Below are 60,948 nucleotides of genomic sequence, written 5' to 3'. Positions count from 1 at the left end.
GCAGGAGAGAGAGAGAGAAAGAGAGAGAGAGAGAGAGAGAGAGAGAGAGAGAGAGAGAGAGAGAGAGAGAGAGAGAGAGAGAGAGAGAGAAAGCGAGGGAGAGAGAGAGAGAGTGTCATGTACTTTTTTGTACCTATTGTGCTTTAGTGGTGCCTTAGCTTAAACGCAACTCGTAAGTTTAATGCTGGGGTCGCGTTTAGGGGGAGAGTACAAAAATAATGAATATATAACTTGTCGGGTATTGAATGACAACTTTCCTGATTGCGAAAGATTTAAATAGGTGAGAGGACCACCGCAACTTGTTGGCCAGATAAGACGCTTCCTGTTTGCGCACATTCAATGGTAGAAAGGAAAGTCCACCATTAAGTTTTGACTTTTCAATCAATCTTTTGGGATCTATATTTTTCTTCTTGGAATCGTGCTGAGAATCTTGCTCAATATGATGAAATGTGTCTCCATCTCTCAGTCTGTCTCTTTCTCTGCCTGTCTGTCGCCGTCTCTCTTTCTTATTCTTATCCATCTTTCAATATTTTTTTTCTCACTTTATGTGGAGCACTTTCACAGAAACCGATGGCTTTCCTCCATGCCATCTGTACCTTTCGCTTCCGGCTCTCTATTTTTCTCTTATCTTCTAATGTGGAGCTATCTCTCAGCAACTGATATTATGGGCCCATTCATTTAAAAAAGGGTTAACAGCACTAAATATCCCAAAGTTTTTAAAAAATCTGAGATATAACCTAAACTTTCTCTAAGTCAACACCCGACATATCCCGATGATGACGTGGAATCCGTCGTGGATGCCAGGTGGATTTCCGGCCAGATTTTGACCTGCGGATCCACCTGGCAGCCACAATGGATTCCACGTCATAACGGGGATTCCACCTGGCAGGTGTTTTCCGATAAGAGAGAGAGAGGCATTCTAGCGAGAAAGAGAAGGAGGGAGAGGCATTCTAGAGAGAGAAAGAGAGGCATTCTAGAGAGAGAAAGAGAAGCGTTCTAGAGAAAGGGAGAGAGTGGCCTTGTTCCTTGACTACGACGGCATGCCCTCGCCCATCGTCGACGACCCCGACCGCGCTTTCATGTCCGATTCTGTGAGTTTTCTCTCATTTTCCTGCTCGTTCCCTTCTTCTCTTCTCTCTCTCTCTAGAACGCCTCTCTTTCCCTTTCTCTCTCTAGAATGCCTCTATTTCTCTCTCTAGAATGCCTCTCTTTCTCTCTCTAGAATGCCTCTCTCTCTCCTTCTCTCTCTCTAGAATGCCTCTCTCTCTTATCGGAAAACACCTGGCAGGTAGAATCCCCGTTATGACGTGGAATCAATCGTGGCTGCCAGGTGGATTCCGCCAGGTCAAAATCTGGCCGGAAATCCACCTGGCAGCCACGATGGATTCCATGTCATCACCGGGATATGTCGGCGTTGACTTAGAGGATTTGGGATATACTGTGCCAAAAAAAAAGTTTAGGTTATATCTCAGATTTTTGAAAAAATTTGGGATATTTCGTGCTATTAACCCTTTGAAAAAACTCGCCTAGTGTTTGCCCAACCTATATTTGGATGGAAATTGACTATTTTTTAGATAATGGATATCGGATATCAAATGGATATCATCGCGGTCAGGACATGGCGGAAGTCCCCAATGTCCTATATCATCATCCATGCCCTGAGACGAAGACGGATGTCAATATTGGAACTGGTCGGGGTCAGGATATTGGAACTGTAGGAACCAATAGCTGATATCTGATATCCAATATCTGATATCTGATGTCCAGGTATCAGTAAAGACGGATATCTGATATCCTTTTCAGCATCGCCCTGACATTGTCACTCGAGATAGGATGAACTCAAGTCTAGTCATACCTGTCTACATGCATGGTCTGTAGTAGTCACTAGTCAGGGCCACACTGTGTTAATCTCTCTCTCTCTCTCTCTCTCTCATTTCTCTCTTTTCTCTTTCTTTTAGAATAAAATATCATCTATTATGTGGTGCTCCTCCGCAGAAACCGATGTATTACCTAACATACAATCCCACACAGCTCACGTTTGGCTCGCTAACTTTTCCTAATTTCTAATGTTAAAACTCCTTGTGAGAGGTTGATGTCTCACCCTCCTACAAAAGATATTATAGAATTTTTTAATCTCTCCCTTGACCGATGCTGACAATTGTTATAATAAAATACGTATATATATGCACATAAAGAGAGAGCGAGAGAGAGAGAGAGAGAGAGAGAGAGAGAGATGGATAGAGAGAGAGACGTTTGCATCCAAGATAAAAGAGATAAGGGAAAGAAGACAGAGGACTGCTGTTGATATTCGTCAACTAGGCCAGGTCACTGCCTCAAATTTTTACCTATAAATACTCCGTTGATGTGGGAGGAGATGAGATGGGAGAAGACGGGGAGAAAGAAACGCGCTAAGAGAGAGATAGAGAGAGCGAGAGAAGGAAAGAGAGAGAGAAAAGAAGAAAGGTGAAAGGAAAGAAAAGAAGACAGAGAGAAAGAGGAATAGGGAGAAAGAAAGAGAGAAGAGGAGAGAGTCTTAAAAGAGACGGAGAGAGAACGAGAGAAGAGGAGAGAGGAAGAAAGAGGCATAGAGAGAAGAAAGAGAAAAGGAAACACGTAGAGAAAGAAAGAGAGGCATAGAGAGAGAGAGGTAAAGAGAAAGAAAGAGAGAGAGAGAGAGAGATGGAGAGTTCTTCCAGATTGGGGGGAAATCGGATATCTGCGGAGGTGGTGACGGAAAACTTGGCCTGCCAAGCACTTGCGTTAGAGAATGGGCTCGTGCGCGGCGTAGACGACGAGTTTCAGAAGAAGGTTAGTCTTTTCTCTTCTTCTCATTCTTCTCCCTCATAATCAGTAAAAAAATATATAATTGTTCATTTCATCTCAGCCACCGCCATGGAAGGACTTTCTCAGATACGTGGGCCCTGGATTTCTCGTCTCCATGGCTTATCTTGATCCGGGCAATTGTCCGTTCTCGCTCTTTCTCTCTCTAGTTTTCTTTTCTTGTTCTTGATTTTTCTATTTTTCAAAGTCCTGAAATTGCGAAAAAATTGGCGCAGTGGAGACTGATCTGCAAGCCGGAGCGAATCACCGCTACGAGGTGCGCCCCAACACATAAAACAATTCTAAAATTATTAGTATGAAAAATAAAATCTCGTTGCAGTCCATTTCTTCGCTCCGCAGTAGTCGTAACTTCAGGCGACAGTTTAGGTACGATTTAGAAAACGATTAACTCGTAGGTTTCAGAATTAAAAGAATTGCGATTGGAATTTATTAACATCAATTGTGGACCTCCAAATGAAGGGCCTGATTACGATTCGTGTAATTATGGGTTGACGCAGCTGCTGTGGATCGTCCTCCTCGGTCTGGTGTTCGCGCTCATCATCCAATCCTTGGCAGCCAATCTCGGCGTAACAACAGGTAATTCAACTGTAGATCAGTACGCTGAGAAGCTGATGAAAGAGAGAAAAAAATGATATACTGTGGATCATCTCTATGTGTGCATCCATCTCTATGCTTCAAATTCCTAATTATCCATACATATATTTATCTATCTATCTGAATCTGTCGACCTATCTATATATTTATGTATCAATCTCCCTCGCTCTCTTCTTACGCCATATTGATCCTTAGGTCTGTTAAGTGATAGATTGATATATAGGTAGGTTAGTAGATTGATAGATATATTCGTAGTTAGAGAGATAGATAAATATATAGGTTCAAAGATAGAGATATAGAGAGAGTGGGAGAAAGAGAGAGGCACATAGAGAGAGAGAGAGAGGAAGAGGGAGAGAAAGAGAGAGAAAGAGAGAGAAAGAGAGAGGCATCGAGAGAAAGAGGGAGAGAAAGAGAGAGGCATAGAGAGAGAGAGAGAGAAAGAGAGAGGCATACAAAGAAAGAGAGAGAGAGAGAGAAAGAGAGAGGCATAGAGAGAGAGAAAGAGAGAGAGAGAGGCATACAAAGAAAGAGAGAGAGACATACAGAGAAAGAGAGAGAGAGGCATAGAGAGAGAGAGAAAGAGAGAGGCATAGAGAGAAAGAGAGAGGCATACAGAGAGAGAAAGAGAGAGGCATAGAGAGAGAGAAAGAGAGAGGTATAGAGAGAGAAAGAGAGAGGCATAGAGAGAGACAGAGAGAGAGAGAGAGAGAGAAAGAGAGAGGCATAGAGAGAGAGAAAAAGAGAGAGAAAGAGAGAGGCATAGAGAGAGAGAGAGAAAGAGAGAGGGAGAGAGAGGGAGAGAGAGAGAAAGAGAGAGGCGTAGAGAGAGAGAGAGAGAGAAAGAGAGAGGGATAGAGAGGTATAGAGAGAGAAAGAGAGAGGCGTAGAGAGAGAGAAAGAGAGAGGCATAGAGAGAGAGAAAAAGAGAGAGAAAGAGAGAGGCATAGAGAGAGAGAAAAAGAGAGAGAAAGAGAGAGGCATAGAGAGAGAGAGAGAAAGAGAGAGGGATAGAGAGAGAAAGAGAGAGGCGTAGAGAGAGAGAGAAAGAGAGGCAAAGAGAGAAAGAGGGAGGAAAGGGAGAGGCATAGAGAGAGAGAGAGAAAGAGAGAGGCATAGAGAGAGAAAGAGAGAGGTATAGAGAGAGAAAGAGAGAGGCATAGAGAGAGACAGAGAGAGGCATAGAGAGGTATAGAGAGAGAAAGAGAGAGGCATAGAGAGAGACAGAGAGAGGCATAGAGAGGTATCGAGAGAGAAAGAGAGAGGCATAGAGAGAGAGAGAAAGAGAGGCAAAGAGAGAAAGAGGGAGAGAAAGAGAGAGGCATAGAGATAGATAAATAAATAGATAGAGAGTACCAGTACCATTGATAGATTGAAGTATAGAGAGACGAGGAAAAAACTGGTCTCACTCTTATCAATGGATGCGTAGGAATGCATCTAGCGGAGATATGCAAGATAGAGTATCCCAAGTACATCAAGCTCAGCCTGTGGATTCTAGCCGAGCTGGCGGTGATCGCCGCTGACATCCCCGAAGGTCTCCTGGTCTAATCATATTTGACTCCTTCCCTCGGTTCCTTCTTTTTCATGTTCGAATCTGAACCGAAGAGTTGATATCATCTCTGTGCCGACAGTCATAGGAACAGCCTTCGCTCTTAACATCCTGTTCCGCATTCCTCTCTGGGTCGGCGTTCTTGTCACGGGGACAAGCACTCTCCTTCTCCTCGGGCTGCAGCGCTATGGGGTATTCCTCTCTCCCTCGCTCTCTCTCTCTCTCTGTCTCTCTCTCTCTCTCTCTCTCTCTCTCTCTCTCTCTCTCTCTCTCTCTCTCTCTCTCTCTCTCTCTCTCTCTCTCTCTCTCTCTCTATCAATCTATCTATCTACCAATGTCTATCTCTATATCTATCTCGCGCTCTCTTTCTCTCTATATGTCTGTCTATCTCTCTCCTCTATTTCTATCTCTTTTATCTCTCGCCTCTCTCTCGATCTCTCTTTCTCTCTCTTTTGTCTCTCTCGATCTCTTTTGATCTCTCTTTCTCTCTCTTTTGTCTCTCTCGATCTCTTTTGATCTCTCTTTCTCTCTCTTTTGTCTCTCTCGATCTCTTTTGATCTCTCTTTCTCTCTCTTTTGTCTCTCTCGATCTCTTTTGATCTCTCTTTGTCTCTTTCCTCTCTCTCGATCTCTTTTAATCTCTCTTTCTCTCTCTTTTGTCTCTCACCTCTCTCTTGATCTCTGTTTCTATCTCTTTTGCCTCTCTCCTCTCTCTTGATCTCTCTTTCTATCTCTTGAGTCTTGAGTCTCCCTCCTCTCTCTCGATCTCTTTTTATCTCTCTCCTCTCTCTCGATCTCTTTTGATCGCTCGCTCTGTCTTTTGATCTCTCTTTCTCCTCTCTCTGTCTTTTGATCTCTCTTTCTCCTCTCTGTCTTTTGATATCTCTTTCTCCTCTCTCTCTCTCTCTCTCTCTCTCTCTCTCTCTCTCCTCTTTTGGTGCCGGTTAGTCTTTGTCTTTCTGCGAGTAACTCTCAATTTGTCGATCTTACTGCGCAACAAAGTGATCAATCTATTTATCAAACTGTCTATCTCTCTAGTTTTATATAACTGTCTCTCTAAATAGATACCCTTATCTCTCTCCATCTTAGATTTTCCTATGTATATCCATTTATCTATTTATCTCCCTCTATATATCTTTCTCCTACCTTAGATATCTCGCTGTATACCCATCACTCAAACCATCTGTCGATCTTTTCGTCACCTGTATATACACCCATCTATCATTCCTTGTATCTCTCTATCTATTATTCTTTCTATATGCCTTCCTATATGTCTTATCCATCTGTATCTATCAATTTATGATTTTATGATGCAGGTCCGGAAGCTGGAAGTACTGATAGCCTTGCTGGTGTTTGTCATGGCGGCGTGCTACATCGGCGAGCTTTTCTTCGTGAAGCCGCCAGCGGGGGAGGTTGTGAAGGGTCTCTTTCTACCCAGGCTCAGCGGAAATGGTGCCGTGGGCGATGCAATCGCTCTCTTGGGCGCCCTAGTCATGCCGTGAGTTCTTCTTCTTCTTTTATTATCATCATCATCTTCTTCATCTTTTTCATTTTCTACTTTATTTTCTTCTTCTTCATCATCTTCTTCTTCTTCTTCATCATCATCATCTTCTTCTTCTTCATTTTCTTCTTCTTCATCATCATCATCTTCTTCTTCATTTTCTTCTTCTTCATCATCATCATCATCATCTTCTTCTTCATTTTCTTCTTCTTCATCATCATCTTCTTCTTCTTCTTCATCATCATCTTCTTCTTCTTCTTCTTCATCATCATCTTCTTCTTCTTCTTCATCATCATCTTCTTCTTCTTCTTCATCATCATCTTCTTCTTCTTCTTCATCATCATCTTCTTCTTCTTCAGCATCATCATCTGCTTCTTCTTCTTCTTCTTCATTATCATCATCGTCGTCATCATCAGCATCATCATCGTCATCGTCATCAGCATCAGCATCATCATCTGCTTCTTCTTCTTGTTCTTCTTTTTCATCGTCATCGTCTCCTTCTTCTTCATTTTCTTGATCGCATTTCAGATTCAGTTTCCAATATTTCTTCTAACTAGATCATTGGATTTCCACAGTCACAATCTCTTCCTCCACTCCGCCCTCGTGCTCTCCAGGAAGGTCCCGTCAACCAAAGGAGGAATCAACGTGAGCTTGCTTTCTGAATATCTTGATTAATCCTATTCTGATTTATGATGATCATCTTACGTTACTTTCTTAATATTTATATATGTTATCTGGGCGATAACCTTGCTGAAATATCCTCATCGATTGAGGGCCTAATCTTCATCTGATTCATGACCATCGGTTTACTTATTTCTGTAAAAAGCTCATATTCTTAATCCTCACAAAGAGCTCTTCCTTATATTTTCTTTGAGAGCGGATTAACCTTAACTGATAATGATCATTGTTGTGGGTTATTTTCTTTGAACAATATTCTTATTTATTACCACAAAACGCATGTTCAAATTTCCTCATCAACAAAGGATTAACCTTAATCCGATTCATGACCATCGTTGCCGGTTGTTTTGAATGAAAATTGAACTCCTCAATCGCTACAGAAAGCTTGCAAATATTTCCTCATCGAGAGCGGATTCGCACTTGGGGTGGCGCTTCTGATCAACATCGCCGTCGTCTCAGTCTCCGGCACGGTCTGTGCAGCCGATGACCTCTCGCCCACGGACGCCGAACGATGCAGCGATTTGACCCTCAACTCGGCTTCCTTCCTTCTCCAAGTAAGTCATTTCTTACTTCCACAGTTAGCACAAAAAACCACTTATCCTAGAGAAAGAACGACAAAGGAAATAAAGCCTTCGGACCTTCCATTTCGCTCCGTTATATTCCGTCATGACTCTTATAACCTTCATTTCATCATCTCTGATTCATCTTCATTTACTTCGTAACTTTCATCTTCATTTACTGAGAACATTCACCTTCTTTGTCGGTGACTCCGCTCCTGAAGTCGCTCCTAAAGTTGTAACTTCATTGATTTTTATAACTTTGGATAACATGAACATGCATCTTGACTTTGTCCCCTTGGATAGTATTAATAGTCATCTTTACTTGACTCTTAAAGTCGCGCCTGCATTGACTTTGTAACCTTGGATAACATGAATCTTTATCTTTAGTCCACTCCTAAAGTTGGGCCTTCATAGAGTTTGTACCCTTAGATGACATTAATCTTCATCTTTACTTCCCTCCTAAAGTTGCGCCTACGTTGACTTGGTAACATTGGATACCATGAATCTTCATCTTTCCTCTGCTAATAAAGTTGCACCTACATTGACTTTGTAACCTTGGATAACATGAATCTTAATCTTTACTCTGCTCCTAAAGTTCTACCTTCACTGACTTCGCAACCTTGTAAAACTTCATCTTTACTCTGCTCCGAAAGTCATAGTTTCATGACCTTGAATGACATGAATCTTCATCTTTACTCTGCTCCTAAAGTCATAGCTTCATGACCTTGAATAACATGAATCTTCATCTTTACTCTGCTCCTAAAGTGGTGCCCTCATTGAGTTCGTAACCTTCTTTATCTAAATATTACGTGAGTCTTGGCCCCGACATCAAAGTCAACAAGATCATCTACCCCATACGTTGACATTTTCGACTGTTGTTGAGGTTATTCCTGAGAGTTGAGCCCATCGGTCAACGTATGCTATTAACTTAATAAAGCTGTTGAAATCGTCAATGTCAACGATCTTGACAGAATTTCTCTTCGTTGAGCATAAATTCTAAAAAAACTACATGTTATTTTATTTGAATTTGTTAAGAAAATTATAAACTGAAACTTCAGTAAAAAAACATGAACTATTTGTAGAACTCTAAAGTTTTGCACTATACAATACCCGGCACCGTGTTTCTTTCTTGCCCATAGTAATAATAAAATGTCATTAACATCATGTGATGGGTGTGTGGGTGAATTTAGAACGTGCTGGGGAAGGCGAGTTCCACGGTATACGCTATTGCTTTGCTAGCTTCTGGGCAGAGCTCAACGATCACGGGAACCTATGCGGGGCAGTATATAATGCAAGGATTTCTGGACCTCAAGATGAAGAAATGGCTAAGGAATTTCCTGACCCGTTGCGTCGCTATCGCTCCCAGCCTCGTCGTCTCCATTATCGGCGGCTCCGCCGGCGCCGGCAGACTCATCATTATCGCATCGGTGATCTCTCTCTCTTTTCTTCTCTCTCTCTCTCTCTCTCTCTCTCTCTCTCTCTCTCTCTCTCTCTCTCTCTCTATCTATCTATCTATCTCTCTCTCTATATATATACATACATCTATATCTCTCTCAATCTCTTTCTCTGTCTACCTATCTCGGTGGACCCATTATCATCCCATCTATCTCTCTCTATATATATACATACATCTATATCTCTCTCAATCTCTTTCTCTGTCTACCTATCTCGGTGGACCCATTATCATCCCATCTATCTCTCTCTATATATATACATACATCTATATCTCTCTCAATCTCTTTCTCTGTCTACCTATCTCGGTGGACCCATTATCATCCCATCTATCTCTCTCAATCTCTATCTATCTATCTCCCTCTCTCTCTCTTTTTCTCCATGCCTCTCTGTCTATATCTATAAATCCATCTATCTATCTATCTCTCCCTCTATCTTTCTCTCTCTCTCTATGCCTCCTTTCTGTCTATCTATCTATTTCTTTCTCTCTCTCTCTCTCTCACTCAATGCCTCTCATTTCTTTCTATCTATCTATTTCTCACTGTCTCCCTCTCTCTCTCTCTACGCCTCTCCATTCTATCTATCTATTTCTCTGTCTCCCCCTCTCTCTTTCTCTCTATGCTTCTCTTCCTATCCATCTATCTATTTTTCTATCTATCAATCTCTCTCTCCCTCTCCTCTCCCTCTCCCTTCCTCTCTCTTTCTCTCTATGCCTCTCCTTTATATCTATCTATTTTTCTGTCTCCCCCTCTCTCTTTCTCTCTATGCCTCTCTCTTCCTATCCATCTATCAATTTTTCTATCAATCTCGCTCTCCCTCTCCCTCTCCCTTTCGCTCTCTTTCTCTCTATGCCTCTCTCTTTCTATCTATCTTATATTTATGTATATATCTATACATATCTCTCCCCCTCCCGCTCCCTCTCTTTCCCTATCTATCTCTCTTTCTCTCCCAATATATATCTCTCATCCTCTCTTTCTCTCTATGCCACTCGCTCTCTGTTTCTCGCTCTACCTCTCATCCTCTATCGATCACTCTAAATCTCACATATCCTTTTTTGACGGGCAAGCAGATGATACTCTCCTTCGAGCTCCCCTTCGCGCTCATCCCCCTCCTCAAATTCAGCAGCAGTCGAGCCAAGATGGGCGATCACAGGAGCTCCATTCACGTAAGCCCACCCAACTTCGTCAAAAAATACTTCATAACATACAAAAGAATAAGAAAAAACCCACCATAACGAAAGAAAAAAAAATCAACGGCAGATTATCGCCCTGTCCTGGATTCTCGGCCTGATGATCATCGGCATCAACATCTACTACCTTAGCACGGGCTTCGTGAACTGGCTCATTCACAGCGATCTCCAAGTGGCCGCGAAGAGCGTCGTCGGGGTTGTCGTCTTTCCTCTGATGGGCGTTTACGTCGTCTCCGTGGTCTATTTAATGTTCAGAAAAGACGTCGCCATGTCTTTTGATACGGAGAAGATACTTGGCGAAGGCTCGGAAGCCCCGAGGGGGGACTTGGCCGATATACCGCTGCCGGAGTAGAGGCGCTCGTCTGGACTGTGAGTTTATTTTTTGGGCGTGGGGTTATTCAACCTTTCATGGGTTAGGAGGAGTTATTGCCGCCCCCTTACCGCTCTTATTCTGGGTGCTTTCGGGAAAATCTTGAGCGCCGAAGAATAGGATTGAGAGACTGAGTTTGTGAACTATATGGTAGATTGTGTGCTAAGATGTGCGTTTTGTTTGTGCCTTCTTGAGATGGATTTATAGATCTCGATCTGTGGAATCGCTTACGTGTCTCAATGACATGGCCACGTCTCTCTCTCTTTCTCTCTCGTTTGCTTTCTCTTTCCCCCTTTCTTTCTCTCTCTCATTTGCTCTCTCGTTTGCTTTCTCTTTCCCCCTTTCTTTCTCTCTCTCATTTGCTCTCTCGTTTGCTTTCTCTTTCCCCCCTCTCTCTCTCATTTGCTCTCTCGTTTGGTTTCTCTTTCCCCCTCTCTCTCTCATTTGCTCTCTCTTTCCCTCTCTCTCTCTCTCTCTCTCTCTCTCTCTCTCTCTCTCTCTCTCTCTCTCTCTCTCTCTCTCTCTCTCTCTCTCTCTCGTTTGCTCTCTCTTGCCCTATCTCTATCTCTCTCTCTCTCGTTTGCTCTCTCTTGCCCTATCTCTATCTCTCTCTCTCTCGTTTGCTCTTCCTTTCACTATCTCTCTCTCTCTCTCTCGTTTGCTCTCTCTTTCACTCTCTCTCTCTCTCTCTCTCTCTCTCTCTCGTTTCCTCTCTCTTTCCCTATCTCTCTCTCTCTCTCTCGTTTGCTCTTCCTTTCACTATCTCTCTCTCTCTCTCGTTTGCTCTTTCTTTCCCTATCTCTCTCTCTCTCTCGTTTGCTCTCTCTTTCTCTCTCTCTCTCTCTCTCTCTCTCTCTCTCGTTTGCTCTCTCTTTCCCTATCTCTATCTCCCTCTCTCTCGTTTGCTCTCTCTTTCCCTATATATTTCTCTCTCTCGTTTGCTCTCTCTTTCACTCTCTCTCGCTCTCTCTCTCTCGCTTACTCTCTCTTTCCCTATCTCTCTCTCTCCCTATCTCTCTCTCTCTCATTTGATCTCTCTTTCCCTCCCCCCCTCTCTCTCTCGTTTGCTCTCTCTTTCCCTATCTCTCTCTCTCATTTGCTCTCTCTTTCCCTATATCTCTCTCGTTTGCTCTCTCTTTCTCTCTCTCTCTCTCTCATTTGATCTCTCTTTCCCTCCCTCTCTCTCTATCTCTCTCTCTCTCTCCCTCTCTCTCTCTCTCTCTCTCTCTCTCTCTCTCTCTTGCACGAACTCACGCGTTTGCTCTCTCTTTTCCTCTCTCTCGCATTTGATATGTAAGAACTTGATCCTGCTTGAGAGTAGAGGAGAGGAAAGAAAAAGAAAAAGAGGACTATTGTATTTCTTCACCTCTATTGCTTACAGCAGTGTCGACTATTTATAATCTCAGGAAATTGTAAAACAAATATAGACGTTGTAACGGCTATATTAGACAGATAATATCAGCCATCGGGTATGTCCCGTACTGGATTAAGACATGGTTTATACGTTTACGCAATGGCGAGGGTACGTGTTCAATCCCAATTCGGCTGGGAGTTAGTTTGAACTGTGTTGGTCCATTGAGGCATCCGACTTGGCAGTCTTGCTTACACCCCCCATCAAGCGCAATGGCGGGGGCAGAGCAGAGACGTTGTGCTTGGGTCAAAGATGAGTGAAGCGAGCCTTGGGGAGCGGCTTGGTGAGCGCGTCGGCCAATGGATCTGCTCTGGGCACAAATTTGACTTGGATATTCTTTTTGGAGACCTGCTCCAAAATGAAGTGATAATCAATTTCGATGTGCTTGGTGCGAGCGTGAAACACGAGATAGACAGCGAGGTACGTAGCACCAAGATTATCGCACCAGAGGATGGGTGGCGAGGACGGGCAAAGATGTAGCTCCTTGAGGAGGGATAGCTCCTCGAGGAGCTATGACCAACTTCTTCAGCACAGTTGGCCATAGCTTTGTATTCGACTTCGGTGATGGAGCGGGTGATTATGGCTTGCTTTTTAGAACTCCACGAGATGAGATTTCTGCCAAGATAGACAATTCACCGGTCGAGCGGCGATCAAGGGAGTCACCGGCCCAATCTGCATCACTAAAAGCGTTAATAGTTAGGTCGAATTGGCGATAAAGGACTAAGCCAGAGGAAATGTTGCCTTTCAGGTAGCGAAGGAGATGTTTAAGGGCCTGCATGTCAGAAGAAGTCAGAGAATGCATTTTCTGATAGGCACGGTTGACAGCAAAAACAATATCCGTGCGCGTGAGGGTGAGATATTGAAGAGCTCCGACTAAATGACGATAGAGAGTGACATCAACCAGGGGAAGAGAGGACAAGGAGGAGGGGCATTGAGCATAAGGCATGGACAGGGGTTTACAGGTGAGCATTTTAGAAAGCTCAAGCAAGGAGAGAAGATAAGTAGATTGAGACAAAGTATACTCGTGCATGAGGGGTGAACTGAATGCCAAGAAAATGATGAGCAGGACCCAACTCCTTAAGAGAACAATTAGAATGGAGGTGATGAACGAGGTGGTTAATGGCAGAGGTTCTGGGAGAAAGGAGGAGTATATCATCGATGTAGATGAGGATGAAGAGGGGCGCACGGGTGAGTTTGAAGAATAAGGAAGAGTCAATCTTAGACCCGACAAAACTGAGGAGTTGAAGAGAGGATGTGAGTTTTTGGAACCAAGTTCGGGGTGACTGTTTAAGACCGTAGAGAGATTTCCATAGTAAGCTTACATGATTTGGCTGACTCAAGCTACGGAAACCAGGAGCTTGGACCAACATCAAGGCATGATACTCAGCCGACATGGCGCAAGCCAGTGGGAATTCTGGGAGGCAGCTTGAAAGGATGTGGGCTCAACGGGAGTGGGAAGTTGAGCCATAAGGGCATGAGGAATAGGATGTTTGACAGAGGAGAAGTGTTGTGGACTGAGTCAATGTGGATCCCACATAGTGGAAAACCCTACTTAGCTTCCTGTTGCAAAGATGAGCTCTATACGGACTCTTATCTCATGTGCGGCAAATAGAGGATGGGATCTATCTCAGCTTGATGTTAAGAATGCATTCTTACATGGTGACCTCCAAGAAGAAGTATATATGGACATCCCTCCAGGATTTGATACATCACAAATAAGAGGCAAAGTATGTCATCTAAAGAGATCTTTGTATGGCCTGAAGCAATCCCCAAGGGCATGGTTTGATCGCTTCCGCAAGGTTATTGTAGGAATGGGATATCACCAAAGCAATGCCGATCACACTCTTTTCTTCCGAAGACACATGGGTAAAATTACTATCCTCATTGTATATGTTGATGAGTTTATTATCACTGGTGATGATCGAAAATCAATCAAAGAGTTGAAAAGTAGCCTTAAACAAATCTTTGAAGTTAAAGACCTTGGTCAACTAAGGTATTTTCTTGGGATTGAAGTATCAAGATCACAAGAAGGTATCTTCCTCACTCAATGCAAATACATGCTAGATCTCCTAAGAGAGACTGGGATGCTAGGGTGCAAGCCAATTGATACACCTATAGAACATAATCATCAGCTGGAGAAGGTTGATAAATTACGGTATCAACGATTGGTGGGACGATTAATCTACTTGTCACACACACACCCTGATATCACTTATGCTGTGAATGTGATTAGCCAGTTCATGCACGATCCGAGATCACGCCACTTAGATGCTGTCGTGCGGATACTAAGGTACTTGAAGGGTAATCCAGGTCGTGGAGTACTATACTCGAGTGACAAAAATTTGAAGGCGGAAGGTTACACAGATGCCGATTGGGAAGGAAACAAAGATGATCGACGCTCGACTTCAGGGTACATTGTGTTTGTCGGAGGGAATCCAGTTTCATGGCGAAGTAAGAAACAAACTGTTGTTGCTCGATCTACAACTGAAGCTGAATATAGATCAATGGCACTAGGTATCTGTGAAATGTTGTGGCTACGGGTGCTCTTGTTAGAACTAGATCTACTCAGTCCTGATCCACTTATCTTATATTGTGACAATATAGCTGCTATCAACATTGCGAACAATCCCGTGCAACATGATCGCACCAAGCATATAGAGATTGATCGTCACTTCATAAAGGAAAAGTTAGACAATGGTATCATATACTTGACACATGTTAGCTCAACTAACCAAGTTGCAGACATCTTGACAAAGGGGGTAGACTCATCGACATTCACTTCCTTGCATACTAAAATGAAGATGCATGATATCTTCACCAACAATGAAGCTCTATGATTTCTTGATGTACCATGATATTAGTACTCTGTTTATTTTTCTGTTTGTGTTTGAGTCAGGTTGGATGTTAGTTAACATCACATCCTGAAGGGGGAGTGTTGTGGACTGAGTCAATGTGGGTCCCACATGGTGGAAAACCCTACTTATGTTCACGACAGAACGCTTGTTGAGAATATGGAAAAATATTGTTTCTTCCGCCACCTCCCTCTCCTCTCTTCCTTCTGCCTCTTCCTGCTTCTTCTTCCTTTCTCTTCTCTCCATAATCTCAAGGTGCTGTCTTCTTTCCTTGTCCTACATTCTTCTTCTTTCTTTATTTTCTCTCTCTCTCTCTCCTCTCAACAAGAAGCTTAAGGATTTGGGGGAGAAAGTGTATAGGGTGTGAAGAGGTTTAATCTTCAGAGGGGCACCAGGAGTGGGTGTGTGGTCGAGGGCAGGGAGAAGAGCAGGGAAGGGGGCTGGAGAAGGAGAGGTGCAGGAGGGGACCGGAGGAGAAGTGGCAGATTCAGTAGAAAGGGAATGGGGTGGGGAGGCTGGGAGAGAAGGCGTAGTAGGTTTGGAAGTAGAGATAGGGCAGGGATGACTGTGTTACCGGGGAGGGATAATGAAGTAGTGGAGGTGGAGAAGTAGAGGAGGGCGGAGAAGAGCCAAGGAGACCAGGAGATGACAGAACACTGAAAAATGGGAAGATAGATTCATAAAAAATAACATGGCGAGAAATGAAAATTTTACCTAAGAGAAGCAAGAGACACAGATATCCTAGGCGGAAAGAATTGTAGCCCAATAGGGTGCATTTCTTAGACCGAGAATCAAGTTTGTGGTGAGAGTATGGACAAAGATAAGTATAGCAGAGACAATCAAACGTTCTTAGAAATGAATAATCAGGCAAAGAGTTAAATAAAAGTTCAAAGGGCGATCTATTTTGGAGAGCAGGTGTGATCATGTGATTTATAAGGAAGGCAGCTGTGGCAATAACTTCATCCCAAAACATCTTGGGCATGTGTAAATTATGAAGTAAAGAGAGTGCAGTTTCGATTAAATGCTGGTGCTTGCATTTGGCTGTGCCGTTCTGTTCAGGAGTATGGGGACAGGATACTCGATGAACAATGCTGGTGGATTTAGGATAGGTGTGAAGGTCTTGGTACTCTCCATCCCAATCAGACTGGAGGTATTTGATGCTAGTGTTGAATTGTTTTTCAACTCAGCGTCGGAAAGATATAAAGACATTAAGTTTAATGGGTAAAATCTACGTAAATTTACTGAAATCATCGATGAAAAGAACGTAGTAGGAAAAACCAGAGTGAGAAGCGAGAGGGGAAGGACCCCAGAGATCATAATGAATAAGCTCTAATCTTTTGGTTGGGCGAGGAGCTATTGGAGAGAAGGGAGGCTTATGAGATTTAGAAACATTGTAAGAATCACATAATGTTTGGCGACGCACATGAGTAGCATGTAAACCAAATTTAGTTATGGTGTGCTGTAAAATGCGAAAATGAGGGTGTCCAAGTAGAGCGCGACAGACTTCAGCTGTTGTCTTCTCGCCAAGGAAGGTAGCTTTAATCGAGGTAGAAGAGCCAATAGATAGGATTTTCAAACCTATGTCGTTACCAATATGTAGTTGTTCATTGCCGTGATATTCTTGGGGGTTCGCAATGTTGTGCTGATCTGCAGTGATAGAGTGGCGCCACTGTCAGGATACCAGGCATAGGTGTCTATGGAGGATTGAACAGGCAGTGTAGGATTGAACAGGCAGTGGAGCTTGCTGATGAGGTTTCCAAGTGGAAACTTTTTGCCGGAATTCAGGGCATTCTCTAGCACGATGCCCAAACTGAGAACATAGTTAGCATCTAGGCTGGAATTGCTGATTCCGACCTCGGCCATGTCCACGAGTTTGGGGAAAACCTTGACTGCAGGTGAAGTCCTGCTGTTGGTAATAATTCGATGATGATTGACGAGGTGGCACTGTTGAGGTTGCGGTTTGGACACTATTTGCAGCATGAGGAAAGGAGATAGTTTCTTCTTATTAGGTACACATAAGGAAAGCTTCATGAGCCTTGAGGTTGTCCACAATTTCATCAAAATTAAGGCGACCAAGATTTGCGTTGACGCTGACTTTGAACTGAGTGTAGGCAGGGCCAAGGCCTTGTAGGAAAGTAAGCATTAGATGCATCATTTATTGGTTGCCCAAAAAGTGCTAAGCATCCAGTAACTGTTTTGAAATGCTTGACATAGTCATCAACACTCATGGATCCTTTCTTCATATTATGATACTGTCACTGAAGTTCCATCACGCGAATCTGAGTCCATCCGGTGAAGACTGCCTCTAGTTTTTACCACACTTCACGTGCAGATTTTTCTTGGCTCATATGGGAAACAACGGATTCGGAGATCATTCGACAAAGGAAGCCCAATATCTGATGATTAATCTTCCACCATTTCTTGTACTCCAGATTCGCAGTGATATTGCCTTGATTGTCTGAAATATAGATTGGGGGAGGAGATTCTTCTATAAACGACATTAACTCATACCCATTGAGAAGAGGCAACATCGCGCTCTTCCATGTCTGCTAGTTCTCGTTGTTGAGCTTTGTGTACACCATAGCTCCAATATGGACTACAACTGGGACTTGTCCCATGTTTGCTATGCATACTTCGTTGTTGAGGCTGGGAGTAGACATTGTCATTGCAACAGAAGAAGAGGGTGTCGCAGCAGAGAAGGATGCTCCCGTTATGGCTCTGATACCCTGTAAGAATTTGATCCTGCTTGAGAGTAGAAGAGACGGAAGAAAAAGAAAAAGAAGATCATTGCATTTCTTCACCTCTATTGCTTACAGCAGTGTCGACTATTTATAGTCGCAATAAATTACAAAACAAATAATGGCTATATTAGACAGATAATCTCAGCCGTCAGGTACGTCCTGTAGTAGCTTAAGACATGGTTTATATATTTACGCAATGGCGAGGGTATGTGTTCAATCCCGATTCGTCTGGTAGTTAGTTTGAACTGTGTTGGTCCGTTGAGACGCCCGATTGGGATGGCGAGTTGGTAGTCTCACTTACAGATATTTCTTTCCCTATCTCTCTCTATCTCATTTGCTCTCTCTTTCCCTCTCTCTCTCTCATTTGATATCTATTTCCTTATCTCTCTCTCATTTGCTCTCTCTTTCTGTATCTCTCTCTCTCTTTCATTTGCTCGCTTTTTCCCTCTCTCCCTCTCGTTTGCTCTCTCTTTCCCTATCTCTCTCTCATTTGCTCTGTCTTTCCCTCTCTCTCTCTCTCATTTGCACTCTCTTTCCCTATCTCTCTCTCTCTCTCTCTCTCATTTGCACTCTCTTTCCCTATCTCTCTCTCTCTCTCTCATTTTCACTCTCTTTCCCTCTCTCTGGTTTGCTCTCTCTTTCCCTATCTCTCTCTCTCATTTGCTCTCTCTTTCCCACTCTCTCTCTCTCTCTCTCTCTCTCTCTCTCTCTCTCTCTCTCTCTCTCTCTCTCTCTCGCTCTCTCTCTCTCTCGTTTGCTCTCTCATTCCATCTCTCTCCAAGGGTTAGGACAAAATTCGGGACTATAGTTCATCCCGGGGACCACCTGACGAGGTTTTGTCGCGTGGGACGAAAAAACCATCCGTCCGGAGGTCTCTGACGACGACAGACGTATCTAGACAATAAATGCCAGATTCACATCTGACGGTTGAGATGTAGCCATGTGGTCTCACTATGACAATTTGCATCAAAGTCCATGTACTTTTACGTGTATGCAAACTGACACTGCTCAGAAATAATTGTACATATGTCCCTTTGTATTCTCTCTCATCCGTACTTCCCTAAAAAACTTAGGAAAATCTATGTTAATATATCAAAAATATAAAACGGGTTTTTTTTCATCCGGGGCGAGGGACGGGACAGTTTTTTTCTCGGACAGGACTAAAATTCGTCCCGGGAGGACTGGACAGGACAGTTTTCATACCATCGAACGAAAAATTCGTCCTGTTCTTCGCCCATGCACTGAATCCTGAAGTCAGGTGGGACAAAATTCTTCCCGTCCCGTTCCGTCCGTCGTCCACGTCCGGGATGATCCGGAATTATAACTGTCTCTCTCGCCAGCTCTCCTCTCCCACATAGTTTCATTCTGTCTGTCTCGCCAGCTCTTCTCTCTCCCCTAGTTTCATTCTGTCTCTCCCGCTGTCTTTCTCTCTCTTTCGCTCTCCTCTTTTTCATAGTTTCATTCTCTCTCTTTATCTCTCTCGCTCTCTCTCTCATCGTGTCCCTCTTGCACTCTCTCTTTTTCGCTAGCTTTGCCTCTCTCTCTATCTCTATCTCTCTCATTCCGTCGTGCTCTCTATTTCTCACTGTTTGGAGACACGTGCAAATCGAGCGTGCGAGGTTGTTGGAACTGGTGGACCCCACAGAAGACCCTACATGGCTATATATTCTCGTTCGGTTCTCGTTCAAATGTTCTTATCATTCTCTTTCCCTCCAAAACTCTATCTCATCTATCTACGATCCTTCTCCCGTCTTCTCCGTCCTGTTCTTGGATCTGTTCATCATCGCAGAGCTTCGATCAATCGCAGGAAGGGAAGAACAAGATGAGGGAGGCTCAATTTAGAAGAAGCAATCAGGCTATGGTGTTGCTCTTTCTAGTTCTGTGTTTTTCGGCAAACGCTGCGGCTTCCTCCGCGTCGCAGAATCGGAGAGAGGCGCAACCGCCGTCAGTCGATGACGGGAGGACCTCGTCCGCTGTCTTTCCCCTCTACGGAAACATTTATCCCGATCGGTGTGAATTCTTCAGATCTTGAATCTTCTCGCATACGGTTTCGGATATCTTAGCATTTTCTTTGGAGTCCGCCGGTTCTTGATTTACTGACGCTTATCAGTTACGTCAGATCAGTCGTCTGACCTAGAAATTCCTGGAATTTTTTCCTCGTATTCTCCCGATCGGTGTGAATTCCAAAGATCTTGAATCTTCTCGCTTCTCGTTTAGGATATCTTAGCATTTTCTTGAAGTCCGCCGATTCTTGATTTCCGTCGTCCGACCTAGAAATTCCTCGATTCTTTTGTTCTTGGATTCTAATTCCGACGATGATCGCAGGCTGTACTTCCTCTCGCTGCTGATCGGAGATCCTCCTCGGCCGTATTTCCTGAGCATGGACGCCGGCAGCGACCTAACCTGGATCCAATGCGACGCTCCTTGCGTCAGCTGCTCCAAGGCCAGTTCAACAAACTCTCTCCCAGAAACTATTCCCAATCTTATTCATCCGCGATAAATCTCGCCTCCAATTCTCATTCCCGACTCTCGTCGAGATTCATTACAGGGGCCACATCCGCTGTACAAGCCGCCGAAGGACGGGATAGTCCCCTGCGCGCACCCGACCTGCGACTCTCTCCACACCATCTCTTCTCCGCACTGCGAATCTCCCAGCGACCAATGCGACTACGAGGTGAATCTCGCGGGCAAGATCTCCTCCCGCGGCGTCCTCATCAGCGACGCCATCTCCGTCAACCTTCTCAACGGCTCCCTCCTCCGCCCCCGTCTCAACTTCGGGTAAAAAAGCAATATTCCCTCTTCCAGAACCTTCTCTCCTCTTCTCCGCCATGAATCCAGAACCTTCTCTCCCCTTCTCCGCCACCTTCTCTCCCCTTCTCCGCCATGAATCCAGAACCTTCTCTCCCCTTCTCCGCCATGAACCGAGCTTCGATTCCCGACCAGATGCGGCTACGAACAGCAAATCCGCGACAACAACTCGCCGTCTAAAACAGACGGCGTGCTCGGGATCGGCGCCGGCAAGTCCAGCCTCTCGTCCCAGCTCCATGAACATGGCTTAGCCGGCAACGTCTTCGGCCACTGTCTCGACCGTAACGGCGGCGGCTATCTCTTCTTCGGCGATGATCTTATCCCCTCCTCCGCCGTCTCCTGGACTCCCATCTCCACCAACGCGTCCAGGTCCGTAGCTTCATTCCTCGAAATAATTTCTTTGAATTTTATTTAAAAATGTGAAATACTCCATTCCTAGGGAGAAGTATTCGCCGGGGCCGGCGGTCTTCTTCGTCGGGAGGAAGCCGCTGGGGAAGAACTTCGATGTCGCCTTCGATGCCGGCAGCGCCTTCACGTACTTGGCGGCTCGCCCCTACGAGCTTTTCCTCGCCTCGGTGGGATTTTTACCTCTTTGTATTTGTTTTGTTCCCTCGGTTAGTTGACGGGGATCGACGGCAGATGATGCGGGATGTCGAAGGGAGGAGGCTGAATCCGACGGCCGGGGATGGCGCTCTCTCTCTGTGCTGGAGAGCGGCGGCCAAGCCTTTCAAGACTCTGGGGGAGGCCAGGAGGTACTTCAAGCCCCTGGCTATGGCTTTCTCCCAGGGCAGGCGAGCTGTTCTCACCATTCCCCCCGAGAACTATCTCATCCTCACAGTAAATCCCCCCACTCCGTCTCCTCACACGCTTCCCCCTCAAACTCTGACACGTGCGAGTTCTTCGCCTTGCAGAAGCAAGGGAGCGTTTGCCTGGGGGTCCTCAACGGCACCGCGGCGGAGCTCAGAGATGTCAGTGTCATCGGAGGTGAGAAAAAACACCCAAAAAAGAATTTCTTGGAAAAAAAAAGAGCAAAATTGAAGAGTCGTTGGCTGTGCTGGAGCAGGCATCTCGATGCAAGATCTGACGGTCGTGTACGACACGGAGAATGGACGGATGGGATGGGCGAGGGCGAACTGCCAGAGGGTCCCCGGCGCCGCCGCGGCTTCTCCTTTGCCGGCGCTTCTGGAGCAGGCGCACGTGCCGAATCTCGGGCCCTTCTTCCGGTCCGCGTCCGGGACGGACAACGAAGCCGTGGCAGCGGCGGAACCGGCTTCCGCGCCCAGCCCTGTCTGAAAGTCGGCCGACCGAAGAACGACGCAGAATAATCCCAGCGATGCGCGCGGGCGGCGTGCCTCGTTAAATCGGTTTTTACTCTCGTCCACTCTCTCCTCGCTGCAAGTGAACCTGACAATCGCGTTTTGGAATAGACTGAGAGAGAGGGATCTAAGAGAGAGAGAGAGAGAGAGAGAGAGAGAGAGAGGGGGAGGGGTGAGGAAATACCTTGATATCTCCATTGGAGCCTACAAAGAGCATCCCACGGCAGTGCAGCAGCGAAGTGACGACAGAATCGGACGAAATAGACCCGAGTAGCCTCATCTCCGCCGGCCCACCGCACTCATCAAACTGAAGATCCTGCTTGCCAAAATAAAAATCCAATAAAATCCCGTGCAAAAAGAAAAAAGTAGTCATCGGACGCAAAACAAACCTGGACTAGGACAGTCCCGTCCCAGCCGCCGGCGAAGAGCCGTCTCCCGTGGAGGGCCACGGCGAAGATGGCCCCCCCGAGGGGCTTGGCCGACGCCAACAGAGCCCCTTCCCTCCACACCAACAGATCGCCGCCGTCGAAGGAAGCGGCGAGCAGACCCCCGGAGACGGAGAGGGAGAGGACGGACGCGCCGGCTTGGTGGACAACGGCCAGAGACGTGTGGTCGTGCAGGGACCAGAGGCGGACCGTCCCGTCCCAGCTCCCGCTGTACAGCACCCCCTCCGACGCCGCCAGGCACGACACCGCCGACTGGTGACCCTCCAGCGCGCCCACCAGGCCCAGATCCTCGAGAGACCAAGCCTTTATGGTTCGATCCCCCCCGCCGCTATACACGCGCTCCCGAGACGCGGCGAGAGAGTGGACTCCGCTGTACCGCCAGTCGCTGTGATGGCGCCATTTCTTCATCTCCCCCTCGCCGGCCACGTCCCAGGCGTACAGAAACCCTCCCCCGTCCCCCGCCACGCAGATCGGCCTCTTCCCCCCTCCCCTCGCCACCGCCACCGCCATCACTCTGCTCTCCGCCCCCCTCAGCGTCCTCACCAGCGTCAAATCCTAACAATCTCCTCATTTTATTGCAAATATTTCAAAAAAAAAAATAGAGAGACAAAGACGAGAGCAGCTTGCCTGCAGGGACCATACGCGAACTGTCTTGTCGTACGAGCCGCTGAAGAGGAACCCGCCTGCACCAAATTCGGCGAGCATTGGAGATATTATTCCAGAAAGCTTGGAGTAAAAAGCAGAACGCGTACCTTCTTCGACAATCCCAGAGACGAAATCTTGATGGCCCTTTAAAGAAATAGTCCGCAACTCGGCGGCAGACTCGGCGCCTGCTTCTTCCTTGGGCTCGGCGCGGCACAAGTCCGATGAAACGAGGCAGCAGAGGAGTTGTTCAGCAGGCAGCGTCTCCGGCGCGAAAGGAACGGAGTTTTCAAGCCCGCTGGCTAAACTGATGAAGGATCTCCACAGGGTGTGAACTCCCGGGCGAGATTCCGGATCAGGGTTCAAACAGGATTCCAGAACCGGCACTAGAATCTCGAATCTTGTTCCCTGGAATGATTTCCTCAGACTGGAAGTCACGTCTCCCGACACGAGGAAGACCAGCATGCAAGCTAACGCCCAGACGTCTGATGCAAAACCCACGGCAGAATCAACTCTAGAGTCAGATTCATTGGAGAGTAGTTCGACTTTGAGCTCCGGGCTGACAAAGTACTCGGTACAACTGCCATGGGCTTCTGCAAAGCTCTCTCTCAGTCTCCTACCCACTTGAAGCACCTCGATCAGATCCAAGGAGAAGTGCCCGTAAGAATCGAGACGGAAGCAGGACAGGGCGAGGCAGCCGCAGGCTAAGCCTTGAGAATGCAGTCCCACCATCGCCTCGCACGTTTCTAACCCGACTTTCACAAAACCGAAATCCTCCGATGTTTGTGGATTGCGTTCCAGAAAAACAGACAGATCGGAAGGAAACGATCGACCCACCAAGAACAGACTTGAATTCATCATCCATAACCCCAGTATCTCGCAAAGACCGCGCCTTTGCTTGTTCGGGGCGTCCACGATCAGATCCAGATTTTTAAAATTTCTCAGAGAATCCATCGCTCTGGCTACGTAGCTCAACTTGAATTCTCCTTGAGAGCAGGGCTCGCCGATTTTGAGTAGACGGACGGTTTGATTTTCCTTGATTTTCCTCGCCAGCGTCGCAGTCGCTACGTCTTCCTCGAATTCAGTGGAAATTGCGTCGGCAGGTATGATGAAATCCTTCCAGAATCCCCAGGCTGAATCGTCGCAGGGAAATTTCAGGAATTCGGCTTGCTTTGGCTCCGGATCGTGAAGAACGCGGCGGGAGGAGGGCGACGGGGCGCAGAAGCGGAGCAGATCGATGTTCTTGGGAAGAGCGGTGGGGCCTTTTGATCTGGAATATGGAACGATTTGATTGCAGGCGGGGCAGCGGATCGTGTCTGCGAAGGCGGATTGAGCGGAAGAAGATGATAATCGATCGAGGCAGGAGGAGCAGGCGGAGTGGCCGCAGGGAAGTACCCGCGGAATCGCCTCGTGCTCGTCGTAGATTTGGAGGCAGACGGGGCATTCTGGCATGTCCATGTTCGTTTGGTGCTGGATCTGCTGGTTCTCCGTTGGTCAGGTGAGAATTTCTGATCTTGAAGTTTCTTCGATTTTTTCTTTTGTTACCTTGGATTCTTCCCTCCCGATCTTGAATCTTCTCGCTTTGTTGCAAAATGTGCCGGTTCTCTGAATTCTAGGATCTGATCTGTTCGTCAGGTTTGTCTTCCGACCTAGAAATTACGGATTTTTCGAGAAATTTCTTCGACTTTTTTTTTTTACCTTGGACGCTTCCCTTCCGATCGGTGAGAATTTTTTAGTAGATCTTGAATCTTCTCGCTTTGTTGCAGAATCTGCCGGTTCTCCGAATTCTAGACTCTGATCTGTTCGTCAGGATTGTCATCCGACCGAGAAATTACGTATTTTTCTAAAAATTTCTTCGATGTATTTTACCTTGGATGCTTCCCTCCCGATCGGTGAGAATTTTTTAGTAGATCATGAATCTTCTCGCTTTGTTGCAGAATCTGCCGGTTCTCTGAATTCTAGACTCCGATCTGTTCGTCAGGTTTGTCTTCCGACCTAGAAATTACGTATTTTTCTAAAAAATTCTTCGACTTTTTTTTACCTTGGATGCTTCCCTCCCGATCGGTGAGAATTTTTGAGTAGATCTTGAATCTTCTCGCTTGTTGTTTTCGGTTTCTACTCCCACACGCTAATTTCCTCCAGTTTTTGGTTCCGATGATGATCGCTGGCTGTACTTCGTCCCGCCGCTACTATCAAAGGGTTTCGTTGCAAATTACGGATAGCGGAAGTTTGCGTTATATTGTCCGTCAGCGTTCTGTAATTTTACCTAAGTTTTCATAACTGATATCGGGAACGGAAATAAAGGAATTTAAAATGCGAATTACTATAATACTACTATATTTTGTATTATTATAGTTATAGTGCACTATCGTCCTGGACGGGACGATGTGCGTCCCATTTTTTAGGGGTTTGTTTGCCTCATCCCGTCCCGGATATTTTTGTCCACGTCCCGTCCCATCCAGGGGACGATTGTCCGTCAGTCTTCCGTAATTTTACCGAAGTTTCCATAACTGATATCGGAAACGGAAATAAAGGAATTTAGAATGTGAATTACTATAATACTGCTATATATTTCTAAGGCATATTGTTGTATTATAATAGTTTTACTGCAGGATCGTCCAGGACATAGGCGGACGGGACAGGATAAACATCATCCTGCATCCCATTTTTTAGGGGCTCGTTCGCATCGTCCTGTCTGAACTTTGTCCCGTCTTGGAGATTTTCATCCACGTCGCATCCCATCCGGGGATGTATTGTCCCATCCGACGTCCGGTTAATCATAGTGCAAGTACAATTTGTTTGCTTATTGAGCCAATACGCAAATAAAATCCAGGCCAAAGTTAGGTACAAGCAGGGCTCACCATTTTTTACCGAAATTAACCTAAGGTATACTGTCAGTTGGGGAATCATTGGTTTATCGAGAATTCTGCTCCAGCTTCGGAATCGCGAACAAATCGAACCTGAAAGCGGACTGAAACTTAGGGAACAAATAATTATAAAGTTGGACGTGTGGGATTGAACCCGAACGTCACAAATTGGCAATAGAACCTTATACCAACCCACACAGATTTTAACAAATACAAAAAATACATAGTTACATAAATACGTAAATACTCGAATAACATATACAAAAATAAATAGATAAATATACACATAAATAAGATATACAAAAACAAATAGATACATAAATATGCAAATAACATATAAAAACACATAGATACATGAATATATAAATACACAAATAGCGTTGAGAGAAAATACATATGTACATGAATACATAAATACATAAATAACATATACAAAAAATACATAAATATGAAACTAGCGTAAATATACAATTAACAAATACAAAAATACATAAACATGAAAAATACATATAAGACTACGTGATGATATAGATAATTAATTAATCCATATATGTATTTATAGTGTAAATACATATGGGTCAATTGGATTAAATAAATTGGTACCCGACAGGTTGGGGACTCGACGATGTCGGACGTCGTCGGTGATGTCATCCAACGGGTAAATTCCTACGGTAATGAGGCTACATGATGCAGTGCCCTAGGTGGATGTACGTGCAGGCCCCAACTTGGGGTTTCGCCGAGCTCTGAGCTCAGGGACGAGCAATCGATGACGGTGATGGTGACCTTCTGACCCTCGTCAGAGTGACGACGATGACTACAGCGCCAAGCGGAATAATTCGGTAGGTGCTCACACATAACGGACAGGATCGACCTATACCCTAGAATTCTCTCAAGTTGTAGTATTCCTGAATATGAACTCTCACCTAATCTATCCCTGAGCGCTGTGGAGTGCAACCGAAAATATACTATCGAGCGAGGGGAACGATGTACCTCGGCGGTGATGTCGCCCGCTGTTAATACACTAATCGGTGTAGTGGCCGATGCGGGCAGGTGCAGCGGAGACTTGCCGAAGATGGCTAGATGTCGCTGGACTGGCGGCGAGGGGCGACGCAGGAGACGACGTCAAAGATTAGAGGCAAGGAAGAGAGAGATGTGACCACGAAGCAGCATGAGCGAACGACCGAAGCTCAATTGGCGCATCCGTATGGGTGGATCAGTGCAGCCGGACTGGGTTGGATGACGTTTGTCGGTGCAGGTGCGGTCGTCGTGTAAATATCGGCCGCAGGCGACAGCAGTGGCGGCGGTAGCAGCATCGGGAGCGACGTGGGCGCAGGCGCGAGCGGCGGCACAGCGGTTACAAGCGGTGGCAACGTTGAATGCGGGAGACACGGGGCATCGTACGAGTGTGAGTGCAAGCCGTGTGACTGCACCGTAGCACATGAGTTGTGCGCCAGGCCCCAGGTGCACTAAGCAACCCAGGACAGCGGCGGTCATGGTGGTCGCAACCAGCAGTCCCATGGGCATGCTCGATCAAGAGGCCACACGGCAACTCAGCGTGCGAGGATAGTGTCTGAGGTGTCACGTACGCGTGAGGCAGCTCGGTTGACGGCGGGCTGGACAGATCGCTGACGGAGGCTCAGCGGGTATGGCTCAACCTCGTTGTCCCATGGTGACTCAACGGGTCAACGGCAGCACCAGGAGACGGCCGCGTGGTCGCGTTAGGGCGTCTTGTGGGGTGACTCAGCGCGTGACAACCCGCAGCAGGTGGGGGTCAATGCGGGCGTGCCTGCGGTGGATCAACCCATAGGTGGATGAACTCCACGCGCAAAGGGTGGCTGCTTGGCGTACCGTACAACCCGCACAGTGGCGCAACCCTGCGTCACGGGGTCGCAATGGCGCCGGCAGCGTCGGGCTGCTCGTGGCAAGATGGGGGCACGCGAAGTGTGGCTGAAGAGGGAAGGGGAGGGTGCTCATTCCGGTGGCACATCGATGGTAATCGATGCGGGCTGGAGGTTCTGGCGGCTTCCTCCCCTCTTTCTTCTTCACTCTCTTCTTCTTCTTCCACTCTTCTTCTTCTCAACGAGACCAACAATACTATCAAAACTCAACTTCGAAAAAACAACTGGTTTAAGTCTGTCAGGGTGCCCATCGTGCCCTTATATAGGGGCACTGCCCATCGTACCCTTATATAGGGGCACGATGGCCCTAACAAAGGGTAAGGGTAAACTATCCCTTGGTAAGGGTCCAAGGGCCCTTACCAAACGGGAGGAGGGTCTTACGCATAGGGACCCCCTTTCTTAAAACAAAAATAAAACAAATATGATACACAACATGACGACACAAAACTAACACAACACACGATGGACACGAACACAAACACAACGAACACGGTAAAATGACAGACACAACAAGCATGTGCCAACAAAAAACAAAACAATCGACAACGCGGACGTGCTTTACCCAAGGTATTTGAACCCGGGTGTCTTCATGATGCAAGACAACTAGGGGAAAGACGACTGTGGGGATAGGTTGGATATCGTCGGAGGAGTATACAGGACAGGTTTGGATGGATTGGATAAAACATACCACAAAATCCACACGATCGAATTCGAAACTTAAAACTGATGAAATACTGGTGGTGCAGCCCCGTTCCTCGACAAGGGCAGGAGCACTGTCTTCGACCACTACGACGATGCAGAAGCACCAAATCCAATACTCGAATTCACGTCCGCAAGAAATCTCACGAAAGGGGGAATTTTGAGGAAAGAAAGAGATATTCAAAATCAAATCTGACGACGGTGGATGAATTCTCGAGGAATACTGGACGGAGAACACTCGACACCAAAGAGTTCAGGCGTGCCTCTGCACCGGGGTGCGTGAAGAGGCTGCAAGAAATTTGGGTCGTGACGTGACCAGGCAATCCGGGCATTGTAAGGCCCACTGGACAAAATATATGGACGTTCTGGGCGTTGAGAGGCCCTGGCAATGAGACGGTCGGATTAAGCCTGGTTGCTCAGTGGTCGGAGTGCTTGGGCGTGGGGCGTCGTTGGCGGGATGATTGATGTGCACTTCGACAGGGTGTCGCGGATCCAACTACGCGGTCAGTTGGCGGGGTCAAGGGGGGAGTCGCCCCCTTGCGGGGTTCGAGGCAGCACCCCGAAACCTAAATGGTATGCGTCGTGGTAAGAAGCTTTGAGGGCATCCGAAAGCGCGGCAAGTTGCTTCGAGGGCGCGCGGCGTGCGCGAGCGCCGGTGAGCACTGGCCTGCGCTAGCACTGGCAGTGGCAGTAGCGGGTGGTCGGCACTAGGGCGCAGGCGTGGGCGGCACAGAGCGGGCGGCCTGTGCGGTCGCTGGTGACCTTGTGCGGGTGGCCAGTGCTAGGACGCAGGCGTGGGTGGCCTTGAGCGAGCGGCGTGCGCTAGCGTTGGCGCTGGCGACTCTGTGGGGGCGGCCGGCTCTAGGGCGCGGGCGCGGGAGGGCCGCCTACGCTGGCGCTAGCGCTGGCGGTTGTGGGTGGCCGGCGGCTACTGGACGCCCTTGGGCGGGCGGTTGGAACCACGTGGCCGAACCCTATGGCAGACAAACCAAGAAGAAGAGGGGGATGGAGAGAGAGAGAAGAGAGAGAGAGAGAGAGAGAGAGAGAGAGAGAGAGAGAGAGAGCGAGAGAGGGAGAGAGGGGTGACGAAGGAAGAAGAGAGGGAAGAGCAGGAGGGAGGCCGGCGACAATGACGATGGCGGCGGCGGCGTAGTTGGGAAGAGACGGGATATGGGAGGCTGGGCAATCCTCCAACATGAGTTAAAACAAACTCAATTCTTGAATAATGACTACCTAACGGTTTCTTGAAACAATGACCAATACAGTTAAAAGAAATAAAAATAAAGACGAGCGACGTGACGAGCGGTGTGGTTTCGTGTCATGTCAAGGGCCAATTCTAGATCTACCTTTGGCGACATGTTAGGACGTGCGAAGGGGTGTGCGTGGGTGGAGACATGTGTGACGCTGGCTCATTGATCTGATCCGGTGATGATGGCGGCATGTCTTCAGCGGTCGTGTTGACTTAAGATGACGGTGGTGACGCATCCGGTGTCGCTGCGTTAACGTCGTCGCCACCACTTCACCTTTGTCTTGGCATGCCAGTCGGGGCTGGATGCAAACCGGCAAGGCCGTCCATGTCAATGATGGTGGCTCTGAAGACGTCTCCGATGGAGTAGACTGGCACTCTCCATCACTCGACATATCGAATGGGTTAAATTGATTTGACATTAATTAATCTATATGATGATATAATTAAGTTATTTGTAAGGCATATAAAGCTTATTGGGCTGATGGAGTCGTTAACTAGACTAACACATGGGACTTGAGGGTCACACACAAATGATTTTTTGAATGTCGAAAGATATACTTGAGTTTTGGGAGTTTTATAAAAAATACCCAATTAGTATAATAGGAAAAGGCATTGAGAAAAATTCACCAAGGTTAGAATTGTTCAAGGTCTTCCTATTATTCTCCCTTCTCCCCATACCTCCACTCCACTCTTGATGTGATCACGATGATGTAATGATGACGATAGAGGGTGAACGGAGTCCCCATTGCATGGATACGCGTAGAGGCTGCACACATGAACAGTTTGACTCATTCCGCTTGAGGATCCAAGAAATAGTGAATGTGATCCATGTCGAGGTGATTCATTTATTAATTTTGTTGACGTTGTTATGATTCTGTTATATGTTCCACCACATGAAATCCTTATGTTCATCCCGATCGAGGCCCCCAGAACCCAACAATAAGTATTTTCCAAAACTGATACAGTGGCAGAAACTTCACTCCCTAGATGCAATGGGGAGATAGAGGTGTAGTGGCATCAAAGGCACAATGGTGGGAAAATGGGTGGCAATAGTAAGTCAAGGATGAGGCGACATGCAACAAAAGTTAAGTGAAAAGGCAACATGCGACAATAGTAAGCTGAGAACCTCTCATAACCTTCTACAATCTACATCTTGTGTGATGATCGTGATTTCTTCATGGTGATTATCATGCCCCTCATAGATGAATGCTCATTGACAATGACAAAAAAATTTATCATTGTCCATTTTCATCAAGGACAAATGAAATATCTTAGTGTTTTAGTCTGCCAAGAATCCAATTTTTTTTTAGAAATGACCAAGTCTAGGGTGATTTTGTGAGAAGGTGTGTACATGACATCTTGGAATGAAACACCATTCAAAATTGACAAGTCATGCATAGTTTGTACAGTCATAGCATTAGGATATAAAAAATAATGTGTGACTGCTTTGGTTCATATTATTTACTAAGAATTATATTGAAGAAATGAATAGATATGCGGAGTCACCCTAATCTGTTCTTCAACCTAATCTGTAGAGTACATTACATACAGAGTTTGATCTTCACCATACCACTTACCATGTTGATGTAAGAGAAGCTTTTACTCCAAATAGTGGGGAATGGGTACACAAGGGATTACCAAGGGAGCATAGCTGTGACATGTTGGAGCAGTGCAAACAAGCCAAATGGACCTCAGTACTAAAATAATTTACACTTGTCGGGACTTCACAAATGAGTGCGGCATTTTTCATGACAAGGACGCGATAAAGGTCATCCAAGTGAAGAGACCAATAGATGGTGGTACATCTTATAACACCATCTATATTTCTCCATCTTAAAAAACATGATGCATTGAAAGAAGCGCTAGTATGCCGTGCCGTATTGAGGTACTCGTTGATGATGGGACTCTTGAAGGGTCGAACACCAAATAGACAATGGACATTAATAATTGGATTATCTATCACATTGACTTATTGGTGTGTTGGTTTGACACTGATGCGTGGAAGGAGACATGGCACCTAAAGCATGGGCCGTCAAGTCATGGACGATGAACATGTTTGACAAGATGGAGGTGGAGATCATGGATACATTAACCGATATTGAGTGCCTATCGGTCACAACTGATTTATGGACAATAAAGAATGGTTGTGACCTATTGGACATAAATATTTACTAGATCGATGCTCATTGAAAATATTAGGAGCTTGTCCTCATTGTCTGTGAGCTTTATGGGAAGCATGATGGGAGAGTTTATGGTCGAAATCCGCATCAGCGTGCCAGATAGAAAGGTGAATATTGAACAGCGTACTTCTCTATAATGGCTGCTTGGAGGGAAAAAATTTAACATGATTTTAGTTTCAGGTATGTGCAGTGACGACTAATAATTCATCAAGTAACAAAAGAATGATGTTCATACTACGGAAAAAATTACATGATAGAAACAGGGGGTTCAGCATTATACGAGAAGTTCCATGCTTCACACACATTGTAAAAGATCATCATTCAGTCGTTTACTGCATCATCCATAATGGAGAAAGAGATTGATGTCAGCATGATTTCCAAAAATTTATGAAAGTGGCTCCAAGGAGTGTAGGGACTATAAGAGGAAAACTCATTGCAAAGGCACACAGTTTCCTTGGGAAAGTGGTTCCTAAAGTGAGAATGGTAGTTTCCAGAATTTGTCAAGCAAGACATCAACTGATATATTATCTGGAACTCTATAGAATGCATAAAGATGAAGCAAAAATTACATATGATTGATTGGTTAACAAACTGGAGTAGCACTCATAAGATGCTAGGTCAAGTTATTCAAAAGGAGATGTGATTGATGTTGGGAACTAGAAGAGGATATCTTGAGAACAATGGGATTTTCTCAAGGAGTTTGCCTTCTTATTGGGTTTCTTTGCGTACACATCAGATCATGTGAGCTAATCAGTATGGTGAGTTTATGGAGATGTCCTCATCCTTATGGAGGCATTATCAATGCACATGATGATGTCATGATGGGGGTGTCCAAATCCAATTTGTTCACCAGCAAGAGGGTGTGCCATGATGAGTGAGCGTCATTGATGGTTGCGTGCATGGAAATGCAGTCAACTTTTCTGACTAAAAGAAGCTACTCTGGAATAATGTCCACTTACTTATTATCATGATAGTTGACCCATTTTATGAGGGACGATGTTTGACGAGACATTCTCTCAACAGGTGGCTTCAATTTGAGGTATTCTTCCCTAGTACATCTACAGTCTTATAATTAAAATGCGATGAAGACATGCCCCATCAACAATCATCATCAAGGAAACAGGTTAATTGGGCCCTTAACACTGAACCCACTTCTAGAACAGCATCACTAGCTCCTTTAGAGAAATTTGAGGCCTTCTTATGTACGATGAACCAAAGAACAGGTTGAAAATATGTGCAGATGGTGACATGCTAAAGGGGTTCACATTTACCCAATGGTGCTAAAGATTTTACGTAAGCTTATGTGTGCTCTCTACAAGTGCTATGTTAGAATGATTGTTTTTAGTCATTTGAGTGGATATCACCTTCAACTGATCTCGGCTGGAGGAGTCGAGTACTGAGACACTCGTTTGTGTGATGTGCTGGGGTTGAGGGGATAATACAAAATGGTAAGATGTTTGTCTTGACGGTGACATTGACACCCAACCAGAAACATCATGTATTAGTCATATTTAATTATCATTTATGTTGCAAATATAGATAGTATAGTAATTTACAAATTAATTTTATCCCCATTTCACTATATTTTTAGATGCTACGACTGCTTAGTGAAAGAATAAGCTTATAAGAGAGGAAGGACATGTCTTCAGCAGCCCACAAAGCCCCAAGTTCGAGACACTGTATTTTCCAATTTGTTATTTTGATTATTCCTAGGATGCCTCAAATTTAATTTTACATCCATTCTATTGTTCTAGAAAACTTGTCACCATTTAAGATTGAGATGTTTTTTGGATATTTTTTTGACACAAAAATAATTAATTTACCCGTCCAGATATCCATCCGATATCCGATATCGGACAACCAATATCCGATATCCGGAAAAAATGGGACGGTTCTGGATATCGGATATCAGATATCGGGCGATATCCGTCTGTCAGGGGTTAGACAGATATCGGTACCGGATATCGAAGGGGGAGGGACGAGGCGGATATCGGATGTCGGATATCGGTTTTCGATAGCCGGATATCAAAAACCGATATCCGGCAATTCTTTTTCAGTCGTCTGCAATCCCATATGGAAAAATTCTAATTTCCTTGGGACTTTATTTTCTCCCCAGCCATCTTACAGTTGAATCTCATCTACGCCGGCTCGCCGCCCACAGTTGATACGTAATGTAATCTAAGAAATTTAAAAAATCATGATAACAAGGGTAAAATTGCCTATTGTATAATTGTTTTTTTTAACTAACAACTAATGTTATTAAGAAATTAATATATTGTTATTTTAAGAAAATAAAATTGCGTAATATAGTTTATAAATTTAATAATAAATTTAATAATAACTAACAACTAATGTTATTAAGAAATTAATATATTGTTATTTTAAGAAAATAAAATTGCGTAATATAGTTTTGTAAATTTAATAATAAATTTAATAATAACTAACAACTAATGTTATTAAGAAATTAATATATTGTTATTTTAAGAAAATAAAATTGTGTAATATAGTTAAAAATTTTAATAATGAATTTAATAATAACTAACAACTAATGTTATTAAGAAATTAATATATTGTTATTTTAAGACAATAAAATTGTGTAATATAGTTAATAAATTTAATAAAAAATATGAGGGTAATAAGGGTACTAGGGCAGAGTGTAATATATTAGTGGAATGGTTATGAGAATGACTGACAAGTGACAACTAATGTTTTAATGAAATTAGTACACTACATTTTTATGAGAATAAAATTGCAGAAAATAGGTAATACCTTAACTAGATAGTAGTAGTAGTTAGTAAGAGGAATAATTTAATGTAATCTAAAAAATATAAATATTCATAATAACGAGGGTAAAATTGCATATTGTAGATTTTTTTTAACTAACAACTAATGTTATTAAGAAATTAATATATTTCTATTTTAATAATAAATATGAGGGGAATAAGGGTACTAGGGTAGATTGTAATATATTAGAGGAATGGTTATGAGAATGATTGACAAGTGACAACTAATGTTTTAATGAAATTAGTACACTATATTTTTATGAGAACAAAATTGCACAAAATATGTAATACCTTTACTAGATAGTAGTAGCAGTTAGTAAGAGGAATAATGAATATGATGGTTTAATAATAAGGGTAGAGCATAAGATATTGGTGGGTTTGATATTTTAGACTTACAACAAATTTTTTGAACGAATAAAGGTGCATGATATAATTTATATTTGGTATATATACTCGAAATAGTTAGTAATAGGAGTAATAGACGAGTAAGTATACTTCTTGGCAGTATATTTAATTACAGGGATTAATTTTTTTATCGATACTAAGATTATTTATTGGATAGTTGGAGGAATATAGTAATGTCGGATATAAATATATAACAAGAACTGAAAGTGTCTATTTAAATTGATATAAAATTTAATATTTTACTTTCATTTGAATCTTCGTACTAATTTAGGGATATTCATGGAATTTTTGGAAGATGTATCAAAATTTAGGGATATTCAAAAGAATCCATACACGGCGTTAATTCGACATTTGTAGCAAAATTCATATGTATACTATGACTGTGGCTTTGTCAAAAACACGTAGTCCCAACGGCTCTGTCAGAGATTTGTGCTTACTTGATCATCACCTACGTTGCAGAAAATAAGAGATAAGTAACGATAATTACGTAGAAATAAGAAAATCTAGTTCATTTATGTGATGTGTACCTCGAGCACATGCGACCACACCATCTTCTCTGTCGTCAGCATCTTCATCTAGCTCAACGTCATTGTACCACCGTTTGTTGTCCGCACGGAGCCAACACTTCACAGTGATTAGTGTTTCGATGCTTACTGGTGACAGACGTGATCGCTTGTATGTGACAATAGCATTGCCAACCGAGAACATACGCTCGGCAGGGGCGCTCGTCGCACATACGGATAATAGGTCCCTCGCAACGGCCGCAAGTAGGGGGAAACTCTTTGACGCCGTGCTAGCCCACCAAGATAGTGGAGCGAACACACCCTCATTAGGCACAGTCTCTGCAAGGAACTGGTTGAATTCGTCCCATGCCGACCTCATTGTCACAGGTGCCAGTTGCACGTGCCGCATAGTGCTCTTAAGCCACTCGTCCAACTCTTCACCTCTTGGCTGCCCCTCCTTAGTGGCCCCTCTCGGTCCACGGCTCGACCAGTCACCGGGTAACAACGAGCGTACGTATGCGATGGTTGCTTCTCGGACGCCCGGGCGGAGCATTGACCCTTTGTGGAATGGATCCATCAATGACGCCGCAGTGATCGCCTAATTCGCCCACAATATCTCAGCATACTGTGCAAGCTTATAATGCATCGCTCTACATGCCTGCGCCATGTTCGAATGATCTCCTTCGTGCAACCGTCGAACGGATGTGAAGAATTGCCATCTTCGATTTGCTGGACCACTTCATCCATGTGAACCTTGAGGCCTTCTATGAGATACAGGACATCGCAGATCACCGGTGTCACTGTCTTGCCAACATGATCAGTTGATACGGTGAAACGTCAAGGATGCGGCAGAACTCTTATACGAACTCCCACTCGTCCTTCGACAACTTTAGCAATGTCGCCTTCCGGCCAAAAGCCTTCGACACTTCGTCAATTACATCACGCTCCTTCACGGCGGCCGCCAACATAGTGTACGTGTTGTTCCATCGGGTTGGACAGTCTAAGACAACCATGTTGGAGTCCTCAACTTTGGGGTCGTCTTCACATGCCTGAGTATAAAGTTCTCTCTGTTGCGTAGAGCTCCGAATACTCCGCACTAGTGTGCGTACCTTTGCAACTGCATCACCCAAACAGAACGGCTTGCGTGGTCCCTCATTATCATCAGACACTGAGAATATATCACCGAGTTTGTTGTTGTGGTCGCTGTCGTAGTGCTCTGTTGTCCTTGTCACGTCGCCTTCTTCGGGTTCCACAGCTTGGGCCGAAGGAATACCGAAGCTTTTTATTGCCGCTTGCACGGCAATATTCAGAATGTGTGCCACTCATGGGACGTGCCTCCTGGAGCTAAACGCCGGGTTTACGCTCTTCATCTTTCTCGCCATCAATGCCAACATCCTCGTATTCGCCGTGGCATTGTCAGTAGTCACGACATAGACCTGCATAATTACGTTCCACATTTAAAGGCACAAGTTCAACTAATAAAATGAGACAAACGCTGAGTGTTGACCTTCGTCCGCAGACAGAATTCATCTAGTGCTTGGAGAACAATGGACGCCATGTTCTCCCTATCGTGCTTGCCGACGATTTCTCAGATGGCAAGTACCCGCTCTCTGTACGCCCATGTGTCATCCACCCAGTGGACGGTGATGCCTAGCAATCCAGTTCCGTTCTATGCAGTCCATGCATCCACGGTGAGTGACACTCGGGCCACATTCTCCTTGAGCTTCCTCACATCATGTTTCATTCTGCCGTGCATTTGGATGGTCCACTTTTTTATGACCTTCGCACTTGGAGGATCCAAGTCAATAAGCGTCGCGTGACGCCACATATCTTTGAAGGCGACATTGTCAACAATGCTCTAGGGTGAATCAGTCAGGCACACGAATCGTGCAATGAAATTCTTCGTCTCATCTAGAGTGTGCCCTCTAATCGGCCCCTATCGGCTAGGCTCTCCCTGTTGTTTTCTCTGCATTCTGTCAGTGATGCATGGCTGACCATGGTCTTCAGGGGCTTCGCCATTCAGTTCCGCGTGACGAGCTGGATTGCGGGATTTGAAATGTCGCCAAAATATGTTGGTGCTTTTGTTGGCTTGCTTCTTTATTGGTTTCCTCTTACTATGCGGGTTCAACTCTCGACACAGTAAGCATGTATAGTATCCATCTTCCATCTGTTCGAAGTAGTCAATGATGACTGAACGATTCGAACGAGGCAGACTCTGTACGGCACAAGAAGTTCCCGCCTCCGTACGTTGGGGGCCTACAGCTCCTGACCCAGATCTTTCTTGGGTTGGGCCATTGCCTCCGGGTGGGTTAATGTTTCTGAAGTCATAATTTGGTAAGCTAAAATTCAACACAACGGCATCACATGATGCCAAACTGCGATTTAAACTATGAATTACGTAACGGATGCAATGAATACGATAATTTAATAAATAGTGAATCAAAGGAGAATGGAATATGTAGATAAAGGAAAATTGATAGATATACAAGCAAGAATTATTGAGTCAGCGAGCATGAGATTGAGGTGGGAGGAAGAATGCAGAATTATAGAATTAAAGAGGGGGGGAGAGAACGTAAGAGATGCTGAGCGAGGGAGGGTGAGAATCCTACTGTACGTTAGAAGGAGAGAGAGAGAAACGAGATGGGAGATGTAGTGGTAGAAAGTTATAGATGGTGAGAAAAGAGAGAGGGAGAGTTGGAGGTTGGAACCACTAATTAGAGAGCGATGGGTAGAGGAAAAAATTAAAGAAGAAGAAGAAGAGAAAAACAAGGATGAGAGAAAAGAAGGGAATAAAAACGTAGAATAGAAAAATAAAGAAGAAGAAGAAGAGAAAAAGAAGAAGAAGAAGAATATGGAGAAGAAGGGAAGAAAAGGGTAGAGGAAGAGATTAAAGAAGAAGAAGAAGAGAAAAACGATGAAGAGAAAAAAGAAAATAATAATAAGGACGTTGAATAGGTAAATAAAGAAGAAGACGAAGAGAAAAAAACAAAAAAGAAGAAAAAAAAACAAAGACGAGAAAAACGAGGAAGAGAAAAAGAAGAGAATAAAACGGTATAGTAGGAAATTAAAGAAGAAGAAAAAGAGAAAAAAAAGAAGAGGAAGATAAATTAATAGGCATAAGAGAAGAAACAAGAAGAAGAAGAATATGGAGAAGAATGGCAGAAAAGGGTAGAGGAAGAGATTAAAGAAGAAGAAGAAGACGAGAAAAACGATGGAGAGAAAAAAGAAAATAATAATAAGGACGTTGAATAGGAAAATAAAGAAGCAGAAGAAGAGGAAAAAACAAAACAGAAGAAAAAAAAACCAAAGCAGAGAAAAACGAGGAAGAGAAAAAGAAGAGAATAAAACGGTATAGTAGGAAATTAGAGAAGAAGAAAAAGAGAAAAAAAGAAGAGGAGGATAAACTAATAGGCATAAGAGAAGAAACAAGGAGAAGAAGAATATGGGGAAGAAGGGAAGAAAAGGGTAGAGGAAGAGATTAAAGAAGAAGATGAAGAGAAAAACGAGGAAGAGAAAAAAGAAGAGAATAAAAACATGGAATAGGTAAATGAAGAAGAAGAAGACAAAAAAAACAAAGAAGAGGAAGAAGACAAAGAAAACAAAGAATAGAAAAATGAGGAAGAGAAAAGAGAATAGAATAAAAAGGTAGAATAGGAAAATAAAGAAGAAGAAGATGAGAAAAAAAGAAGAAGACGATAAATTAAGGGGCATAAGAGAAGAAACAAGAAGAATAGGAAAGTAAATACGAAGAATACTGGGAAATTGATGGGATGAGATAAGAAGGTGAACGAGATAAAAAGGAGAGAAGGATTTAGAGAAACAATCAGAGAGTAAGAGAGACTGGGAGAGGCCAGAATTAGGGATAAAAAGATAAAAGGAACCGGAGGGTGGGATAATTGCTGGAGAGAAAGAATTCCATTGGAATGGAATGAGAGAAAGAGAGAGTGACAGAGTGAGAGAGAGGTTGAACGACTAAAAAATGAGAGACAGAATTAGGGACTAAGAGAGAATGAGAGAAGAGAGGGACACTTAGAGATAAAAACATGGAAAGAATCAGAGAGTGAGATAGAATCAGGGGAGAGAGGAAGAAATAGAGAAAGAATTCAACTTGAATGGAATGGGAGAAAAGGTGAGTGACAGAGTGAGAGAGAGGGTGGAAGAGAGAAAATTGAGAGAAATAATTAGGGAGTAAGAGAGAATGAGAGAAGGGAGGGAGACTTATAGAGATAGAAATATAAAGAGGAACAGAGAATGTGATAGAATTTGATAAGAAAGGGAGAATTAGAGAAAGAATTACACTGGAAATGGATGAGAGAAAGGGAGAGTCACAGAGTGAGAGAAAGGGCGACAGAAAGAAAAATGAGAGAAAGAATTAAAGAATTAATCAGAGAGTAGGAGAGAATGAGAGAAGAAATGAAGAGTTAGAGATTAGAAGATAGAAAGAAACAGAGATTGAGATGGAATGAGAGAAGAGGATGAGAATTAGAGAAAGAATTACAGTGAAATGGAATTTGAGAAGGGAGGGTGACAGAGTGAGTGAGAGGGTGAACGAGAGAAAAAGGAGAGTAAGAATGAGAGAGTAAGAGAGAATAAGGAAAGAAAATGAAAAGTTTGAAGTAAAAACATAAAAAGAATCGGAGAGTGAGTTAGAATTAAAGGAGAAAGGAAGAACTTAAAAAAGAAATCCACTGAAATGGAATGAGAGAAAGGGAGACTGGGAAATTGAATATGCATTTGCCATGGTATAAATTCAATATCAATAGCGAAGAAAGAAAAATCAAAATCAACCCAAAGAGACATCTGAGAGACAAGAAAAGCAAGAAAATCAAAAGAACACTATAAAAATCAGAAGAGATAAGAATACATAGCTATGTAGCCGCAGCCGTCAGTCGCCACCGTCCGCCTCTGCCGTCCTTCGCCGTCTTCCGTCGTCCTTCGCCGTCCTCCGCCGTATTCGGCCGTCCTCCGCCGTCTAAGCTCTGAGCCTCTGACCGAATGACCGTGTATTTTCGATTCAAAAATTTTGAATCAAAAGTACACGGTCAACCTAACGAAACTTAGGAAATAGCTTACATCCGATGTGGATATCGATTTTTGATATCCACATCCGATATCCGATACCGGCATCTGTCCCCTTGAGACGGAGACGGATGCCGAATCGGGACGGATATCAGTATCGGATATCGACACTGTAGTACCCGATATCCGATACCGATATCCGGTATCTGGATATCAAAAAAACCGGATACCAAAAATTGCCTTTCCGGTATCCGGTACAGCATCCGTCCCGATACTGGCATCCAGTACCGGTATCGGGATGGGCAAACACTAAGATGGACTTTCTGTAAAAATCTTATATCGAATAAGGGATGTAAAATTAAATTTGATTAATTTTATCAAATAAAATATAAAAACTTATGTTACCCTAGTTTTTTCAGCAATGGAGATTATGAGGAGATAAGATGGCCTAGATTAATCAATAATTTTTAAATTCAAGTAGGAATGTAGATCTTATTGTATTACTAAAATAATGTCGCTTCTGATTTCTAAGATAGGAGGATCTTCTAAATGAATTTACTGTCAATATTGTTGCATGATGAACCCAAGGTCCCTTTATGGAGGAAGTTTCAAATATCTTCACAGTCATATTCCAATTATCAATTCCATTTACATAATACATGAGTAAGAACTGGCATTGATCATATAGTAAATGGTTCTGCTCAATGAGAATTACATTTATATAACAGTCATCCAAAGTGGACGAATATGAAAAAAATTATCATAATATGAAGAAAAAACTTGGATGCCCAATAATGTACGAGAGTCCGGTAGCCTTTAATTAGCTCCCATATAATTTTGGAAACAACATCTAAACTATAGCTACAATTTTTTCTGTTCAAAAATAAAAAATATAAAATTTTTTATACGGTTAAAAATTTAAGCCACGTAAAATATATTTTATATTGAATTGATGTAGTTATATATAAATTTTTTATTTTATACATCTCCTCTCATCTCAGTAATCACCAGGTATACACAGATATCAAATAAAAGAAAAGTCATTGTCACTCTCTTCTCCTCAGCCCTCATGGCCTTGTTGGATGATCGAGACTTTCACATCCTGTACTTCGAACCACACAGGTCACTTCACTTTTGCCCCCTAGCCATCATGAGAGGTTACCTCAACCTCATAATTGAAAACATAGGTCAATAGTTTTTCCCCCTTAGCCTAGTCTAGGGGCTTATTAAAATTCCTTAAACTACTTAAAATAATTCAGGTAAAGCAACACAAATATGATAGATAATATCCAATTATGTGTTTATTGTGTTTGATTCTTTTTATTCAAAGTTAATATTCGGCCTTGACTTTGTTTAGTCAAGTTTTTTGTATTTCCAACTCACTAGATAAAGTTTACCATCTCAACAAGTATCAAAATATTCCTTAATTTTCCAACCTTAATCAATTACTAAGGATTCTACATAGTTTTACACCTTGCCCCAACAAGACTTTAATGAAGCCCAACTACATCGCACCAAGTGTAGCCCACTATGATTCACTCAATTAAATCCAAGAGTATTACTCAGTAATTATCCCAATAGGATCATTGAAGTTCTCTCAAAAGTTAAGCCAAGTATGATTCCTTTGATCAATGTTGTAACTCCCTCAAAATAGGCCTAATAAAGACTTAGATGGAGACCCACAAAGATTTATGATGGAAAGCCCAAATAAACTCACCAACCAGCCACTATTATCTTATTTAAATTTAACCCAATAATATCATCTTAATTAGTCCACTGATCACTCCATTTCATTACTTGAGTAGACCTCTTTCCTTTTCAAATATTTTATAACGTCTTCTCACAAATCTTCTCTAATCAATTCACGATTTTCACTCTTTACAAATGCTGAGACACTTTCTTAAAATTCTCAAAATAATCTTATCTAATTAAACCAATGCTTTCACACTTTCCTTTTCCAAAACCTCACTTAAATGATTCTCATGAGCATCATTCTTTAATCCATAAAACTTTACTCTCTAAGAAATTGAATGATTTCCTAAAATCTTCTCTTAACTAATAATTTAATCCCCAAAATTATCTTTTCAATCACTAAAATGTGTTAAATGAAGAAGGTTTAGTAACCATGAACCTTGTATATGCCTTGAATTCTTGTTATCTCTCCTTCTCAGTTTTCTTTGTCGTTTGGACTTCACCATTTCTCTATTTCCTGTGTCCAACCCTCTCTCTATATCACCCGTAATAAGTCCACAAATAACACAAAGAAATAGGAATATCAATAATGGAATCGATGCTTGATCATTCCTTAATGGCCTCATTTGTTGGAAAAATCAATGCAACTTGAATGCTTCTTCTTCCTTGCGGTTAGTGGTGCCTAAGCTCAAGAGTCTTTCTTGGAGAAAGATACCCTAGGACATCCAAGAGAGGGGCATTTAAGGCCCATGAAAATGAGAGGGATTGGGAGAAATTTAGTTGTACGTTATTTTTAATACCAATGTTTCCATTTGAGGAACGATCCTTTAATACATCATTTAGGGAGGACAACCTCACATTTCCTGCCATAAAAACCTCATTGAATTTAGATAAAATGATAAAACATGTGACTCATCTGAAAAGCAATGAACCAGTCTTGCTTTGGAGAAGAAAGGTGGCAGCAGCTTAAAAGGGTAATCTTTTTTTACCTCTTTTGAGTTTTCTCTTTCTTACCATGTAGATATTCATGGGGGGCCAACCCTTGAGAATCCTATGACATCCCCAGGTGAAAATATTCACATAATATTTAATATCATATATTCAAAACTCAACTAAGGAACTCTCGTCTGATGTACCAGACCTACACGATATATTTTAAGTAAATCTCATTAGAAATTTATTATTTTATTTTTAGGGCATGCCATAATTTGATATGTATTTTTATATAAAAATTATCCATTTAAAGAATGCATAATTGATGCACAAGCATATATTTGGATTTTGGACAATCTGTTGGACTGGTCAAATGAACTTTACTTGATCCAAATCTTTATTATTTGGTCATTTTTTTGATCTATTTTTTACCATCATTATATCGGGCAAAACTACACATGTTTGACCCATTGACCATACCTTCAAAGTCAAGTAGGTCAATTTGTTTTCATTGAGTTAAAGTGATATAAACATGAATTCAATGTACATAAGATTGTCATTTATTACAAACTATATATGCATGATATTATTTGAATTTACATGTGATAACACTCAATTTAATAGGTTAATATGACAATATTTACATGTTTATTTTCATTGGATTGATTATATATGCATGCAATCAAGCCTATAATGATTAATTTTATTTTTAGAATGATATTTTGAATTTTATGAAATTTTAAGTACTTTAAATGATTTTTCTGACATCAAGTTCTGAAAGAACATAATTTTTCAGTCAGAATATAATTTTCCTGATTTTTTTGGCATTATATTCGAAGAGATATCATTTTTTAATTGATATATATATATATCTAACATTATTAGGAATTAATATCTATTTTTGGCATGATTTAAAGGTTCTTTGTCTTTTCTAAAATTCATAGGAGAGAGAAAATAGGAGGGCTGACAATGATCCAAATTCAACTCACAATGTTTGACGATCCAGAAGGAGATTTGAGCTAAAATTTTGAGTGGAACTTAATTTTCCCACCTCTTTCCATCCATATGGTTGGATCTATATAAATAAAGCCTTGGATTTTTTTAAAAACCATCTTTGAGCTCACTTCCTCCTAGAGAGGCTGATTGAAAGAGAGTGAGGGTTCTGAAGGTCCATCAAGGTGTTCTTGATGTTTTGAGTGAGTGGTGAAGATCAACAGAGAAGTTGAGAGGCTGATCTGCATCAGAAAAGAACATTGATCCAGGCGGAACATAGGGATCTAAGATTAGTCTCTTGCCTTACATTGATTGGTTTCTCTCCTTCACATCCCTTAGTTAGATCTACAACCTTATTTTCATAATCTTCTTCTCATCACCATCTTCAATCATCTCTCCCTGCCAAATCTATCTCTGATCTCAATCTCAACCTTGTCACCTTCATCTCAAATAAAAAACCTAAATTATATATCCATCAACCTTTTCTCCATCTCACAACCACCAATACATTCTTCCATCACATCCATTAGTTAGATCATTATTATTTCTTCTTCCACCATTCTATTTCATCATCATCTACCCCCGTCCACTCACATCCATTCACCCATCTCATCATCTTATCTTCTTATTCTTGTTCTACATCCATTATCACTTCACGTCTTCATCTATCTCACACTGTCACTTCCATTTGATCTATCCACATTGTCCTACATATTCATCATATTATTATTCATATCATCCCTATAATTTAATAACTATCACCCTCTCACCACCTTGGATTCATCACATCACAATCCCCTATTTTATGTGTATATTCTTTTCCTGCCTCTTGAATCATCATTCAAAGAGTATTTAAACCCTAATATCTGTTCCCAGTGAAGACAACCGTTGCTCATCACTAACTCATCAAATTAATTTATGAGTAAATGTTTATAAATTATTATTGATTAACTCAAATATCAATATCAAATTAAAACCCTAAATTTGAGTTAATCACCATTTCAGGAGAATATGTTGACCATGGATTGTTATACGTTGTCATGAATTTACCAAATTTTGACTTTCAAGTCAACTATGGGATTCATTCCATGTAATGGGGCAATTGGAGTTCTGTTGGTAAATTAGTAAAAATCATAGGTAGACTCTAACTCAATCATCATCAATCTTTACATATATATAGATATGCATAGATATCTGTATGTATATCAGTTTCAGCAGTCTATGGATCTTAATGATAATATATTTGGGTACTAGGTCAAAAAGTAGTGAATTCAAATTTGTGCCCCAAGAACATGGACAAAGGTTAGCTACAACTTGGCTCCATCCACTTACCCCTCAAGTTTCCTCATAAAGAGGAAAATGGGATGTAACCTAGTGAGCTCTCAGAAAAAGAGAAAAGAGGAAGACACGAGAAAGTGAAGGGCATTACAAATGTTCTCGTCTTATTGGTCCCTTTCCTCAGAAAGGACTGATCTTGTAGAGGTTGGCTAGAAGTACAAGGTATTCCCTAGGATACAAGTTGATAAACCTAGTTCATTAAGTGTTTTCAAGTGATTAGTCATTTTTTACCCTCTTCTTATTGTGAAAAATACATTACTCTGGCAGAGTTGGTCCATCTTTATCATCTTCATCCATGCTACACTCATTTCTCCGACTATTATTCCATGTCTACCCCTTTGTCTCTCCTAATCATCCAACTTTTAGATCATTTCATTATATAGTAAATAAAAATATATTCCATTTTTGCCCTTCCAAATGTCTCTTTTGTTACTTGACAAACTAGACATTAGAGTTACATAACATCATTTAAGGCTTATGATTCATGCAACAATATTGATAATTTCCTTAAAATCTCAGATTAAGGGTCAAAACCACAGGGAGAAAGTATTGAATTAGTAAATTGAAATTTTAATTTAGATTTTTTTATGATTTAATATATATTTATTAATATAATAGAATTTAATGATATAAAACTAGTGAAATCAACTAAAAATAATTCAAAAATGATGAGAAAATATTTTTTCCTATTTAACTTACTTTTTCCAATTTTCTAAAATCTTTTGGCAAATTTTAATGGAATTTTCAGAAAGAAATATCAATCAGTTCTATGTAAATACCTTTGTTGGTACTTCAATACTGTCAAGTGATGGTTGATGGTGGTTGCGTGAATAGAGTAGAGAGGATGAAAAAAATATCACAGCTAATTGTGATGGATATGGTGGTTATTATCCATCAATGAGCAGTGAGGCGGGCAAAAAGTATGGGGTTATCATCACTAGTGGTGACAGTGATGAATGCAGGTACATGCTGATGAGCAGCTGGTTTGACGGTGGCATTGAATGCAAATGAAAAACTAGGTTATCCTTGATGATGATAACCTTGGGAAAATGACAAAGAAATGAGATAAAAAATATTTTGTCACACCAACCTCATCTTCATGTTCTCAACGGGCCGAGTAGTGGTTTCACTTCACTAGTCTCGATCAGAACATTACCCCTTCAATAGTTTGCTCCCAAAACTCAGTAATTGACACAAAAATATTTTGAATGACAAGATTACTCCTCAAATCCTAATTAGGAAAAAAACCCAACGGTACATTTTTACAAAGATGAAGGTCTATTTCTAGGTCAGATGATATGGATCGATAGTAAGGAGAGAGACCAAGCGACCATCAAAATTTTGGCACAAAAATCCTTTTGTATCATTAGACATTGGAATTTAAAGTTGAATCATTACTAACCCTTTGAGTTTCTTTCTGCCCTTTAGTCCATGTGAGGGATCACCAGGGTGGCATGAAAATGTAAAAAATACCAAAAAAAGGTTTAAAAAATTATGATAATGAAATAAATGCAAATAATACATTTTTCTAATAAAATTATGTTCTTTATGACTGTAACATTAGAAATTTCCAAAAAATATAAGAAAATATGAAAAATCAGAGTATCATTCTAAGAAAAACCCCTAAATATTGATAAATATGAAAAATCTGACTTATAAAATTATTTTTTTATGAATTTAATGTCATAAAATTCTTTAAAATATAGAAATAAGGAAAATCAGAAAATTTTAAATTTTAATAAATTATTTTAAGTTTAAATAACATTAGTATATGATCATTTTAATGAAAATAAACATATAAGATACATAAAATCATTATTAAAACTAACATGATATTATTTATTATCATTTTTGCCCTCCAGGGGCATCACGTTATATGCAGAACATACTCGCCTGCTACGTGTTCAATGCACACTAACAATGCATGATAGTAGAATGCATGCAATTGAACTCTTGAACACCTGCAGCCTGATGACCTGGTGGTGTATCCCTAGTTGTCTGCATATTATTCTGCCACAGACCACTGTTGAGCGTGCACCAATGGTAAAAAATATTTCGTTTAACTGAAATATCAAAAAGTTATCAAATAATATAAAATAATAAGACTGTACAATTTAATCTCACAAGTTTTATTCAAATAATTATATAGAAAAATTACTAAAATATCAAAGAAAATACTTAATAATAAATAAAAAACTAAATTCATATTTCCCATTGAATTGACCCTATATTACACTCTACAAGGTTTAAATGAACTTAAATGAAAATCCACACAAGCATTTTTTATCTGAATTAAACAAAAAGTAAAAATACCCAAAAATGGGACTTAACTGATATGAGAATGTTCAAATCATCTGTGAGCTTATCCTGAATCATTACCAACACCCAAAATCCATTGCATGAAAAATGCCCTTGACTTTTTCCTCATTCAAGATTATTCATCGAAATTCCTACCCTCATGCATCCCAAGAAATGGCGTTTCCGAACAAAAGCGCCTCCACTTGACATCACTTGAAATCTCTTGGTGGAGATGACTATCCATCATTATCTTTGGTCTGATGTCCTCCTTTAAAGCCACATACCTTCTTAATTTCCCAATTTCTTCTCCCTTACATAAAATATCTATCCTTTCTAGAGTCCTTCTATAGTGTAACTTTTTTTCTTAAGCACCTTCTCTATTTGAATATTTTGCCTTCATCCAAAATCATTCACCTATCGTGTATGAGCTAGAACCTCACATTCTCAAAGGAGTGCCTACCAAAAAATTATAATTTTATCTGCTTGATGAAAAAATGTAAATACTTTGAATATATGCCATATTCTGAGGACATGCACTCCTTCCTCACATCACTTTCATCACCTAATTCAACTGAATATCTGAATATCCCCCCACTAATTATCTTTCCCTCTTCACAGGAGATACTAATGTTTCCCACAACCTTCCCTATAACTCTTAGAGTTCCCACTTGACTCTATACCCTCACCAACCAGTACCTAGCATTAGGACTCCCCATGAAAGCCCCATGTGTCTCAAGGTGGTGATGCATGCTTTGGAGAAAAAAAATTACAACTAAAATTCACAGAATGGGGAAATACCTATAAAACAAACTAAGAAATAATGATCACACCACCTTGTACAAAATCAAACAGGTCAAGTCACCAACATGTGAGTTGCTAAGCTATGAAGGATTTCATATAACCTTTCTATCTTCAATTAATGTGTATGTGTAGTCCTGCATCCATGCGACACTCTTACAATTTCTTAGGCTATGGTAAACTATTAAACACTAATCTTCCACCTAGTTAGTACTAAGGCATTTCTGAAATCACCAAAAAACTCATGTTCCAATATTTCCACTACCTTGGCCAAGGAATTGGTCGGATCATCTTTGTAGAGTTATCTCCCTCACTTAACGTCAGAGGATCTCTTTCTAGCCACTGAAAAAACTTTTTAGAATTATTTCTGAATCTGAGCTAAGCCTGTAAGGAACTTAATACACAATTAACATGTTTGAATCTTATGATTAAAGGCTCATAAGTCAAATTTAATACACACTCGCCTATTGTCAGTGTCAGTGGTGTCTCAAGTCTAAGGAATACTTAGATCACTGTGATGTGATTTAACCTGGTTAACAATCAGGAATAAACCATCGATGGATTCCTACATGTAAATTCAGTGAACTCTTTCTCTAAAGGTTAACAATCAGGTATAAACCACCCATTGATTCCTACATGTAAATTCAGTGAACTCTTTCTCTAAAGAGCTCCCACTATCTCTCCTATGTGTCTCCACAAAAATGTTTAATCGATCAACCATCCTCATCACATGAGTCAAAGTAGATAGTGTTATTCTATATGTAGATTTTGATGTCCTTATTGAATACCCTATTATTATGAGTATTTAGGATATATGTTTAAAGAGAAGCAATCGTGGTTTATGATTTCATCATTATTTACTTATCCTAGGACTTCATTATATGCATCATATGTGTATACTAATGAATACACATATGATGCATTTAATGAATACACATATGTGTATAATAATCAGGTATGGATCATTTGCTTGGATTTCATGTTTCATTATGCCACAGGATTTTGGGGAACTTCTCAAATAGATAAGATACAGTTATTGAGGATAATGATGACATTCACTGGACCATAACATCATGAACATTTAGTATTTTATCTTTAGAAATTGTGTATACTTTGATATACTTTTCACCTCTGCTCTAAGGTCAACTGTTAAAAAACTCATAGAGCTTTGAACCATTTGCAGGAGGTAGCATCTTGAACCGATTAAATAGAAACAGATGATGATCGCCCATCTTTGTCAAAATTCATGCTAGTCTAGAAAATATACAATCCTTAATTGAGAAAGTATCCAAGTCTACGAAATCCGGCATATTAGCTTTACGTGGACTTGGATATTGTTAGATGATAGATATCGAGGATGATGATAAAAGATGCCAACAACAGAGATCATTGGTCAATACACATTATAGTTATTGACACCATTCTCATTATTTTTTAAGGATAGAAATTAAGGATGATGATAACAGATGCCAGTAACAGATATCATTAGTTCATACCCATTAACATTTAAAAATTCATCAACACGATTGGCATCATTTTCATTATTTATGGATGATAGAGATCAAGGATGCAGATAACAAATTTCATCAGTCAACATCCAACATGCAGATAGATTCGAGGATGACTATAGCAGATACAGATTACAAATTGGCATTATTTTAATTATTTTTTGGATGATAGAAATCGAGGATGACAATGACAGATGTGAATAACAGATACCATTAGTCAACACCGACGATCATTATTGATGTCATTTTCATCATTTTTTATGATAGAGATCGAGAATGACAATAATAGATGCTTATAACATATATCATTAGTCAATACCCAGTAACAGATTGGCATCATTTTCATTATTTATGGATGATCAATATCAAGGATGCCAGTAACAAATATCACTAATCAATATCCATTCTCATTTTCGGCATCATTATCATTATATATGGATGATAGGTATCGCGGATGACAATAACAGATACCGACAACAGGTTGGCACCATTTTCATTATTTTTGGATTATAGGTATCGAGGATGATGATAACAGATACCGATAATAGGTTGGCACCATTTTCATTATTTTTGGATTATAGGTATCGAGAATGACGATAACAGATACCGATAACAGGTTTGCACCGTTTTCATCATTTTTGGATTATAGGTATTGAGGATGATGATAACATATACCGATAACAGGTACCTTGCCCCAACTACAAAGCCATGTAAGAGCAACAATATTTCCACATTTAGAAGTTTCAAAAATCAGACCGGAAGCCACTTTGGCCAAGCTTGTTAGATGGGCAGGACATGAGAGTGCAGTGGCCCATTAGGCAACAAGTTGCAGGACAGGCAGTAGCAGCCCAATATCTCGTGATACGTGACTCGTGATGCATGACGCGAGACGTGTGACACGTGACGCGTGACGTGTGGCACAGACTTTTTTCTACGGAAGTTTCTAATATGCCTTAGAACCAGTTGGAGACGCTGAAATCTCTGAGCTTCCTGAGATGCTTCTCCATCTCCTTCCTCGTCTCAACCCACTCCTCTCTCTCAATCACTGTCGTCGGATCATCTCTCTTAGTCTGAAGAAAAAACAAGCATAGAGAGAGAAATCAAATATGTTAATTACGATAATTGTCGACAAAGATGCATATTATCATGGGAGAGAGAGAGACAGAAATTAAGTTATTATTTATCTCTATGATGAGAGGAAGTAAAAAGATAGTATAAATAAGGGGGAGAGAGGGGGGAGACATATAGATAGATATCATGAGAATTAGAAAGATAATATCTTTTTATTGAAAGAATATAAAGATAATATTAAATATCTATAGTACGATAATTACAGATAAATATGTATATTTTATGGGGGAGAGAGAGAGAAAGAAAAGATGAGAGACATAGGAGATAGATATATGTTGAGAGAGAAAAATATAACCAATTATGAGAGAAAGTTAAAAGATATCAGTTTTAAAAGTTAGATCAGATAAATGAGAATAGAGGGGGGGGGAGAATTATAGATAGATGTTATAAGAGAAAGATAAAAAAATTCTTGTGAGGAGAGATATGAAAATATATAAATTCTGAGAGTGAGAGAGAGTTAAAGATATATACTTAAAAGAGTTATATAAATAAAACTACGTATTATAAAAAAGAGAAAGTATACCTTATCAATTATTTTGAAGGATGTTCCCCCGTCACGTATGATGAGGAGGTCGTTTTTTCTGTCCCTGTTCCTTCCTCCTGGAACCGTCACCTGTTGCATAAACCATGTTTCTGGTTATTATTTTTTTTGTAAATCTAATTCTTTATCAAAGAATTAATCTCGCCTTCTAAACTACCTATTCATCAAAAGAATCTACCAGCTGCCACGATGAAAAAAACTTTAGGAAAATAAATTACAACAATTGATTCAAGTCTTACCAAAATCTTGGCCCGGCTTATAGACTTAGTCTTCGAGTCGATCACATAAATTTCTTCAAAATCCATGACAAAATCTGGGTCATCAAACCTCCTATTTCTGTAGTGCTTCGTTAGAAACACCTGCAACAGAAACGGAGAATGAAGCCATCAGATAAATGCAATAAGGCGGTCTATAAGAGAAAAAAACATTCATAACGCATTTCATGCAATCACCAAAAACCCTAATAAATAATTAAAACTCTAAACCATCAGTAACTAGTTATTTTTACTTAAAGAATGTGCACTTAAAAAATAAGTAGAATACGATGAATACTTTTTTCATGACATCCCCATCGATGCTGCCGAAATGCTTTTGAAAATTTACATCCGAAAAGATTTTGAAGAAAATGAATCTCAATCTAAAGCACAAACCTTAGATTCAGTGTTTAAATTAATCACGTGTGTTGTTTTAACTTTCCCGGACAACATAAATATTGTCACTTGCCTCTAAATTTTCTAAAATCTATGATTCTTGACCAAGAACGCCGATTGCAATCGAGAGGGAAAAGATCAAAGACAAGATATGAAATCTATTTCGACTACAAATAACGCGAATTCCTTGCCCTATTTATCCGTTTTCATCAATTGTAGTGTCTGTGACGGTACATCATCACTTGTCATATCAGGTATCCATAAATCAGCCCCCGAGAAAATTGTGAAAAAAACCTAATTATTCGAGAATCTCAGAGCAATTACCTTCATAATTTCACGATCAGTCTTGTATAATGGATCACGCGGAGCGTCAATGGGCGGTTCCGTCACATTATAGCATCCAAAATCACTCTTCGCGCAGCGGATATACTGCAGATGAAGAAAACTATGAAGAACAGACGAAGAGGAATGAAGAAGGAAACCAAAAACCTCCCATTCAAACAAAAAATCGCGAATTTTGAATTACTCCCTATTATACAGAAATTTAAATTGTTCATTATTAAATTTAGAAAATATGAGAAATCTGCTGTTCGAAGAAAAGAGAAGGATTTTCGAATAACAATTAAATTTCAAGAACTCCAAATTTTAGGAATCTTCGAGGTAGCAGCATTAGGGAATCAGTATTACCTTTTGTGGCATGGGAGACAGCACCTTCGGAATCGCATAAACATCCGTATCCGGAGGCGTGACGTACATCTGAACATGAAATTAGGTCAAAATCCCCCAAAAATAAACCCAAATTCAACGGCAGTCACAGGTCCCAACCTCCCTGAAGTCGTACACATTGTTATCCGGATCGGGGGGCTTCCTGATGAAGAAATCGCAGTGCAAAAGACTAATCTTGTGAAATTCCTCCTCGTTGATGCGATAATTAACCACCATTTCGGAGTCCCCGCCCTGCGTCGACACAAAGCTCTTACTCTCCACAATCTGAATGTCGTCGGAGATTCCCGAGGCGGCAGCGGCGGCGAGAAGGCGGTCGTACTCCACGTCGTAGTCCTTCTTGTTGTCCATCTCCTCCACTTCTTCCTCTTCGTCCATGTCGTAGCCGTCGGGGCCGCCCGAGTCGCCGTCGCCATCGTCCGATCTGACCTTGAAATCGTTTCTTCTTCGTTTCACAGCGACGATCGAGCGCGGAGCAGGCGTGCAGGAGAAGGCAGCGCGGATTTGAGGTCTTCTGGCGAGCTTCTGCCATGGCCGAGAGCTCGATCGGAGAGGAAGATGGCAGGTCGGATAAGGAGAAGGAGACGATAGCGTTGTCGTCGTCATCCTCCTTCCTTGTAAGTCTACGGATTTGGCCTCTGGAGCAGCTTTTATACCTTCTTGAACAGGCTTGGGTTTTGGGCAGGGTTTCCCTCCCCCTCCCCCACGTGTGAGTTCACACGTGTATAATACTCTAAGTTATACTCTTAAATTATACTCATTTTGCATATATTTGGTATATATCAGAGATAAGGATCCTTGTTGTCATTAGTAGTCTGTCCTAACCTCGAATAGGAACATGACAGTTAGAGTCAGATGCTTACCAACTGTGTTAAAAGTTACAGCTGATCTTTGTCGTCGTCCCTCTTCCTTGTAACACTACGGATTTGGATTGTGGAGCAGCTTTGATACCTTCTTGAACACGCTTGGGTTTTGGGGAGGGTTTCGCTCCCCCTCCCCCATGTGTGAGCTCACACGTGTGTAATCAACTTAATTTTTTTTCTTTGCTGATATTTGGTGTTTATCACGGATGGGGATCTTGACGTCAGCGATCATCCATTGTGACCTCGGAGCGGGAAAGGACTGTTAGAGTTGAGCGCTTACCAATTGTGCTAAAAGTTATAGCTGATACTTATCCTTATTTTCTTCCTTGTAACGTCGCTGATTTTGCTTACGGAGCAGGTTTCATACGTTATTGGTACGCTTGAGTTTTGGGTAGGGTTTTATCCCCCCCCCCCCGCACAATGTGTTAGCTCACACGTGTAATCAACTTTGACTATGTTCGTTTATCTGATATTTAGTATTTATCAGGGATATGGATCCTTGTCGTCATCGATCATCCTTCTTGACTTCAGAGCAGGATAGGACTGTTAGAGCTGAACGCTTACATGTGAACCCACTCGTGTGTAACGAAGTTAGTTATACTCATAATTAAGCTCATTTTGCATATATTTGGTATATACCAAAGATAGGGATCCATGTTGTCTTCGACAAAGACGAAAGCCTTCTCATGTTCCATTTGGTGATGTTCCGTACCTCATTATAGGGTATATATGGTGATTTTTTGCTAAGTGTACAGCCATTTTGCTCGGCCACTGTATGTATATTTGGTATATGACTAAAAAATATCATTTTCTCCCTTTCCGTTTGTTCTATTCCAACCCCAAAATGTCCTTTACAATAAACTTCAGTAGAGATGAGAAACTATCAGGGAAACAAAGGGATTTGTAATTATAATTAAAATAACACAAATAACTGAAGTTTAAGAAATAGAAATTTTCACAAATAGTGTTTACTTGTCACATATGACAGTATTAGATACTGATTTTGAGACAAATATTGAATTGAATGTTGAAAAGAGAAATTGATATTGTGCATAACATGACATCCTAGTATCAAATGTTGACATTGGGTATTGAAGATTAAGCTTTAAGGGCATTTTAGTATAATGCTTTACGATGTATTTTGATGAATGTTTAAAGGGAAGCATGCCTCAATAAGGGTTGTAATCAAGCACAATATGCCCTGAGTCAACTAGTTGACTAATAGTAAGTGAAGATAAAATAGGACCCCTAATTATATTAAAAGGCTACTTAGTTTGACCATAGGTGAACAAGTCAAATCATGGATTTAGAACTTGTATTTTCTATGACATAAAGATAAATATATTAAATTTTTAAATATTTTCCTTCATTTGTCATCATTTTTTGGTTTAAAACTTTTTCAAATTCCTAATTGCTACGTTCGGGTGTTTCAGACTGAATTTATTGATGATTTAATAAAAATTAATCACATGAAGATAGTACTATCCAATGGTGATATCTTGATTAAAATGATGTACAAAACATACCTGAAATTTTCAGACTATTTTAAAGCTAAAATTTTTAATGGTTAATTTTTACTCTTAACACGAGATTTTTGCTTATGGCAAAATAGCAAATATAAAAATTCAAAATTGAAAGGATTAGTGTTTCATATTGTCTAATCATAATAAATACATATGAATGTTGACCTTTTGATATGCCCTTTCATATTTCCCTTTCATGTTTTTCTATTATGGATAGTTTCTAACATATTTATGAATCCATAAAACTTAGAATTGCATCTATTGGTTGAGTTTTGAAAGAGTTACAAACCTTTAAACTTGGACGCGGAGGAATCAGATGATCGACTAAGAACATGGAAATATTGACCTCTGGAGATTTATTTTCAGAAGTGAAGAAGATATTTCAGTTTTAATCACCAAAGGTTAAAGACGAATCTAGGAATTTCATCAAAAGAGAAATGTGGAAGAGAAGAGCGTACAATTTAGTGATTAGGGAGAGATAGTGGTTACTATTACGTTAGGAGTCTATTAGGGTTTTAAAAATTAGGGTTTATGATGGATGAGGATTGAGAGATGCAACGGGGCCATGACCTTGACGTGATAGTTAGTGGATAAAATGATGAAGGTGGCGATATCGAGATAAGATGATGAGTAAAGTAATAATGTATGTTGGATTAGGTGAGAAAGATACATGTAGGCGATGAGATCGTCACAGTATAAGAGAGGATGCAAAATGGGTGAAAGTGGATGATATTGGGTGATGGCGGAGTGGATCAAGGATGGTAATGGATGAAGGTGATGGATGGTGAAGATGGTTAAACTAACTAAATGTGTTGGAGAGGATTCACTATAAGGTGAAAGGCTAACCTTAGACCATTTTATTCCATCAGGATCACGATGTCTTCCTGATGTAGATCAACCTCCTCACTTCTTTGTTGAACCTTTTCAAGCATTAGAGACACCAAGGAACACTTGATAGACCTCCAAAACTCCACTTTCTTTCAATCTGCTACTCTAGGAGAGTGTGAGCTTAAAAATATTTTTTACTGAGATCGGTGCCTCAATTTATAGATCCAATCGTATGGATGGATAGAGGATGAAAAGATGAACCTGCCCTTAAATTTCATCTCAATCTGATTGTTTGATTGTCAAATATCAAACTTGGAAGTTGGGTGATTTCTAGCTGTCAATTTAATTCTAATATTTTTCTCTCCTCATCCTTTTCAGCGTCGTCATGTCGTTCAGCAATGGTTTTGTCTTATTTTGGACCTAAATGCAATGACTAGCGGAGATTCCTCCTCGTCATCCGCAATTGACGGCTCTCATTGCACCACGTGGCACCTTAGAGAAAAAGACAACAAAGAAGAATTCAGTATTCTCTAGATATATTATTTATCATTTAGTTTGCAGCTGACATGGTAGTGCATCAACGTGCACGACATCAGCGATCGCCTTTTTTTAATCCACTGAAGGTGTGACATGTGTGCTGATGGATATTATGTGGTCGTCAATCCAATCAAACCACCATGTTTATTTAAGTTCATTGAATAAAATATTATGTTTAGTAGTATTCTAGTGTGATGATTATAATGAAGTCCATGAATACCTGTAATGACTTAGTGAATTATGATGAGATCAAAATACAATGATCAATAGTTTGTAAATATTTCTTCTGAACATTCCTATTCAGTGGATAATCGAGATGGAAGTCAAATGATCTGGATAAAATAGCACTAACTGATCCTACTTATACGATAAGTATAGTGGATCTAGTGGCTATTAGTGTGGCGACACGAAGGACAGATATTGAGTGCTCTTTGAAGAAAGAGTTAACATTGAATTGAGCTGTATGAATCCCTGAATGGTATTATACCTAATGTCAATCAGGTTTATTCATGTCACGGTTGTATAAGTTATCCGCTGACCTGAGACACCAAGGACATCTCATCATTCGATTAGTACTTACGAGCCTCTAATCATGGGATTTAAATACGTCATAGCTCGGTTGTAGTAAGAAGCTCACGGAGATGATTTAGTAGTCAAGACAGGATCATCCGTCCTCGGTATAAGAGGAGATTGACTCAAGGAAGACGATGCATAAAATCCGTGGCTAGTGTAGTGAGGATATTGGAGAAGGCTTTCTCCAATGACCCCCATTACCTGATTCTTAATCTGAATTGACTTCATAACATAAAGATGTGTCTTAACTTCTTGGCAGATTCATCTGAATTTCTCCCTCACGCCTAAGTTGATGAATCATTTCATTCATCTTCATCGTTCACTAGTAAACTTGCGCCTTCTTCTGATTCATTTTTTTGACTTCATGATGCTCCTACCTAAAGTAGCGTGTCACGCCTTCGAATGGAATGCCTTAGGCGCTTAGCGCTTATGTGCGGAGAAGTGTTAGAAAAACTGAGCGGCCCTTAACAAGGGTTAATTAATCTATATATTGATATAGTTAATTAATAAGGTTGGTCGATAATTATTATTGGGCTACAAAAATTATTAACTAGAATGATACATGGGATTAGAGGGTCACACACATAAGATCATTAGGGCATTGGTGGATATATTTTACTTTGTGGGGTTTTTGAGAAAAACTTAAGTAAAATATCAATAGGGAAGGGGGCACTCATTTCAAGCACCCAGGCTAGCCAGATTTGAGAGCCCCCCTTTCTCCACTCTCATCTCTACTCAACCAAGGAGAGTGTCTTCAAAGAGAGTTGAAGAAGAAGAAGTGGAGATCCAAGCGCCAAGTGGTTGCGTGGATACTTTTAGAGGCCAGGCGCATGAACGAATTCAGAAAAATCTCAACAAGAGCAGGTCAAGGGTGGAAAAAGTTCCCCAAAAGATGCATTTGATGTATTGGTTTTAAAGATCGAGTATGAATCAATTAACATGCTTCTTCATCCATGTAATCGTGTTTTCCTTGGATGAACCAAGGCACAAAACCCAACATGTGCACCACATATACACGTGTGCGCAACATGCCGCATGAGCGCAACAGTGCCTCAATTGTTGACTAGCCCAAGGAGATGTAGAGTGAAAAGAAAAAATAAATTTAATCTTCATTGCATTGGTACACGACGTGCATTTTTTACAAAAAAAACTGAGTTTTTTTCTGATTCATCCCCGTCACCTAAGCTAGGAAAAAGTAAATGGTAATTCGTTAGCCATTAAATGCAATTATGGAATCGCTAAGTGTGATACAATAATTTCTTAGCTAAATGATGGGCTGACACGAATCAGAATACCATAATTGCTTAGCTAAATGATGGGTTGACGATAATCATTAACTGACTTAATGATTAGATGTCACCAATCATTATCTATAGCTATGATTTGTCATCATTCAATGAATCAAACGACGACACGTGTCGTCGCGGCATTAAGGCATTAAAATATATTTTAAAATCCATCATTTATAAAATAAAGGCAAAAAATATAAATAAATATATAATTTACCTTATAAAAATCATATATTTAAGAATTTAATGTCAAACAATTCCATAAAAATCATATTACGACTCAGAAAGTTATATTCTTTCAGAATCTGTTGTCAGAAAAATCTATAAAAATACATAAAATTCCTAAAATTCAGAATATCATTCTACAAATGAATTTAAATAAATATATAATTTATCTTGATAACAAATTTATGTAATTAATTTAATGCAAATAAACATGTAAATACAGTCATATTAAGCTATTAAAACTGCATGTTAGAACCTCCCTTAGAAGTTAAAAATACGAAAAAGATTGGCGATATCTCGATCATTATGGGCTATCAATTTTATTTTATTTATGACTGAATTTGTCATAGGATGTGCTACTGAAATCCCCACAGCCAAGGTGGCTTGGGATATCCTTGCCGAAGATTTTGCCTCCTCAATCGGGAGGCTTAAAATCCAGAACTATTGGCAAAGTTGTATACCAAAATTAAAAGCCATCAATTATTGGAAGAGTAAATCTCCAGTTATTGAGTTATCAATAATGCATTGAGAGCCTCTGCTGAATGTGATGATCAACATACTGTAGTTCGTGCATTAGTTCATAGCCTTGGACCACAATATGCTCCATTCATCACAATCGTCCACATAACTGCAATACCAGTGCCATTTGAAACATTACTTTCTCATTTGAGAGTTCTAGGCAAGGAACCACAAGAGTTCCCTGGTGTCGTGAACCAAGCCCTACTAGCTTTAACGAGCAACAACAGAAATCGAGCCCAAGGGAAAGGTAACAATAACAGTCGTAGAGGTTTTGGCAGGTTGATCGGTCACAAATGTGGTAGGACAAACGAAAACCAATTAGGAAGCCACATTGAAAATCTGCTCTCCCATGGCTCATCATGCATTAGAATGTTATGATTGGTTCAATCACACATTTATCCCACGAGATCCTCGTGTCTCTCAGGGCACCATTTCAGATACTACTCGATCGTGTCAACAGTATGAATCACCAATGAGATCTCAACCATAAGCATACAACACTACCTCATATGTCGCCGCATCCTCTCATTGGTATCAAGACAGTGGGCCCACACCTCACGTTTCCACCAATCCAAATCTTCTATTTTCCTCTCAAGTATATTTCAGTAACAACAAGCTCTACATTGGTGATGGATCATGTATGTACAATCAATCTTATGTTAATCCAAGTATTCACACCTTTGAAACCTAAGAAGCTTAATAGCATATTATATATCCCCATGATTACATCAAATCTTTTACTGTTTGTCAATTTGCTGCCAAAAATAATCCAGTTCTCAAAGTTTACCCAAATCATTGTCTTGTTAAGGATTGTTCTACTAGGCAGGTGCTTCATAAGGGCAAAGTTGAGGTTGTAATGTATCAAGTCAACACCAATGCAAATCCTACCTCATGCATTGGAGAAAGAGGATCTTCAAACGTATGGCATTGTCCCCTAGGCCATCCTTTTCTTGTTTTTTGCAAAAAATTATCAAACATTTTGATTTACCTTCAAGACAATTGCAAAAGCATTATGTGTGTTCTTCATGTTATTTAACATAAGTTCACAAGTTATCTTTTAACTTATCTAGTATTAAATTCACTAAGCACTTATTCATTCATATCTTTGGGTTCTTGCTCCATTACAATATCATCTTCATTTTGCCTAAGGTGTTATTTTATTGATGATCATACTTGATACACTTGGTTTTACCCTTTGAAATCCAAGAGTGATGTGTTCTCAATCTTTGTTCAATTTCAAAATCTTGTGAAAAAAAATTTCCCCCAAAATTTTATCCTTCCAATCCAACAAGGAAGGAGAGTTCTAGGTCTTACACAAACATCTTAATTCATGTGTCGTTCAGCATCAAGTCTCTTGTCCTCTTACCCTAGATCAGAACGACACCACAAAGAGCAAGCATTGTCACATCATTGAGACTACAGTAGCACGTCTCATCG

The 60,948-nt window shown here is 41.3% G+C and overlaps 4 protein-coding genes across 4 annotated transcripts; 2 read left to right on the top strand and 2 right to left on the bottom strand.

Annotated features, from left to right (window-relative positions):
- The first annotated feature begins 2,365 nt into the window (after positions 1-2,365).
- Positions 2,366-10,921, top strand: LOC144705235 (metal transporter Nramp7.2-like). Its single transcript, XM_078577820.1, has 12 exons — positions 2,366-2,808; positions 2,885-2,963; positions 3,057-3,097; positions 3,339-3,417; positions 4,862-4,966; positions 5,064-5,173; positions 6,297-6,478; positions 7,057-7,126; positions 7,540-7,713; positions 8,910-9,146; positions 10,241-10,336; positions 10,431-10,921. The coding sequence occupies exons 1-12, from the start codon at positions 2,680-2,682 to the stop codon at positions 10,710-10,712; spliced, it is 1,584 nt and encodes a 527-aa protein (XP_078433946.1). The 5' UTR covers positions 2,366-2,679; the 3' UTR covers positions 10,713-10,921.
- Positions 10,922-19,400: 8,479 nt separating this feature from the next.
- On the top strand, positions 19,401-21,917 carry LOC144705223 (aspartic proteinase Asp1-like). The gene is made up of 8 exons (XM_078577807.1): positions 19,401-19,744; positions 20,060-20,177; positions 20,283-20,512; positions 20,678-20,911; positions 20,982-21,117; positions 21,182-21,379; positions 21,454-21,526; positions 21,606-21,917. The coding sequence occupies exons 1-8, from the start codon at positions 19,557-19,559 to the stop codon at positions 21,833-21,835; spliced, it is 1,407 nt and encodes a 468-aa protein (XP_078433933.1). The 5' UTR covers positions 19,401-19,556; the 3' UTR covers positions 21,836-21,917.
- Positions 21,530-24,404, bottom strand: LOC144705222 (zinc ion binding protein). Its single transcript, XM_078577806.1, has 5 exons — positions 23,057-24,404; positions 22,932-22,987; positions 22,248-22,859; positions 22,043-22,174; positions 21,530-21,946 (listed from the first exon to the last, which is right to left on the bottom strand). Exons 1-5 carry the CDS (start codon positions 24,402-24,404, stop codon positions 21,911-21,913), a joined length of 2,184 nt encoding a protein of 727 aa, XP_078433932.1. The 3' UTR covers positions 21,530-21,910.
- A 26,416-nt stretch (positions 24,405-50,820) lies between these two features.
- On the bottom strand, positions 50,821-53,787 carry PTAC6 (plastid transcriptionally active 6). Its single transcript, XM_078578633.1, has 6 exons — positions 53,257-53,787; positions 53,119-53,187; positions 52,756-52,860; positions 52,021-52,140; positions 51,764-51,853; positions 50,821-51,179 (listed from the first exon to the last, which is right to left on the bottom strand). Exons 1-6 carry the CDS (start codon positions 53,758-53,760, stop codon positions 51,063-51,065), a joined length of 1,005 nt encoding a protein of 334 aa, XP_078434759.1. The 5' UTR covers positions 53,761-53,787; the 3' UTR covers positions 50,821-51,062.
- Between the last annotated feature and the right edge of the window lie 7,161 nt (positions 53,788-60,948).

The sequence above is a fragment of the Wolffia australiana genome, chromosome 7 (genome assembly GCF_029677425.1).
Source record: "Wolffia australiana isolate 7733 chromosome 7, ASM2967742v1".
In the NCBI taxonomy this organism is placed as follows: Eukaryota; Viridiplantae; Streptophyta; class Magnoliopsida; order Alismatales; family Araceae; genus Wolffia; species Wolffia australiana.
Note: the sequence above shows the minus strand (reverse complement) of the source record. Positions and strands in the feature narration are given on the sequence as shown.

Coding starts and splice junctions, on each gene's coding strand:
- PTAC6 (XM_078578633.1), bottom strand. CDS start 53,760: ATGACGACGACAACGCTATCGTCTCCTTCTCCTTATCCGACCTGCCAT. Junction 52,141..52,755: donor CTGATCGTGAAATTATGAAG/GTAATTGCTCTG, acceptor TTTCTGTTGCAG/GTGTTTCTAACGAAGCACTA. Junction 51,180..51,763: donor CCTTCAAAATAATTGATAAG/GTATACTTTCTC, acceptor TTTTTTCTTCAG/ACTAAGAGAGATGATCCGAC.
- LOC144705223 (XM_078577807.1), top strand. CDS start 19,557: ATGAGGGAGGCTCAATTTAGAAGAAGCAATCAGGCTATGGTGTTGCTC. Junction 19,745..20,059: donor GGAAACATTTATCCCGATCG/GTGTGAATTCTT, acceptor CGATGATCGCAG/GCTGTACTTCCTCTCGCTGC. Junction 21,380..21,453: donor AGAACTATCTCATCCTCACA/GTAAATCCCCCC, acceptor TTCGCCTTGCAG/AAGCAAGGGAGCGTTTGCCT.
- LOC144705235 (XM_078577820.1), top strand. CDS start 2,680: ATGGAGAGTTCTTCCAGATTGGGGGGAAATCGGATATCTGCGGAGGTG. Junction 2,809..2,884: donor ACGACGAGTTTCAGAAGAAG/GTTAGTCTTTTC, acceptor ATTTCATCTCAG/CCACCGCCATGGAAGGACTT. Junction 6,479..7,056: donor TTGGGCGCCCTAGTCATGCC/GTGAGTTCTTCT, acceptor GGATTTCCACAG/TCACAATCTCTTCCTCCACT.
- LOC144705222 (XM_078577806.1), bottom strand. CDS start 24,404: ATGGACATGCCAGAATGCCCCGTCTGCCTCCAAATCTACGACGAGCAC. Junction 22,988..23,056: donor CTCTGGGATTGTCGAAGAAG/GTACGCGTTCTG, acceptor AATTTGGTGCAG/GCGGGTTCCTCTTCAGCGGC. Junction 22,175..22,247: donor ACGGGACTGTCCTAGTCCAG/GTTTGTTTTGCG, acceptor TTTGGCAAGCAG/GATCTTCAGTTTGATGAGTG.